The sequence below is a fragment of the Arachis ipaensis genome, chromosome B01, assembly GCF_000816755.2.
Source record: "Arachis ipaensis cultivar K30076 chromosome B01, Araip1.1, whole genome shotgun sequence".
Classification (NCBI taxonomy): domain Eukaryota; kingdom Viridiplantae; phylum Streptophyta; class Magnoliopsida; order Fabales; family Fabaceae; genus Arachis; species Arachis ipaensis.
In genome coordinates this window covers 31,081,475-31,132,881 of record NC_029785.2, presented here as the reverse complement: position 1 = coordinate 31,132,881, position 51,407 = coordinate 31,081,475, and the positions used below count along the sequence as shown (strand labels likewise).

Here is a 51,407-nt window from a genome sequence, read left to right as displayed (position 1 = left end):
ATGAATAAAATTTTATATTCTAAAAATAATTTTTACAATATTATATTTAAATTTTAATTTGTTATTCTATCTCAAATATTTTATAAAATTATTATATTACTTGTATATATTTTATTCTAACTCTAAATTCTCAAATAAAACCCAAATTTAACAATCCCTAATCCTAACATAATGTATACAATTAAACATGCACAATCACATACAGAAGGGGAATACAAGAGAAGGGGAAAACGAGAGAAGAATGAGAGCTCAAAAGAGGGGGGATCAGAGAACGGGAAGGAGAGGGGAAGGGAGAGGCGCTGCTGGTGGTGACCACAGCCACCGTTGCCACTGACCTTTATGGGAAAATGAGAGTGAGAGAGAGGCACGCACAGAATGCGCGACACGAGGAAGCGAAGGAGCTCATCTTTGTTCCTGCCGTCGCCGCACCATGCCACCGCTACCGTGCCTTGCCGCTGCTGCCGGTGGAAGAAACCAAAAAAGGATAGGAGGCCGCTGTTGATGCTACCGCAGAGAGGAAGGAAGGGACGCGTGTGAGAAAGTGACGCAACATAGGAGGAGCCGTTCTTCTGCCGCCGCCGGAATTCCTGGTCGCCGCCATCGTTCATGGTGAGTTGGTTGTGTCCTAGCTACCAGAACCACCATTTCTAAACTCTTATTGCTCTGTAACTATCCTATAGCTCAGGTAAGTCAATTTTTCGTTGTGAATCCTTTTTTCAAATTGTGTTCTGTGTAGCTTGTAGACTAGTTATAGTTATTGCTATTTTCAATGTGAATTTAAGATGATTCATTGTTATCCTTTCATTGTGAATTTAAGATGATTCATTGTTATCTGTATGAATTTAACATGATTCATATATATATTCTTGTATTGATTACTATACTTAATCCGAAAGGATAATTTAGACTAGCTTTGAGTGATAGGCAAGTGTCAAAAAGGAATTTTAAGGCATAACCAAAGGGAGATCAATTGATCAAATTAAAGCATACAAAAGTATATAGTACTAATCAGTAATCATTGGCACTATAATCCCCTGTAGTTTAGGATCAAACCAAACTTATCTTAGGTACAAAAGTCATTTATGTTTGATAAGAAAGTTATGCATTTACAAGAAAAGATTACCAGCCTCATCCCTATCAGCTAAGGAAAGGAAGATTATGTTATACATATACTGTATATCGCACTAATATATTTGGAGATTCATGTAAAAGAAAATAAGGATAATGAAAATGTAAGAACAGTAGTGGCATATAACAGAGTTCAAGAGGAAGAAAGAAATTGGCTTTGTAGCACAGAGAAAAATGTTACATAAAAGGACTTTTTATATTATTAGGGGGTCATTTAGTTTTATTTTATATATAGTAATGGTAGTTCTTAAAGTTATATATAGAAGTGAATTATGGATATATTTCATCGAAGATAAAAGGTTAAAAAGGAAAAAATAAGAGGTTGTAGTTGAAGCTAGCATTCAGTTATTATTTTCATGTGGTAATTAATAGTTTGAATAAAAAGATAACCTTAATAACTTTTTTAGTCATCAAGTCACTTAATTAGGGAAAATAAATTTAAGACAAGTTGAATATATATATTCTCTTCTTAAGCAAAAAAAAAAAAGTAAAATCATACAAAAATGTCCCTGTTGCCTTTCACTTGTTTCATTTAAATCAGATATTTGAATTTAAAGTTTTACTCTCTCTTTCCATACAAAAATTTATGCTATTTGTTTCCTTATTTCAAAAACTTCACGTGTGTCAATAATTGACAATAAATATCATGCTAACCAAAATCAGTTGTGGTCCAGTGTTATTTATAATGGATTGTATTTGGATGCCAACCCTTAAGGATTTTCTGAGTTGAAATTTTAATTAGGACTTCAGGCAAGCATGTTCAATGATGCAACAAGTGAGTTTGATGTTCTAGTGGCCAGTGATGCCATCGGAATGGGTCTTAATTTAAATATATCTAGGATCATATTTTCAACGTTGAAGAAGTTTGATGGTTTTGAATTTTGGGACTTGACTGTACCTGAAATAAAACATATTGCAGGTAACACAAGATTCAACTAAGTAGATAGACACCTTTTTGAAAAAAAGAAAAAAAAATAATGCCAAGAATTGTATTTTATGTTATGTTATTAGAAATTAATCAAATTATATTTTTATATTCTATTCGAATTTGGAGACTTGGATATTTGAATCTTATTTTATTCTAGGGTTTTTGCATGCATATTATTGTAGGGAGAGCTGGTAGATATGGGTCAAATTTTCCTGTTGGAGAAGTAACATGCATAGATGCAGAGGATCTACCCTTGCTTCATTCTTCTTTAAACTCCCCATCACCCACTTTAAAGGTAACTTGACTTTGATCACCCTATATGTATGTGTTCTTAGACAAAAAAGTTGATGAAGAAGAAAAAATGAACAAGAAGGCTCACTTTAAGTATGAATCACTTTATGTCAAGCCTTTTGTTGATAACTTGATATGAATAAATTTCTTTATTTCAAGACTTCTATTTTGATGATTTATGTTTAACGCTTAATCTGATGTAGTGTGCTGGATTACTTCCTACTTCACACTTTTGCTATTTTTTGTTTTATTTACAGGAAAATCATGTTGAAGGGGAAAACAAACTTAATTAAGGTCACAAATTTTGAAGAGCAAATTTAGCGAGTAAAAGTCATGAACTTGTAGACATGATGACGATAAACCTACTTGCTACTTAGCTATTTCAACTCTCTTTTGTTATTATATTTTTTGCAAAATTAGATGATATAGTTCGAGGTTGTTATGACTTAGGCTAGTACTATGATATTTTTAAAAATGATGATGATAATTAGTAGTTACGACTTAGACTAGTATTATGGTATCTTACAATGATGATATAATATGATTGTGGATCTTATGTAATACTTTATAAATCAAATTTGATAGTAAATGTTCAATTAGTTTTCTTTAGTAATTTGATTCAAATAGTTAAGGTTATTTATTGATATTAAATTAAAAAAAAAAGTTGGAACTAATTTCATTCATGAGAAAACTATTGTAAATAAAAAATTATATATTACAAAAAACTGTTGTCAAAAGTCACAAAAGGTAATGGTGTTAAAACAATTGTCAAAAATAACTACAAAATTGCAATGGTATTAAAACCGTTGCCAAAAAACGACACCGACGGTAATGCTTTAAGATTATTGGCTTTGTGAATAATAAAACGACAACAGTTTAAAGCCGTTACCTAATTAGTTATGGTTTTAAAACGTTACATCATGAACGAGAACAGTTCTAAACCGTTGCCTATTCAGTAACAGTTTTAAACCGTTCTTTAAAAATTTCTTTCAAAACTGTTGTCTATGCCAATAACTATGGCAACAGTTTTTTTGTTACCGTTGCCTTAGGTAAAAAACCGTTGCCTATGAGCATTGGCAACGGCCGCATATACCACAGGTCAAAAACCATTGCCAAAGCATTGCCTAAGCTTTTAGGAACGGTTTTTCGATCTATAGCAACGATTTTTGACCGTTGCGAAAACCCTTATTTGTTGTAGTGTTAAAAGAATGAAAGAGAATGCCGGTAGCGTTAATTAATGAACCAAGGAATCAAAGAATGCATGCATGTGGCATTAGTATATAAAGCAATATAATGAAGCAAATAATGAAAGAAGCAATGCATGCATGCGTTAATGTGAAGCAAAGCATGCATGAGGCATTGTTATTATATATGAAGCATTGAAGAATGAATGAAGTTTGCGCCAAATCAATGAAGCCAATAATATAAAGGAAGCATGCATGGAAGTAATTAGACAAGGCATTAGTAACGCCAAGCATCCAAAGCTCCCATTTCACACTAACGCCAACGCACATGAAAAAAAAATAAATGAAGCATTTTGGCGTGAATCAAAAGGAGCGTGCATTGGGTGTTGTTAATAGAAGCGCCCTTCAAAGGTAACACCTTCGACACGCTCTGGACCCTGGAGCATGTTAATTTGGGCATTGATAACGCCCAAAACAAGGGGCGCTCCTCTCAAATAACGCCTTCCACTTATTTGCAAAATGTTTGGTTGAACTCTTCATTTTTAAAGGAGTATAACTTGTGCAACAGAATATGTGCTTTCAACGACGTTGAAAAGCCGACATTTAGAACTTTCCAACGATATATAATAGTCTATAATAAGTATGTAATTGGGAGACCAACAACGGGCATCTTTAATCCCGAAAAACATTAAAGCGTTAATAACACCTAAATTGTAAAGCGTTAGTGTTAGAAACGCCAAGTCACCCCTGGAAGCAATAAAATGTGGGCATTACTAACACCCAATTCAAGAAGCGTTACTTTCAACTAACGCCCAACTTCAGAGTTAATCTTGGAGCTTCATTTTAGTTCAATTAAATTCACCCAAAGTCCACTATAATTTCATGCAAGCAAGCCCACAATCAACAACTAATCAAGTCCACAAGAATCATGTAAAAGTAGTTAGGAACTTTTGCATTTAGCTGTAATTTAAATTTCATTTGAATTTATAATTTAGGTAGCTTATAAATAGGCCTTAGTTTCATCATTTAGATGCACCATTCTGGGGGGAGTCTTCAGGCTCTCTCTTCACACACACATCATCCTGGAGGGGAGTCTTCGGACTCTCTCCTCACTCCCATTCTCTTTCTCTCTTCCATTTTCTTTCACACTCACTTTTGTAAATATTTTGTTATGTGTCTCTAATTTTCATCATTGGGAAACAGAGTTCTATTGTAATTTATTGGATTAATTTGTTTTTCTTCTTCATCTTCAATTCTTCTTTTATTGTTTCTTTAGAAAGATCTTCAATCTTCATTTTAATGATTCAAATTCTACTGGAAGAGGAATTGAATTTATTTGAATTCTATATGAGCCTTGTAAAAGGGATCATAGGATTATGCTTGAAGTTCTTTCTCACAGTGGTTATGAAATTGGGTTTGGGATTGATACGTGACATATAATCATCCCAAAACTTGATTCATGAAATTGTGTGGCTCTAAATCAGAGACCTGATACCTGAGCATCTTCTAACCCTTTTTTAACTGATTTTCTAGTTGCTTTCAGTTAGAATTTATTAAGTTTTATGTTATTTTAGTGGAAAAATCCTCTTTGGATGCTACTTTGAGTTGTTTTAGTGTTTCTATGATTTTAGGTAAAATTCGGAGCAATTTGGCAGAGTTTTGAGCAAAAAGGAGAAGATTTAGAGTTACCCCTTTAGGCGTTAAACGCCAAGCTGGCATTTAGTGTCAGCAAGCCTTACAACACAGCAACGCTTCTGTCCTCTTTGGGCGCTAAACGCCCAACTAGCGTTTAGTGCCATGCAGTCCGAAGTGAAGCCCATCAAGGAAGCATCTGCAAGTGGATTTAGCCTTTATTTGTTATCCTATCTTTTATTTTTATAATTTTTATTTACAAACAATATTTTTTAGTTTTAGGATTTATTATTTTATTTTATTTTCAAATCAAATTAGGTTAGATGTAAAAGGGAAAAGATTCACCCTTTGGGGGATCTTCTCACTTTCGCACTTTCACACTTTTTCAAAATCCTTGTTTTCTCTGTACGTCATGAGCCATTAAACCTCCTTGGTTAAGGTTAGGAGCTCTATTTATTCCTATAAATTAAGATTATTGCTTTTCTGTTTTAATTAATATATTGATTCAGGTTCAATGATTACTTTCATTCTTCATTTTATGAATATGGATGGAATGGGAGTATGACCCTTATTCTACATGCGTTCATGTGATCCTCGGGAGAGGTGATGAGCAGATATTTTATACGCTTGTTGGCATCATTTTCATATCATTTTAGTTATGTTTTGCTTAAGTTTTATTATGTTTTCATAGGTTTTAGTGCAAAATTCACATTTTTGGATTCTACTTTGAGTTGTTATTTTATGATGATTTCAGGTAAATTCTGACTGAAATTGAGGAGTCTTGGAAAAGTCTGATTCAGAGACAGAGAAAGGATTGCAGATGCTGTCAGATTCTGACCTCCATGCACTCGAAGGAGCATTTCTGGAGCTACAGAAGTCCAAATGGCGCGCTCGCAATGGCATTGGAATGCTAACATCCAGGCTTTCCAGCAATATATAATAGTCTATACTTATCTCTGGAATTGAAGGTCCAACTCCCAAATGGGAAGCAAAGTGGGTGTCCAACACCCAAAAGGGAGTACCAACTCGTGGAGTCACCCCAAGCTCAGCCCAAACACTTACCAAGTGGGCCCAGGAAGTGGATTTTCGCACTATCAACCTAGTCTATCTTATTTCTGTAATCCTTAGTCATTAGATTAGTATTTAAGGAGAAGATCACCCATGTTTATGAGGGTCCTTCCTCCCTCTTTCGAACATTACACTATTTTCTGTAAAAGCATGAGCAACTAAACCTCCTAAGTTAGGGTTAGGAGCTCTGTTGATTCTCATGGATTATTAATATTACTGTTCTATTTCAATATGCGTGTGATTCCATTCTCTTGTGCATTTTCGTTCTTCATCTCATGAATTGAGGATGACTCGTGACAATCATCCTTATTCTACATGGGTTCCGTGTGAGTCAACCACAAGCTAGAGAATGCACTACGGATTCCAAGAGCGTGCCTGGGCGACTTTGGATATATGACATATAATCCCGTTCACTGTGGGTTTTCTGTGGCGTCAAGGCTAGAGTATGAGAAGCATCATTCCCTGATCCGAAAGATCCAACCTTGTCTGTGGCATTTTGAGTAGGATCACGAAGGGGAGTGGATTGCTTAGGTCTTCACCTTCGACTCTAGTAGGAAGCCATGAGTTAACTTGATGAGGATGCTACATGAGTAGCTTGGATATGGTGGACTGTTATGGTTTAGAAGAGACTAACTTGATGAGGATGCTACATGAGTTAGTCAATTACGGCAGCCATTGAATGAATCATTCGTTGTTGAAGTAGACAGTAAGAAAAGTTAATCCGGAAAAAATACGCATCTCTGAAGCCTTAACTAATTATCCATCATTGCTTTTACACTAATCTAGTATTTTGTTTTTTATTATTTCGTTTATGCTTCTTAACAAACAATCATCTTTTCTAATCGCCTGACTAAGATTTACAAGATAGCCATTGCTTGCTCAATCCGACAATCTCCGTGGGATCGACCCTCACTCACCTGAGGTATTACTTGGATCACCCGGTGCACTTGCCAGTTAAGTTGTGCGGAGTTCAATTCCACACACTAAGAGGTCTCTCACATGAACAACATCTTGAAAGTAAATTTTTCCTAAATTGCTAATTACTTGAACTAATCTGGATACGTGATATATAATCTATTTAGCTTTGGGTAATTAGGATTTTTGTGGCCATAAACTAGATTTGAACTTAGTCCTCTAATCGGAATTAAGTGACCAAGGGATTGGGGGTTAATGAAGGTTAGAGGAGACTAAATCACTAAGGGATTAGGGTTTAATTAATTACAGTTTGCCATGAAATGAATCTTGCATAATTAGAATAGTTGGTAGGAAACCTTAATCCGGAAAAGTAAACATCTCCGATACCTTAACTGTTTCTCTCATTAATTTCTACATCAAAGGCATTGTTTGCTTTCTTTACTCTTGATTTATTGTTTAATGCTTTTGAAAACCTCAAAACCAACTTTTTTGTTACCTAATTGAACCAATCATTCGACTATTGTTGCTCAATCCATCAGTCCTCATGGGATCGACCCTCACTTGCCTGAGGTATTACTTGAACGAACACTTGATGATAGAACTTTTGCGTGGTCTAGAAATTCGGAATAAATCCTCGTTGCACGTATAGCTTCTAAACCAACAAAATTCCTTTCTTAAATATGTTTTGGTTGTCACAAGTAACAAACCCCTTTAAAATTGATAACCGAGTATTTAAACCTCGGGTCATCTTATCAAGGAATTGCAGGGACGTATGTTCTTATTATTGGTTATGAAGATTGTAAATTGGGGTTTTGAAGGTAGGGAGCAAGTAATTTAAATTGCAATTAAAATAAGTAAAAGACTGTAAAATAAATAAATGATTGTAAAACACACTTTTGGCAAGGTATGAGAAATTAGAAGTCCTATCCTAGTTATCCTTATCAATGATGATGAAAATTGAATCTTAATTCCACTTAGTTAACCTTTGCTAGAGCAAGGGAAGGTCAAGTGACTAATTAGTTAGATCCTCAAATCCTAGTTAATAAAAAAGATAACGATTATCAATCATGTTGAGTTTGATAACTCCTGAGTTACTGATTTCTTAACCAAGACCAAAAGAGAAAAATAAATCTACTGGAATAAAAATGTCTTCAGATTGGGAATAACAATAACATAAATAAAAGAGAGCAATAATATACTGAAATACCTCAAATAACATTAATTCAAAAGAGTAATCTGTAACATAGAAGAATTCATAAATAAAATTGAGAAAATAATAAAAAGGAATATTGAACCTGGTAAAAAGAGATAATCCTGAAAATGAATAAAATCCTAATCTAAATCCTAAGAGAGAGGAGAGAACCCCTCTCTCTAAAAACTACATCTAAAACTAAAAATTGTGAATATGAAAGCTTGATTATGAATGGATGCATTTTCCCACTTTATAGCCTCTAATCTGTGTGTTCTGGGCTAAAAACTGAGTCAAAAATAGCCCGGAAATTGCCCCCTGCGATTTCTGTTATGTTCAGGTCGCAGGAAAGTGACGCGGAGGCGTCGTCCACGCGTTCGCGCGGATTGAAGTTCGCAGATGCGACGCGGGCGCGTCATTCACGCGTTCGCGTCACCTAACTTCGGGGCAGTTATAGCAAATTATATATCAAATCGAAGCCCCAGACGTTAGCTTTCCAACGCAACTGAAACCGCATCATTTGGACCTCTGTAGCTCACGTTATGATCGTTTGAGTGTAGAGAGGTCAGGCTGGACAACTTAACAACTTCTTCAACTTCTTGTATTTCTTCCACTTTTGCATGCTTCCTTTCCATCCTCGAAGCCATTCCTGCCCTATAATCTCTGAAAACACTTAACACACATATCAAGGCATCTAATGGTAATAAGAGAGGATTTAAACATAGGGAACTTAAGGCCAAAGAAGCATGTTTTCAATCAAAGCACATAATTAGGAAGGCAAATGTAAAACCATGCAAATAGTATGAATAAGTGGGTAAAGAGTTGATAAAAACCACTCAATTAAGCACAAGATAAACCGTAAAATAGTAGTTTATCAACCTCCCCACACTTAAACACTAGCATGTCCTCATGCTAAGTTCAAGAGAAGCTATAAAGATGAAGAAGAATGATAAAATATATGAAATGCAACCTATCTATATGAATGCAACTACATGCAAAATGTTTTTATCTACTTGGTTTAAAAATAAATAAGTTCTCCAAGACAAACATAAATCAGATTTCACTAATTCAAATTATACAATAAAAGACAAGTAAACTTGTAAGAAGATAGCTCATGAAAGCAGGAAACATAGAATTGAGCACTGAACCCTTACTGGTAGTGTATATCACTCGAACTCTCAAGTGTCTAGGGTCAATCACTCTACTCTTCTCTAGTCATGCTTTCTAAAATTTGTCCTTCACCTAACCAATCAACAATATTATATACCAATGCAAACATCATGAGGTCTTTTTTCAAGGTTGTAATGGGGCTAAGGTAAGGGTAAGGGTATATGTATATGGCTGAGTGAGCTTTATAAATTGAATCTTTAATCCACAGTTTCCCCACACTTAATTGTTGCACAATTCCTATCTTAAGTTAACCAAAGATTCAATTGGGATATTTAATTGTTTTTCTGCTTAAGGCTAGTGATGTGGTAAAATACAGAACAAATGTGGATTAAAAGGCTCAAAGTGGCTGACAAGGGTGATTTAAAGGGTAGGCTTATTTGGGATAAGTGAGCTAAAATCAAACAATGGCCTCAATCATATGCAAGTATGCAAGCATCTAAATACACTAAATAATGGACATATAGATTGGAACAAAATATAGATTACAATCATAGAGAAGGAAACACACAGGAATAAAATACTTATGGTTAAATAATGTAACCATATAAATAAGCTCAAATCTCACAGGTTGTGTGTTCTTTAGCTCAAAAATCATGTTCCAAATATAACTTCAAACAAATTTAACACAAAGATTTTGATTTAAATTAGTGAAATACTATAAAATTTCTTGAAAAAGAAAATATTACTTCAACTAAGTAGTAACTAAATGCATAAAATCAAACAAATATGCAATCAAATATGCAGATGCAACAATAAATAAATAAAGAAAATAAGAGTATTGGTGTTGAAAAGAAGGTAACTAACCCCTGGAAGTCGGTATCGACCTCCCCACACTTAAAGATTTTGCCATCCTCGGTGCATGCTAAGATGTACAGGTGGATGGGGGTTGTGGTTCCTCAGCTGGGGCTCTTTTTGTTCCTTTCCATGCCGGTGGTTTGGGAGTAGCTTTCTCTTTACCCTTCTTGGTGGCCATCCTGAAAAGGGAAAAAGAAAGAAACTTTTAAAGCTAAGGGTTAGAGCAAGGAAGAGAGCAGAAAAGGTGGTAATCAATGCACAATAAAAGATGAATGATGTCAACACATGGTCATGACTACATGTGAAAAATCATCAATGGAAATATAGCAAGTGCATGTAATGACAATTGAATGCAAGATGTTTATTGGCATGCTGGCAAAGGCATAAGTAGCATAGATCAAGCATTCAATGTCCAAGTTAGATTACCAAGTCTTTCAAACTAACAACATATTTGTAATAACAATTATATTTAAGTAATAAAATATAAAAAGGGTTTTGTGAAAAGAAAGCATTTAGAGTAGTAGATAGAAAGAAATCGAAAAAAATAGTGCACAATGCCATACGGGCTTTTTCACAAACACATAGCAAGCATGGTAAATAAGCTATTGAAAGTATTAAATTGAACATGCAAGCAACCTTTTAAAAAGTAATATATAATTGTCAAACAATTTCATAATAACTCACAAGAAAATAATTAACCAATTAAATTTTTTGAACACCAATATAAAAATAACAAATTTAGAAAAGAAAAAAAATATGCACAAAATGAAAAAAAATACAATGAATGAAAATATGCAAATAAATTAAATAAAATAGAATGTAAGTGAAAAAGGATGAAAAGTTAAAAAGATGAAGTAAAAAGAAAGTAAGAAAGGAGAGAGAAAGAAGAGAAGATAGAAGAAATTAGGAGTAGAGAAGAAAAGATAAGATAGTTGGCACTAATCTAGATAAGTTGTGGGACGCAGGCGACGCGGTCGCGTGGGTGATGCGGTCGCATGGTGCGGGATAAGGTTGGGTGACGCGGACGCGTGGGCCATACGATCGCGTGACTCGGTTTGTGCTAGTGACGCGAGTGCAGCCTCGCGGTCGCACAACTCTCTGTTCAAAACTTAGTATTGCCAAAATCCAGGGTGACGCGGTCGCGTGGTCGACGCGGTCGCGTGGTCGACGCGATCGCGTGAGTGGCCATCATGGGAATATGACGCGGACGCGTGAGCCATGCGACCGCGTGGTAAGGCGTGTGCGATCAGCACCAGTCCAGCACCACTCTCGCACAACTTTCAGTCGTGCACCCTTTCTTACGTCGATTTCCAGGTCACGGGATCCCAAACTAGGCGCAGAAAGCTTTCAAGTAAGTTAAAGCAAGTGACAAGGCCCCAAGAGTGTTGATTTCTAGACTGAATTCCGGGGTCCCAAATCTTGCTTTTGCACCCGTCTTCTTGTTGAGCAATATTGTTTCATCCGGGTGGTTCAGCTTTAGAATTCTCATTGAAGCATCCATACAGCTTCCTAGACCCATTCAATTGAGCTCTGCACCAACCTTTGCGTTTAAACTTAAAGCTTCCAACCATAATGAACCTTGCATGACAATTCTTACCACTGACCATCTTTCTCTTACTCTTAATGTCACAAAGAGCTCTAAGTTGACCATCCGTCTCCAGTAGCCCATATTCAAGTGGAATTAGAAAGCTAAGGGATATGAATTTTACCCACTTGAATGTTGTGAAGGATGATGGCAACTTAGGGGGAGGGGTCTCCAATAACTTTGACAAGGTGATTCCAAGCTCCACTCCCTTGTGCTCATTGACAACTTCCACCTCTTTGCAAGCTTCTTCAATTTCAACCTCTTCATCTTGGTAGCTTTCTTCCAATTCAATCTCTTCTTCATTGCTTACCGAGGACATGGGAGGCTGTGCTTCTTCTTCTTTAATCTCCATTGCTTGATCGACCTCTTCCAAGTCCTTAATCATGATATGCCTTGGAGGTTGTACACCCTTCTCAGCATCAATTTCAATCGCCTTGGAAGGAGGTTCTATAACCTGACTTTCCCATGGAGGTTCAGCATCTCCTAAGTCTGCAACCACTTCTTTCTTTTCAATAATTACAGCTTCCTCCACTTGTTCCAGTACAAAGTCATGCTCCGTATTGTCCACTGGAGTTTCTAATGTCTCCTTCATGCTACGTTCTTCATTAGATTGTACATATGAAGCCATGGGGGTTCCTTGAGTGTCCGAACGTCGAGAAGCTAATTGATTTATTGCTTGATTCAATTGGTGAAGGGTTGCAAGAAATTGATCCACTGTTTCCTTGTGATGATCCGTTGATTCTTGTTCCGCTTGGGTATCATAAGTACAACCATAAGGCTCTTGGATTGATGGATATGGATCTGGTGCATATGGAGGTGGTGATTCTTGGGAGTAATTGGGTTGGAATTGGGGTGGTTCTATGTATGGTTCATATGGCTCATAAGGTGGTTGGTATGGTGGATAAGGGTTAGGGTCATATGGTGGTATTTAGTTGTAGGGGGCTTGTGAGTATGGTGGTTCAAAGTTGTGTTGAGGAGGTTCATAGGCATATGATGGGGGTCCATCATATCTATCATCTTGGTATGCCCCCTGGAATGGCTCTTGACTATAGTAATTTGGTGGATGTTGGTTGTCACGGAAGGGTCCACCATAACTATTGTCTTGGTATGCATCGGGGAATGGTCTTTGTCTGTGGTACTGTGGAAGGTGTTGTTGCCGAAAGGGTTGATCAGATCCTCGTGGCTCCTTCCATCTCTGATTGTTTTGACCTTGATGCATGTTCCTGTCATAATTTCCATTCCTTGCAACAACATTGGAACCAAACTCAAAGCGAGAGGGGTGAGAACTCATAGTTAGTTAATAAAAATTTAAAAACGAAAATAAAACAATTTAAATTAAAAGGTTATTGAAATTTAAATTTTGAATTTGAAAATTAAATTTTGAATTTTGAAATTTGAAATTTGAATTTTGAATTTTGAAATTTGAAATTTGAAAATTTTTTAGATTTGAATTTTTAAATTTTGAAATTTGAATTTTGAAAAAGTCAACAATATAAGATAAAAATTTGAAAAATATTTAAATTTTGAAAAGGTTTTATTTTTAAAATTTTAAATTTGGATTTTTGAATTTTGGAATTCAAATATTGAAATTTGAAATTTGATTTTGAAATAAGATAAGATAAGATTTTGAAAAAGATATGATTTTTGAACAAGATTTGAATTTTGAAATTTAAAACTAAGATAAGATAAGATAAAAATTTTAAAATCAAAATCTGAATTTTTTTTTATGGAAATTTCGAAAATTCAATAAAATAAAGAGAAAAGATATTTTTTTTGAATTAAATGAGGAAAGAGAAAAACAACAAAATGATACCAAACTTATAATTTTTAGATCAAAACGAAGAAAACAACTAAGAACAACTTGAAGGTCAAGATGAACACGAAGAACAAATAACCTCTTAATTTATGAAAAAGCAAAAAATAAAAACAAATAACAAGCAAAAAGCAAATATTTACAATAACCAATAATAAGGCACACGTTTGCAATTCCCCGGCAACGGTGCCATTTTGAAAGAACTTGTAAATTGATGGTTTAGAGGTTATAGTAAACTCTCGTTGCAAGTATAGTTAATAAACCAAGCAATCAACCTTTCTTACAAACGTTTTGGTTGTCACAAGTAACAAACCCCTTTAAAATTGATAATCGAGTATTTAAACCTCGGGTCGTCTTCTCAAGGAATTGCAGGGAGGTATGTTCTTATTATTAGTTATGAAGATTGTAAATTGGTGTTTTGAAGGTAGGGAGCAAGTAATTTAAATTGCAATTAAAATAAATAAAAGACTGTAAAATAAATAAATGACTGTAAAACACACTTTTGGCAAGGTATGAGAAATTAGAAGTCCTATCTTAGTTATCCTTATCAATGATGATAAAAATTGAATCTTAATTCCACTTAGTTAACCTTTGCTAGAGCAAGGGAAGGTCAAGTGACTAATTAATTAGATCCTCAAATCCTAGTTAATCCCTAAGGAAAGATTGGGATTATTGAAGTTCAATTCAATTAGCAAAGATAACGATTATCAATCATGTTGAGTTTGATAATTCCTGAGTTACTGATTTCTTAACCAAGACCAAAAGAGAAAAATAAATCTACTGGAATAAAAATGTCTTCAGATTGAGAATAACAATAACATAAATAAAAGAGAGCAATAATATACTGAAATACCTCAAATAACATTAATTCAAAAGAGTAATCTGTAACATAGAAGAATTCATAAATAAAATTGACAAAATAATAAAAAAGAATATTGAACCTGGTAAAAAGAGATAATCCTGAAAACGTATAAAATCCTAATCTAAATCCTTAGAGAGAAGAGAGAACCTCTCTCTCTAAAAATTACATCTAAAACTAAAAAATGTGAATATGAAAGCTTGATTATGAATGGATGCATTCCCCCACTTTATAGCCTCTAATATGTGTTCTGGGCTAAAAACTGAGTCAAAAACAGCCCAGAAATCACCCCCTGCAATTTTTGTTATGTTCAGATCGCGGGAAAGTGACGCGGAGGCGTCGTCCACGGGTCCGCGCGGATTGAAGTTCGCAGATGCGACGCGGGCGCGTCATTCACGCGTTCTCGTCGCCTAACTTCGGGGCAGCTATAGCAAATTATATATCAAATCGAAACCCCGGACGTTAGCTTTCCAACGCAACTGTAGCTCAAGTTATGATCGTTTGAGTGCAGAGAGGTCAGGCTGGACAGTTTAACAACTTCTTCAACTTCTTGTATTCCTTCCACTTTTGCATGCTTCCTTTCCATCCTCCAAGCCATTCCTGCCCTATAATCTCTGAAAACACTTAACACACATATCAAGGCATCTAATGGTAATAAGAGAGGATTTAAACATAGGGAACTTAAGGCCAAAGAAGCATATTTTCAATCAAAGCACATAATTAGGAAGGCAAATGTAAAACCATGCAAATAGTATGAATAAGTGGGTAAAGAGTTGATAAAAACCACTCAATTAAGCATAAGATAAACCCTAAAATAGTAGTTTATCAACACTATAACAATTTTGATCTATGGCAACATATATTCTAAACAATACCTAAAAAGTGTTGTCTAAAATAATAAAAAGCAACTCTTAATATTTGTTGCAAAAAAAATAAGACTATTGCAACTCTTTTAAATCAACATGTTATAAATGTTCTTTTTTAGTTAATTAAAAATCATAACAAAAATGTTGCTTTAATAAATTAAATAGACAGCATTTATTGTATTCATATATTACATTTTATAAGTGCTTGTTGTTGTTGTTTAACGTCTTTTGATTCAAAAGCAATCCTGCCAGCTAGTGTACCTCCTGACTGTCCGCTGCATTCGAATTGAAAAAGAATAGCAGTTCCTCGTCCCCCGAAATTGGATAGGGGATTGGCCTTTCCTTATTACTTATTATAAAGTAGTTAGGAGGCCAAGTACGGCGAGGATACAACTGGTTCAACTACAAAACAAAAGAAGCCCTTTCCTTTAGAATTTTTGGACATTATCTCACTGTTAGCAAATGGAAAGCAGAGTTTAGACCATCCACCTAGGTCTTTCGTCATAAAAAGGGGGGATGGAGCCCTCTGACCCGCTCTCCTCCTCCACTTAATGATATTCACCCAAAGCCTGTAAACTTTTCACCTTTCACCCGTGAGCTTAACGATCTAGGGCATTCTTAATTTAATAAAATCACTCTTTTTTTTAGTTCTATTTATATTATTCTATATACCCTTATATCTTAATATATATATTATTTCCATATATTATTTAATATTTAGTTTAGAATATTTAATGCATATTTCATTTAAATGTATATTTAATGTAATTAAATGTTTGTTGTCTACATCAGTCCATCCAATAAAACTTAAAATAATAAAAGTTGCTTTAAAATTTTTAATAAACATCAACTTATAAATGTTGTCTAAAATAAATTAATATCTTTTCTTAAAATTATAATCTTCTCTCTAAATATTTTAACAAAATTTTTTTCCCACTTTAACTAAAAAAAAAAAGAAAAACAAAACCCTTTACTTCCATGGGCCTTCAATTCATCATCTTCTCCTTTTACTGATAGAAAGTCTAAAACAAAAACCCAACCCTAATTTTTTAAATTACAAGCACAAAATCATCTTTATCTTCCTCTCTTTGATGATGACAATAGAGGAGACATTGACGTGTGTTCTTCTTTGCTAATTCATCCTCATCTTTATCTTCCTCAGACATTGACTTGCTGCTAAATCATCTTCATCTTCGTCTTCTTCTCTTCGAGGATGGCAATGGAAGTCTTGATACGCGTTTGAGCTTTGATACTCTCTGCTTGCAGTTCAAGATTCAATCTTCTCTGCTCGCATTCGAGATTCAATCCACTTTGTTCGTGTTTGACCTTCGATCGTCTTCGGTAGCAGTTCGAGCTTCCATCATTTCTGCTCGCTTGTTCATCACCGGGTACCTATGATTCTGCCTATTCCTTTTTCTTTTTCATTTTGAATCCTAATTTTAATAACGTTGACGTTGCTATTATAGGGTTTTTGGTAATAATGTTGCTGTTTCGAGCTTGCCGTTCATATTTGTGTATATTTGTGCATTTTGTAACCAGATCTATAAAGTCTTTAGGTTTTGCTTGCCGTTCATCTATGATCTCTTCTAATTTGCCAGCGCTCTTCTGCTAGGGTTCATCAACGCTGATCATTGTTCTGCAGGTACTCATGATTTTACCTCTATTTTTCTTTTTTCTTTTTGTGTTTTGAATCCTAATTTTTGGTTATATGAAACTTGTTGCTGTGTGCATTAGTGTTGAGGCAACTCTACTGTTACTGTGTGCATTTAATGGAACTGCATGTGTATTTTAAATCTTCTAGTTAAACTTAAACTTGTTTTTACATACATAGCTTTGTGCAGTACCATTTTATTTTGGTTCTTTTATTATGATTTTGAATTTTAGCTTATTTTCATTCTATGTACTCTGTAGAAATTGGGAAACAGGGGAAGTAGTGCTGATATTTTGAGATTAGCAATTGGGAAACAGGGGAAGTATTGTATGCGAAACTAATATATAGCTGGTTGTTATAAGTTTCAGCTTTTATCAGATCGTCTCATTTCTACTTTTACTCTGCATTCATTCCTCAGTCCACTGCAAAAAACAAGGTTCTATTATAACTAACAGAAAATAAAATGAGAAGATTGTATCTTTATTTCTTGGTTTATATTATTATTATTATTATTAGGGTAAAGTATATTTTTTGTCCCTGAAGTTTGACAAAAGTTTCAAAAATACCCCTAAGTTTTATTTTGTTTCAATTTTGTCCTAAAAGTTTTCGATTTGCATCAAATATACCCCAAACGACTAATTTTTTAAAAAATTTAAGACCAATTCAACAACAATTTCATAAAAACAACCCTCAATACAAGCAAATCAAGCATAGTTTTTATGCATTATTGTTAGATTGGTCTTAATTTTTTTGAAAATTTAGCCGTTAAGGGTATATTTGATGCAAATCGAAAACTTTTAGGACAAAATTGAAACAAAATAAAACTTAAGGGTATTTTTGAAATTTTTGCTAAACTTCAGGGACAAAAAATATACTTTACCCTTATTATTATTATTATTCTCTTGAGCGTTCCAGGTTTGTCGCTGTTAAGTAGAAATAGGCCAATAGAGTAAACAAATAATAAGTAATTAATTAAAATTACCAAAAGAGAAGTTCCTTTCTTAATTCTCGTTCAGTTCATCGTGGGGTTGTAAAGTGTGCTAAAGTTTCGTGTATCATTAGTAACACGGTTACTTTTATTTTCTTTTTCCTTCTTCCTCTTCTTCTACATATCTAAACATATATAAGGAAAGTTTTCAATACTTGGCATCCTATTTTAACTTCTTATTATTAAACAGTTAATTTTTTCTTGTATTTACAAAATACCTGTTGTTTTATTATTATAATGGGGAGGAAATGGTTTGAGAGATGGGTAATGGTAGAAGCAGCTGTTGAAGTGATTAGTATAATTATTATGATGAGTTGGTGTATGGAAGGGGTTGGAGCGAATTGGGGAACATAAGCTACACATGGTTTTTACACTTTGATGATTATCGATTCCCCCTTTGAGCATGGGAATCAGGAAGTGGAACCCCCAAACCAGTAACGGTGTAAGTCTATTTTGGGCAGTGTCTGTTACTGCATTTGCTACTTTGCTTTTTTCTTGTTTTTCTTTTTTCCTATACTGTATTGTGTCCTGTTGTTGGTTTTTTGGTCATACATGAAATTAACTTGTTAAATTATCGAAATAGACTAAGAAAATTAAATTTTGGAGCACAAATCCATTAGAGCAAGAAAGCTACTATATAATATATTGTAATAGTTTAATAGACAGATGTAAATTTCAAGAAAATGTATAGAAAATTAATTTCTAATTAGTTAATATCACTTAATTGTTTTATTATTAAAATTATTTTTTAACCATCATTTTTAAAAATTTCAAGATTTAGAATTTAGAATTTATTTTTAAGATTTAGAATAACTGGCAGCAATATATCAAAAGATGGACAGCTACAAAGAATAAAATGGCAGTAGTATTAATAGTGCTTTTGTTTATATAAAACCTGCACCCTCTTGTGTATATAAAAGCTGCACTAATTGCAGAATCAGATTGATTCCATGCAAGTCACAATTCATTTTCACTCATACTCTTTCTCATCTCCTCTGGCCTCTCCTTCATAATGCTCTCTAGAGAGAGAGGTTTGCATTAAAACTCAACGCTGTGCTTTTCTTTCTTTCTTCATTGCTTCTCTTTCTTTCTTTCTTTTTAATCCTTTTATTTTTTTTAAGTATGTTATACAAAGTGTTTTCTATAAATATGCGTAGGCTTTAATAATAAACATTATAGTTCCTATGTGTAGTCTTTAGACATGTTTTGTCATTTCATCTTATTTTTTATTTGATCTCCTTAATGCATCTAGATGTTAGTACTGGTCATACTTGGAGACAATTTTCATTAAGTAATACTGCACTTAAAATAGACATCCATTAATCCTGACTTGAGTTATAGTTTTAATTCCAACTTGATAATTCACTATGTGGTCTACAGATACTTAATAAGAAGTGAATCTGTTCTTTTTTAAATTTTCTAAATTGAATCCTATGTGAATGAAAACACCTCATTTATGCTGATCCTGTTTTAAATGTTGGAAGACATAAAGTTTTTAGTCTTATTCTATTTCAGGTTCTTTTGTCAATTTGCTCATTTTTGACCGATCGCAACCCTGATGATCCTCTTGTCCCTGAAATTGCGCACATGTACAAGACTGACAGGGCTAAGTATGAAGCTACTGCATCCAGCTAAACACTAAGTGCAAATTGTTGCGGCATGACCTCGTAAGATATTTCTATCTTATACTTATTTGCTTTTATATGTTTATGTTATTCTTTTGCACTTTTTTATGTAACAAAATACTGATTGTTTAATTAAAAAATTATTTATATTTTAATAAGAATGAAGAGACCCCATTTTAAAATTATTACGGTTCAATGTGGATTATAAATTATATTCAAACTAAGGAGAATTCTATATGTATTCGAATTCCTCAAATTTAACTTTCAAATATTATAAATAAAGAGCTTAATCGACACTTAAAGTATGTTGTATATTTTTACTCTTTATTATACTAATTGATATATGTTTATGTTATTCTTTTGCACTTTTTTATATATTTTATATTAAGTAATTGTGCATATATAGCAAGTTTCAGATTCCATTTTGATAAATGAAAATCATTTTTATCTGATGTTTAAGACGATAATCGTTTTTAGTTTAATAGTAATATCATTATGAACAATTAGGTTTTTCCAGGACTCATCCAAGAACTGGATGAGTTTACCAAGACAGCCAAGAGTTTAGAGACGGTGTCAATAGATTCTTGGACTATGCTTACTCCGTTGGAAATCCTCAAGGAGAGGAAATTCTATGTCCTTGTGAAAAATGTTGCAACTTCTTTTGGGCTCAAAGAGAGTCTATTTATAGCGATTTAATATGCTTTGGATTTGTCAAGGGCTATACACGATGGGTTAATCATGGGAAAAGTGTAATTGGTATGGATGTCGATACTGGTGATACCGATGAGATTTATTCATGCAATGACATTGAAGGCTTGCTAGACGAAAGGTTTAGGAATGTGGCAGATGTTGAGGGAGAAAAAGAAGGTATGAACGAAGATGCAAAGAAGGTCTATAATTTGGTTGACGAGGCTAGCAAGGAACTATATCCTGGTTGCAAAGGATTTTCTACGTTATCTTTCACCATCCGACTATACTTGTTAAAGTGTCTACATGGATGGAACAATGCCTCGTTCACTTCCTTCCTGGAGTTGTTGAAAGAGGCTATTCCTAACTTGAATCTCCCTTCTTCTTTTAACAAAGCCAAGGCTATGGTGAGGGATTTAGGTCTTGATTATAAAAAGATCGATGCATGCCCAAATGACTACATGCTATATTGGAAAGAGCTCGAGAATGAAACATGTTGCCATGAATGTGGAACTTCTCGTTGGATTGAGCTTGTGGTAGTTGAAGGTGACATATCTTCAAAGAAAGCTCACAACATTCCTATTAAGACATTACGGCACTTTCCCTTAATTCCCAGGCTTCAAAGGCTATTCATGTGCTCAAAGACCGCTAAGAATATGAGTTGGCATCAGGAAGTTGTAACTTGAGACTTGGTTTGGCGAGCGATGGATTCAATCCGTTTCGAACCATGAGTATATCTCATAGCACATGGCCGATTATTTTAATGACTTATAACTTGCCACCATGGATGTGTATGAAACAAGAATACTTTATGATATTGACGTGTACCTGCAACCATTGATTGAGGAATTGAAGGAGTTATGGAAACTTGGGGTAGAAACATATGATGCTGCAAGAAATAAAACTTTTCAAATGCGTGCAGCTTTCTTATGGACAATTAGTGATTTCCCTGCATATGCAATGTTATCCAGGTAGAGTACAAAGGGGAAACTAGCTTGGCCTTCTTGTAACTATGGGACTTGTTCTAGTTATCTTACACATAGTCGGAAGATGTGTTATATGGGTTATCGTGTTTTTTTGCCCGAGGAACATCCATGGAGAACTAATAAGAGGTCATTTAATGGAAAACAAGAACATCGGAAAGCTCCACCGTTGCTAGATGGCATGGAAGTTTTAAGTCACTTAGATTCTATGGAGAATTCCTTTGGGAAGACAAAAAAAAGGTGATTGAAGGCCCGTGGAGGAAAAGGTCAATCTTTTTTTATTTACCTTACTGGAAGTATAACACATCAAGACACAATCTTGATGTAATGCATATAGAAAAAAATATAGTTGACAGTATTCTTGGAACTCTCTTGGATATATCTGGCAAGACAAAAGACCACCTAAATGCTCGATATGACTTGCAAGAAATAGGAATTCGTAAGAATCTTCATCCAAAAGAAATAAGAGGTCATAGAAAAGTGAAGTTTGCAAAAGCATGTTTCTCCATGGCTAAAGCTGAGAAATCAATCTTTTGTGATGTCTTGAAGAAAGAAAAGCTACCCGATGGTGCTACCTCAAATATTTCTCGATGCGTGAACCTTTCAAAAAGAAAAGTATCTGGTTACAAGACTCATGATGCCCATTTTATGCTGCGTTATTTACTGCAAATTCCCATTAAAAGTATATTTCCAGATTCGGTTGCAATCCCTTTAATTTGGCTTGGCTCTTTTTTTCGTCAGTTATGTCAAAAGGTTATCACATTAGAAGAGATAAATCAATTAGAAGCAGAGTTTGTGATAATACTATGCCAACTGGAGAGGATTTTTCCTCCTTTATTTTTTGACATAATGATGCATTTGCCTATTCATTTGGCTAATGAAGTGAGACTAGGTGGCCCAGTTCAATTTCGGTGGATGTATCCTTCCGAAAGATACTTGTGTACTTTGAAGTCATATGTTCGAAATAGAAGTCATCCTGAAGGATCTATTGCGGAGGCCTACTTGGTTGATGAGTGTTTGACTTTTTACTCACGTTATTTACATGATGGTGTTCAAACAAAATTGAATAGAATACCTTGGAATAATGATGCTAATGACTTTGAAGCAGAAATTCCACATTCATTTCCAATTTTGTTTCCTAAGAAAGGCTGTCCATTGGGAGTAAAGAAGGGTGAGCTTTTTTCTCTTGACGACGAGTCTCGAAACCAAGCCCATAGCTATATATTATTGAACTATGGAAAAATTGAACACTACGTTAGGTAACTGTCCATTTATTGAACTATCCATTTCTTTTAATTTTTTTAGTTATGAATCATGGTATTATCTCTAGGTTTTACTTACGAAAATCCTAATTTTGGATTTACAGAGCATGAGGCTGATCAACAAGGAACAAGTTGGGTGAAAGCTAAGAACCATAGTATGACCTTTTCCTCATGGTTTAAAGCACATGCCATGCGTCAGAATGTTCCAGATTGGATTAAGGAGCTTTCTAGAGGGCCCAACAAGATTGCAAAAAGATATTCGGGGTATTTTATCAATGGATATAGATTTCTTACTAGGCAACGTGAGGCAAGACGCAAGACGCAAAATAGTGGTGTAACTTTAGTTGCGTTGACTACGAGCTTTGCAAGTGCAAAGGATCTAAATCCAATTCGTGCAAAAGTTTCCTACTATGGAAGAATAAATAATATAATTGAATTAGACTACTTTGGCAATTTTAAGGTTGTATTGTTTAGATGTGACTGGTATGAGACTCAAGAGGATGGCTATGGCTCTTCATATGTTCAATTCAACAGAAAATGCTATCAAGAAGAGCCTTTTGTGTTGGCATGTCAAGTACACCAATGCTTCTATGTGCAAGATCCATTTGATCAAAATAAACATTATGTTATGAAGTCAATTCCGAGGGATTTATTTAACATATGTGACAAAGCTGATGTTGATCCCCAAGCTATTTATGAAAAAGAGCCATCTGACCAGTCAATGGGTCCTTCTATACCCAATGATAATGGTGAAATTGATTTGATTAGGGGTGACTTGCACGAATTTGTTATAGATACTTCAAAAGGAGTTCTTCTTTCACAAGAATATAACACAGAATCAGAAGATAATTCCGAAGACGACATTGAATGATTTATACTTTTTTCCTTCATTACACTAAATAGTAGGGAAGTGGAATGAAAGATGTATATACTTTAACTTTTTAATTGCATTAAACAGTAGGGAAGTGGAATGAAAGATGTATCACTTTTTTATATATGTGTCTTATGGCATGCCTTCTTGTTTATTTCTATTAAATAGTAGTCTTCTTTTTTTATTGACATACAACAGCTATAGCATAACTGATTAATTTTATTTCCTTTTTATTTTTAATGTTCTAATAGAATAGGTTTATTTTGTTTTATTTCAGAAATACAATGGAAATAAGAACTACTCCAAAGCGGAGAAGACTAGTAAAATAGTATCAAAGCAACAAACAATTCATGCAGAAAAATACAGCAGAAATTCATAAGAAGCAGCATTTTATCTCTCCCATGATGGCTGTAAGGCCCACATCGGTTGGAGAGGGGAACGAAGCATGCCTTATAAGGGTGTGGATACCTCTCCCACATCGGTTGGAGAGGGGAATGAAGCATGCCTTATAAGGGTGTGGATACCTCTCGCTAGCATGACGCGTTTTGACGAGTGAGTGTGGGGAGCTTCGGCTAGCATTCCTATCGTCAAAGACAAAACCGTGAGGCCTTGTGTGCCAAAGCGGACAATATCGTGCTAGCGGGTGGTCTGGACTGTTACAGATGGTATCAGAGCCAGAACCCAGATCGATGTGTCAGCGAGGGCGCTGGGCTCCCTTAGGGGGTGGATTGTAAGGCCCACATCGGTTGGAGAGGGGAACGAAGCATGCCTTATAAGGGTGTGGATACCTCTCCCACATCGGTTGGAGATGGGAACGAAGCATGCCTTATAAGGGTGTGGATACCTCTCCCTAGCATGACGCGTTTTGACGAGTGAGTGTGGGGAGCTTCGGCTAGTATCCCTATCGTCAAAGACAAAACCGTGAGGCCTTGTGTGCCAAAGCGGACAATATCGTGCTAGCGGGTAGTCTGGACTGTTACAATGGCTGGTGGTCATCGACAAAAGAGAGTGACTCCTATGCCTTCTAAGCAAAGCACTCAAAAAGAAGTCCCAATTTCCAAAAGAATGAAAAGTACGCCGAACCAGAAAATTGGAGCTAGTGAAGAAGAACCAGAAAATCTTAAAAAGCGTCCAACCATGGGTATGGATAAATTTTTGGAGACACATGGGATTCATTTGGAAAGAGAAGATGACGATTTTGAACCAAGTGCTGAAAAAAAAAGATCTATTTAAGAAAAGCAACAAAATCTTAGGAAGATAAATACAAAATCAAGTTGTCAAGCCATGACACTTGATACATTTTTGGAGACAAATGGGATTCATGTGGAAGGAGAGGAGGAACATAATGGAGCAAATGCTAATGAAGTTGGAGATGATGTTGATGATGATTTCTCGGATGATGAGGACTATGTTGGTGAATATGAAGATGCAGTTCTTCTTGGTGATGACAATCACCTTATGGAAACTAACAATGTTAAAGGTGCTGTACTTTATACATAATTATCATTTTACTTTTTCATTAGCATGTATAGCTATATAATTCATTTAAATGGTTAAATTGCACATATTTATAGATACTCCAAAGACTAGAAGGACACGAAGGAAAACAAGGTGTGCTAAAATCCATGCAAGAAGTTAGGAAGAAAGAGAAGAGGTGACTTTTTATAAAGGACAAGCAGTGAGACCAACTCCAAGAAGAGTGAAGGATTTAACTTACTTTATTGGAACAATGAGAAGGAATAGTTATTTCATAATATTGATGTACACTAGTTGGAAAGCTGTGCCTCTCAAAGTCAAAAAGCGCGTATGAAAATATATTAACGTAAGTGTTTTATTTCTCATCTATTTTTTATGATCTAAAAATTTTCAATTTCGTATGGCTTAGCTGTAGTTTTGTGAAAATATATAGCTACTGTTTTATGCTGCAGTTGTCTTTGTTTTTAGTGTTCTTGAATTGTCATTTACAATTTTTGTTTTGTACTTTTTCGTAGTCAAAGTTCATTCTTCCAAAAGAGGGGAAATAGTGGGTGATGACTGGTGTTCGAGAAGTTTGGAAAGGTTACAAAACAAGAATCAAGGGAAAGCATTTTAAGATATATAACAACATTGAAGATGTGCTGAAAAATCGCCCTTTGGATATTCCAGAAGTTCAATTTCGAAAGTTAATTGCATATTGGAGTATTCCTTCTGTTAAGGTGAGTTGTAGAATAAATAATTTTGTTTCTTTGTATTTTTTATGCTTTTGGTTTATTACATATAACTCCCTTTAATTTTTTTGTGTATAGGCTCTATCTCGTTTAAATTCTGAAAATCGTAAAAAGCAACAACATCAACATCGAATGGGACCTATAAGTTTTGCAAGAGTGCATAATGAAATGGTAATAATTTTGATTTTTTATAAGTTTTTTCTTGTTGTATAATGACCATCTTAAAACTAGATAAATATTATTTTTGGCCATTTTTAATACTCTTTTCCCTTACTTGTAGCGTGAAATGAATGAAAACAAAGAAGACCCATCACAGGTTGATGTGTTTGTTGCAACTCGAACTGGACAAAAAGGAAAAGAAATTGATTCAGGAACACAAGCTGTTATTATAAGTCATAATAAGTTAAAGTAGAACTACCTTAATTTACAAATTGATCTGAAGTAGAACTGCCTTAATTTACAGTATCATTTTAAGTCAGATTGTCCTGTATAAAACTTAAGATCATATCCTTAACATAAAATCCTGGATTCACCATGATCTTAACCCTATTTGGATCCTGTGATCTCTGCCTATCATTAACCATATCTTCCATGTATTGAGGATCAAAGCTCCTATTCTCTTCTACCCTTAAGATTCCCAATGGAGGGTTGAAAGAAAATGCCAACAAATGCAGCAACCATATGCATTTTGCTGCCACAAAGAAAGCTTGAAGAATAATGCTACATTCCTACTAGTCGACAAGAAAAGTTCCCCCAATGAAGTTCTCATCTCAGAAACTTCCATTAATGCTGCATCCCTACTCTCATTTGCTTCCATTAACTCCCTCTTGAGTGTCTCAATTGAAACTATTCACATGTTCTTAAGAACTTGAAAAACTTCCTCAGATTCAGTTTTATTTGGGGAACTCATCATCATATTCTTGCTATGCTTCTTCTTGAACCGAGGAAATAGCTATGATATAACACCTTTACTTTTAGGCTGTGTTTGGAAAGAAGCATGAGAATCAGTGAGTGGAACAAGCTAAAATCGTTATGTTTTCTTTTAATAGGATAAACTTAAGAGCCACCAAGAAGTTGGAGATACTCCCGAGAAAGCATCTCCTGCAGTATTTGGCAAAGAACAACCAGGAAGAGTTCGATGTTATGGGAGGACAATCACAAAAACATCTCTGTAGAAAGAACGGGAAATTGCTAAAAGTAAGCAACAACATGCAGATACTATAAGTTCAATGAAAACTGAACTTCATGAGACAAAAGACAGAGTCCAAAGATTGGAAGATCTTGTGAAGCTTCTCTTGCAACAGAGTTCTCTTGGTACAAAGATTGATGAAGCACTGTCTTTATTACGAGCCAAGGAATCAACACATGATATAAATAATAAGCAATGTCCAAATGGCAACGATCGTCCTTCCTCATCAACTCGTGATCCAAAATGATGACCAGGTATAACCAAAAAATTTGCAGTAATTTTTCTGATTTATCATTTATTGGGAATGGACTATCAACATTTTTGGCCTTTGCTTTCTCTGTCTTCTACCATCTTACTTCATGGTGGCTTCTGCAATACATTCTTGCTATTTTTAATGAATCATATTTTTTCTTTTTCCTTTTTAATTACTTATTTTTGTAGCGTTGTGCTACTGTAAGGAAGAAAATTTTTTCCTCATTGCTGAAATAATGTGGATATGTTGGGGAGTGATGCATGTTGTCACTGCAACAGACTCTAGTAACTGCTATTTCATTCGCAGGAATGGCAGAAATTGTCAAGGGAGTTGTTTCATATCTTTATCTTTTTATTTTTTTCCCTTCAAATTTATATTTCAGTCATTTATTTCTCTGTTGCTTTCTCTCAAACATAAATTAATTAATTTTATATGATAGTGATAATAAAAGAATAATCATTAAAAAAAGAGAAAAATCTAATATAGTAGCAACGTTATTTCCTTCCACACCAACAGTTATGTGAGTGAAGTCTCTTCCTGTGAGCTTGTTCCTTCTAATTCTATGATTCTAAATAAGAACTACTAAGCTAATACCTTTTTGGAGCAATCATCATTCTCTGAATTGCATTTCTCTTTCTCAATTTACTCAGGTACTTCATCAAACACATACCATGCATCATTTTCTGTTATTGCACCTTTTATGTTTCAATTTTTTTTTAAATGCAACTTTAACTAAACCCCAATTCATTTATGTGTTTGTTTTTCATTTGGGAACTTCCGCTTTTATATGCTGTAACTTTATAAGTTATTTCAATGGATTCTACACTAAAAAATTAAAGTATATGGATCCTAAATTATTTTGTTCCTTTGATTTTATTCTATTAGTGTTGTTTTGCTATTTTATGGATAATGGTTAGAACTTAGAACAATTTTTGAGTTTTCTGACACCTGTATTTTCAGCTGACACAGGTTAAGAATTGTTGACTTAATTTGGAAGTTTGATGTTACTCGCACATAGTTATTAGGGGAGTATAACAATAGCTACTACAGCAGTTATTGGACTTAGTGGAGGCAAGAGGATTTTGAGTTCATCATACCATTACTCTGATGTTACCGAAAAGCTTTCATTTGGCACTGATTTTGAATCCACACACTATCAGATTATTCCAACAAAGTAAAGCATGGATATGAAATATGCAAGTAGATTGACATCTTTTTTATAAATATTAATTACTATTTTGTTATGACAATTATTGTTAGACAAGAATTTTATTATTTTGTTGAGAATTATTGATGAACATATATTTGAAATACTAATTGAACTTTTTAATATCTATTTTAATTATAATTTTATTATTTGTTATTTTGTATCTAGGTTGCATATCCAAAAGAAAAGGAAATACTTTAAAGGGTTGCATATTCAAAACTAATAGGCAACACTTCAAAGGATTGCAAATTCCAACTTATAAGCAACACGTAAAAGAGTTGCATTTTATTGCAAATAGGCAACACTTTTTAGTAGTGATCAAAATACGAGAGAAAAGACAACACTGCAAAAGTGTTGTCTCAAACACACCTTTAAAGTGTTGTTGTTTTTCAACCAAAGGCAACACTTACCAAGTGTTGTTCTCAAAAGCGTTGCTTTTGAAACAAAAAAGTGATGCCTTGATCTAAGGCAACGGCTGCTTATGCAACGCCACCAAAAAACGTTGCCTTAGGTCTAAAAGTGTTGCCATAGATCAAAAGCAACCTTTTGTCAGCCTTTAAGCAACACTTTTTAAATGTTGCCTCAACCTAAAAATGTTGTAGTGGAACCGGTGCATTGCCGGTTAGTTTGTGGGTATTTAAAATCCGGCACCAAGACCACTCTTCATCTCTTCTCATGAACAATTAGATCAAAGAATTAGCAATTGCTCAAGTTAAGAGAGATTGAATTTTCAAGGGATTGGAATTCAATCACTTATAATTTTCCTAGAGATCAATGATTGTATGATTGAAGTGGAGATGAGAATTGTTGATTCTGAGAATGTAACCTCTCTTGATCCGAATGTTTATTTTATTCTTAGTTCTTGTTGTTTACTTTATGGTCATTTACATTTCTGCACTTTATTTCCTAGTACTTTACATTTCCAGTCATTTACTTTGTTGCACTTTACTTTCCAGCACTTTATATTTATGTCATTTACTTTCTTGTTCTTCATTGCTTTTATTTAATTTCCCATCATTTAAATTTATTACTGTTTGATCATCACCCAATTATGACCGTCTAACTAGAGTAATCAATTAACTATTGCTTGCTTAATCCGTTAATCCTCGTGGGATCGACACCCACTCACTATGAGTTTATTACTTGATACGATCTGGTGCACTTGCCGATAGTTCTAGAGAATATTGAATTGTAAATGTCTGTATTAGTTATTATTCTCACGAGGATTAATAGATCAAGGAACTTTAATCCATTGGCTATTCTAGTTAAACAAATCAATTTAAATGAGATTTAATCAAAACAATAACATATAACAAAATAACTTGGCTATGAAGTAAATGACTGAAATTAAAGAGTAAGAAAATAAACAAACGGGAATTAAGGAGCGAAAAAGTAAATGACTGAATTATAATTAAATAATAGTAATAATTGAACTAAGAACATAAGCAAGAATTAGATCTATGTAGTAGAATTGAAATTCAGTGTAAATTGGCAACAAAATTGGAAATTAAGAAGATTATATGATGGAAAACATTGAGGATTAGAGATGTTAACTCCTCTGGAATGTTAGATCTCAACTCTATCTCAATCATGCAATTATTATTCTTTGGCAAATCTTAAGTGAGTGAATTCCAATGTCTTGGTAATTCAATCTCCCTTAACTTGATCAATTGCCAATGTCTTGATCTAATTGCTCATGAGAAGAGATGAAGATTTGTCTCTGATTTTGAGCCACACAACTCTTAAGATATGAATTTAGTTGATTAAATGTCACATATCAAATCTAAATTGAGAATCAAAAGAATTGAGAGAGAGGATTTTCAGGCTTAGTCTCATGAATCAACCTTTCAGTGAGTCATGAAACCCAACAGTGGGCGCTTGAGGTGCCACATTGGTACCCAAGATTGATGCCTCTGGAGTGTAATATGCATGGGCACTTGAGGCATGAAATTGGGTGCTTGAAGTGCCAAGTTGGTGTCTAAGTTTGATGCCTCTTGAGTGTGATATGCATGGGCGCTTGAGGCACCAATGATGGGTTACAATTGTTGCGCCTAGAGGGTGTCATGAAGGTGGGTGTTGGAGGCGTGAAATTGGGCGCTTGAGGCACTGCTTTGTTCCAAAGTTGTTGCATGCTTCCTTGCACATCGAAGGCGCCCTCAAATGTAGGCGCTTCACTAAAATTGGCGCTTGAGGTGCTTGATAGAGGATAAATATCGGTCTAAAATTTCTCAATAGAATTTCGTTGCAAGCATAGTCCAAAGAAACAATTAATCCTCAATCAAAGTTTAAAAGGTTGTCACAATACAAATTAATAACCGGGAGTATTAATCCCGAGTCGTTTTCCCTAGGAATTGCAATCAAGTGCTCAATTATTGGCTATGAAGAGGTGTTTTTGGAATTTTGAATAATAGACAAGAAATGTAAATAACAAGAAATTAAATGGCAATTAACTAACAAAGGAAAGGGAAACTCAAATGGTAGAAAGGTCTTGGCAAGGGTTGATGGTTAAGGTTCACCATCCTTCTTACTGATGCGTGAGCATCTTTCCTATCTTTTCCTAGGAAATTTGCATTTAAATTGTTGAGTTTAATCAAGAATTAATGATTTTCTATCCACTATGAATGCTACTTTGAGTTGTATGCAATTCTGTGTATTTCAGGTAGCATTCAGATAGATTTGATGGAGTTTCTGTAGAAAAAGAGAAGAAAGTGAATGATGTTGTTAATTCTGACCTTCCTGCACTCCAACAAGAATAACTTAAGCCAGAGAGGTCCAATTGACGTGATTTTAGTGGCATTAGAAAGCTAACATCTAGAACTTTCCAATGATATATAATAGTTCACACTTCTTCTCCAGTACACTCGGCCTCAACGATGCCAAACTTCAGATTCTCCATGTTTGGCACCAGGAAGTGCTACAACTCCTATTGCTTTCGGCCTCAGTGAAGCCAAACTTGAGATACCTCAAGTTTGGAATCACATTCAAGACTCCAAGGAATACATACGGGATTGATAGATGAAGCCAAACTTGAGAAATCTCAAGTTTGACGCCAGCTAAGAAGAATTGGAGAACGCATACTGACTTGCTGAGGCCAAACATGATATTACTCAAGTTTGGCGCCAACAAAGAAACCTCCAAGGATTGCATGCGGTTTAGCTAAATCCAAACTTGAGGTCACTCAAGTTTGGTGTCAGCAAGGATATTTTGAAGGATTGCTTTCGGTTTGTTTGAAGCCAAACTTGAGGTTACTCAAGTTTGGCGCCACCCTTAAAGAATCCAATGGTCCCCACTCGTCCCACGATGCACAGCACGTGAAGGCTTTATAAATTTGTAATTAAACTTTATTTTATTTAAAATTAGGAAAAGATATTATTTAGTTTTAGGAGATATATTTTGACATTAATTAGGATTAGATATAAAAGGGAAAAGAATCAGCCCTTCGGGCTCTTCTCTTCTCTTACCTCATTCTGTAATTTACAGTTTTTTTCGGAATCCTAGTTTTCTCTCTGAACCATGAGCAACTAAACCTCCATTGTTAAGGTTATGAGCTCTTTCTATTGTATGGATTGATACTATTATTTTTCTATTTTAATTCATGTATTGATTTCTATTTCAAGAATTGTTTTTGTTCTTTATCTTATGAATTTGGGCGGAACGGAAGTATGACCCTTGTTCTAATTGAGTTCTTGTATAACATGGAAAAGCTCTTTACTTGAACAACAGCTTGAAAATAATTTCTCCTAAATTTCTAATTATCTAGACTTAACGTGATTCGTGACATATAATCCTCTTATATTTGACTAATTAGGGTTTTCGTGGCATATAACTAGAATTGAACTTCACCCTCTAATTGGAATTAAGTGACCAAGGAATTAGCGGTTGATGAAGGTTAGAGGAGACTAAAAAGGTCTAAAGAATTAGGGTTTAGTCACATATAGTTTGCCATGAATTGAATCTTGCATGATTAAAATAGTTAATAAGAAAAGTCAATTCGGAAGATAGATATCTCTGAAAGCTTAACTATTTTCTCATATATTCTTTACACTAATTTACTGTTGCTTTCTAATTCTCTGAATTTACCGTTTAATGTTATTGAGCTCCCAAACACCATTTTCTGTTTGTCTGACTAAGTAAATCACTCAACCATCGTTGCTTAATCCATCAATCCTCGTTTGATCGAGCCTCACTCACCTGAGGTATTACTTGGTACAACCCGGTGTACTTACCGGTTAGTTTGTGGGTTATAAATTCTGCATCAAGTTTTTGGCATTGTTGCCGAGGATTGACTATGATTGACAAATATTAGTTGTTTGATTGCTTAGATTAGGCATTTTAGTTTAATTCTATTTAATTCTTGCTTACAAATCTAAATACAAATGAGCAACCTAGAAGAGTGCTTGGCTCATACACTGCTCCTAATGCAGATCTTTATGGAAAAAGTATTGTGGTGCCTCCCATAACTGCAAACAATTTTAAACTGAAGCCACAGCTGGTCACTCTTGTGTAACAAAATTGCCAGTATCATGGACTTCTGCATGAAGACCCAAATCAGTTTATTTCTAATTTCCTACAAATTTGTGATACTGTGAAGACTAACGAAGTGAATCCTGAGGTATACAAACTCATGCTCTTCTCATTTGCTGTGAGGGATAGAACAAAGCTGTGGTTAGATTCTCAACCCAAGAAGAGTCTAGATACTTGGGATAAGGTGGTCATCTAAGGGTGGAGGTCCAGACATTCAGATAGAAAGATGGTGAGACCCTTTTATGAAGCCTAGGAGAGATACAAGCTACTAACCAGGCAATGCCCTCCGGACATGTTTTATGAATGGACTCAACTGGATATCTTTTACGAGGGCTTATGTGAAATGTCCAAAATGTGTTTAGATAATTCTGTAGGTAGTTCATTGCACATGAAGAAGTCACCAGAGGAGGCTACTAAGCTTATTGAGTTGGTTGCTAACAACCAATATCTCTACTCATCTAACAAGAACCCTGTGAACTCTGGAATCCTCAGAAGAAAGGCGTTTTAGAAGTAGAGGCTTTGGATGCTCTTCTTGCTCAGAACAAAATTTTATCTCAGCAGATGAATTTAATTACTCAACAATTGAGCGGGATGCAAGTTTTAGCTATTAATACTCAGACTGCCCTTCAAAAGGCTCCTTATGACATGACCGGTAGCTTCATTCAAGGTGAGATTTATGATTATGCTCAATTTCCTTCTGAACAGGTCAACTATATAGGGAATGCTCCTGGAAACCCCAATAATGATCCATATGCCAAGACCTATAATCATGGGTTGAAAAATCACCCAAATTTAGGGTGGAGAGAGCAACCTCAGAGGATACAGAATTTTAATAATAATTCTCAGGACAGTTTCTATCAGAATAATTTCAATAACCGCTAGTTTCAGTCTCATCAACAACAACCACCTCAGCACAAATTCTTAACCCCAGAAGAATAATGATTTGGAAGCATTACTGAATAGTTTTATGCAGAAAACTAGAGCTTCCATTAGAAACTTGGAGGTGCAAGTAGGCCAGTTGAGCAAGCAAATACCTGAGAGGCTTCCAAGTACATTTCCTGGTGATACAGTAGTGAATCTAAGAGAGGAATGCAAGGCTATCACCTTGATAAGTGGACAAGTGGCAAGTACAAAAGCACAAGTTACTGAGGAGCCAGTTGAAAAAGAAGCTCCAGAGCAGACTGAAGACACAGTAGTACACGCCCCTCCTAGGCGTGTAGATAACCCCTTCCCAGTCTCTCTTGACACTCATCCTACATTGCCTAAAGCTCCTGAGTACAAGCCCAAGATGCCATATCCTCAGAGATTTTAAAAGGAGGCCAAGGACAAGCAGTTTTCAAAGATCTTGGAAGTTTTTAGAAAGTTACAAATCAATATTCCTTTTGCTGAGGTTTTGGAGCAAATGCCTCTATATGTTAAATTCATGAAGGAATTATTGTCAAAGAATCCGTTAAAGGAAGATGAGAAGTGGTCCTTACTAAGGAATGTAGTACCATCATTCAGAATTACTTGCCAAGGAAGATGCCAGATCCAGGGAGCTTTCAAATTCTATGTACCATTGGGAACACAACCTTTGAGAAAGTGTCATGTGATCTGGGTGCAAGCATCAATTTAATGCCCTTGTCTACGATGAAAAAGTTGCAAATCGAAGAGGCACAACCCACAAGGATAGCATTACAGATGGCAGACAAATCTATAAAGCCTGCATATGGATTAGTGGAGAATATCTTGGTCAAAGTGGGTAAGTTCTTCCTCCCAGCAGATTTTGTGATTCTTGACACAGGGGTGGATGAGAATACCTCTATAATTCTAGGAAGACCATTCCTAGCCATTGGAAGAGCTCTAATTGATGTGGAAGAAGGTAAATTAGTGCTTAGAGGGCAACATGAGCAACTGGTCTTTCATGTCTTCAAAGATATACATTTAGTAGGTAAAGAAGAGAGGTGCGTGCAGACTGAGCTTACTAATCCAAACCTTCAAGAACCCCCTGATGATGCACAATAGAATCTACAGCTCAAACCTCCTTTGGTGACAATCAATAAAATTCCTCCTGACATCAAACCTAAGTTTGGTGTCGGGAATGCATCATCCACCAAGGAGGAGGTTACCAAAAAGAAGAAAATACCAAGGGATGGAGAAACAAAAAGATTCCCACTGAAGACTTCTTCCCAAAGAATGAAGGTGGTATTCATTGCATGTCCAATCCTGCCTCATACAGTGAACAAGATCCTGTCTCTTGAGCATATAGAGTTGATCAATAGGAGCACAGGGAAGAAGTTCACAGTGAGGAATGAAGAACTGAGCCCCTATGATAGTATCTTGTAATTTCAAGCTCAGTTTATTAATTTTTTATATTATTTTATTTACTTATATTTTTCTCTTATTGATAATTTTATAGTTTTCCTTTGTTTCACATGTATTTTGGTCATGCAGAGTGATTAGAATAGGAACAGGAGCAATTAAAAGGAATTTTTGACACCCTGGAGTTTTTCTTTGCTTGGGGACAAGCAAACTTTTAAGTTTGGTGTTGTAGAGTGTGCTCTCTGTTTAGCTTATCATCAGTGGCACTATGGGGAGATGAATGTTCTTCATGGAGGAGCACAGACGGAGGAATGAGACAGCCACCAGCATAACTGAGGTGGTTGAGTTCCTTTCATTCTATTTCCCCTTTTGTTCTTATTTTGTTGTCTTCTGTTTTCTATTGCTTTGATTGCCTACATGATCTTTAGTACTTTCAGTTCTTAGATTTAGTTTCATTCTGTTATTTGCTTTTAGTTCAAAAAAAATTGTCTCATGTACCACTCACTGAGCTTGAATCTAAAAAGAAAATAAAAGAAGTGATGTATTGCATGAGAAATTGAGTTTATATTTAAGAGTAGTCCTATTTACTTAAATGTGGTGGTATTATTTGTGATTCTGAATGCATGACATGAACCGTGCATATTTGAATTTGAATCAAGGGATGTTGATGTATAAGGAATAGGAATCTAGAAAACTATTATGAATTCTATGAAGTTAGTGAAAGCTTAATCCTTGAAGCAAAAGAAACAGCAAAAGAAAAATAAAAAAGCAAGGTCCAAAGCTCTGAGTATCAATGACTAGGGAGGTAAGACATGATTAAAATCTCAAAGAGTTGTTTCCCTATTCATATGCTTGTGGTGTTTTGTGTCAAGTAATCCTTGAGACAGAACACTAAGAGTCGAGATCAAGTGCATTTAGTAGAGTATGCCTAAGGCTTTGAGCACCACTGCCTGGGAGTAACTGAAAGAAAAATCAGAACTTTAAGAGAGTCTCCTAATTAAGTGCTTGTGGTGTTTTTGTGTTAAGTGAATCTTGAGACAAAATATTTAAAGTCACAACTGGGCTCAAGGTGCAAACCACCAAAGAAAAGAGAATTAAAGGAAATTTGTTGTATTCAAGGATTACACTGAAGTATAAAGGATTAGAGAATTCATAATATTATCCGGATTCTAACTCTGAATGACGATGACATTCCTCTGATTCAAAAAAGAGTGAGATGCCAAAACTATTCAGTGTTGCAATAGTGATGAGCGGATATTTTATACGCTTTTTGGCATCACTTTCATATAGTTTTTAGTGTGTTTTATTTAGTATTTATTGAGTTTTTATAGCTTTTAGTGTTAAAATGAGATTTTTGGATTCTACTATGAGTTTTTGTGTTTTTGGACAATTTTAGGTATTTTTTGGCTGAAATTGAGGAGCTGGAGTAGAAGTCTGATTCAGAGACAGAGAAAGCACTACAGATGCTGTACAAATCTGACCTACCTGCATTCAGAAGATCTTTTCTGGAGCTACAGAAGTTCAAATGGAGCGCTCTTAACGGCTATTGAAAGCTGATTTCTAGATCATTCCAGCAATATATAATAGTCTATACCTTTTTTCGGATTAGAAGTTCCAAAACTGGCGTTCAATGCCAGCTTCCTGCCCCCTTCCAGGCGTCCAGCGCCCAAAGAGTAGAGACCAATGTACAAACGCCAAATGAGGACCCCCTAGCTAGCGTTCCACGCCCAAGAGACCTCATAACATGTGGATCTCATCAAAGCTCAGTCCAAACACTCACCAAGTGGACCCCAGAAGTAGATTTTAGCACTAGATAGACTGTTTTACCCTTACTAGTCATCTGTTTAGTATTTAATGTGTATTTTACATAATCATTGAGGGAGGATACCACCATTCAGCATTATTCACGTTATCCGTTGTATTTTCTTAATAGTATGAGTTTCTAAACCTCCTAGGTTGAGGGGAGGAGCCCTGTTGAGTCCTATGAATTAATAAAAGTATTACTGTTTCTCTTCGATCCGTGTTTGATTAATTCAAAGATATATATTCGATCTTCATCGTGGTGAATAGGATGATCTGACAAATTAGCTCTGTTCATCACATTAAGATGAACATGCTTGACAAATAGCCACGTCTACTTGGGTTCAGAATGCGTCTTTCACCTGACAAGGACGAACCAACAGCAATGTTTATACATCTCTTAGACGGCTAATCCACGACTTCATTGGGGACTTCTCGAGACATCAGTTTAGCCAATTTTCACAGAGATTAGGGTCTCTGTGGTAGAGGCTAGAACCCAAGGTGCAGCATTCTCTGATCAGAAAGATCTGACCTTGTTTGTGGCGTTCTGAGTAGGATCATTAAGGAGAATGAACTGTACGAGCTTCACCCTCAATCAGAATGGATCCGCACTAAACCTGGGTTCAGATCTGGAGGAGTACTAGCAGCTGCTCAAACCAGTGTCAATCACATACAGCCTGCCATTGAAGAAATCACTCACAAGCAAAGAGAGAAGTAATACCAGAGTTAATTTAGAAAGATAAAGCAACTCTAATCCTTAACTCTATTCCTATCATAGATTCCATTTTAGTATTCTTTCCACACATTACTCTTACAACTCCATATATGACATAAAATCAACAACCTTCTGATCTGCCTGACTAAGACCTGCAAGATAACCATAGCTTGCTTCAAACTATAATCCTGGTCGGATCGATCCTGACTCACTCAGGTATTATTTGGACGACCCAGTACACTTGCTAGTACTGCTGTACGAGAGTGTGGGGATTCGTACACACCAAATAGATAAACCCCATTTCAAGAAGAGACATTAGCCTAATTGAACTCTCAGTCCTCATTCAAATTCACATCTTAATCATGTATTAGTTTTGGTTGCTTGAGGACAAGCAATAATTCAAGTTTGGTGATGTGAAGCGTAAGCATCTTTTCTATCTTTTCCTAGTGAATTTGCAATCAAATTGTTGAGTTTAATCAAGAATTAAACATCTTCTAGCCACTATGAATGCTACTTCGAGTTGTGTGCAATTCTGTTATTTCAAGTAGCATTCAGATAGATTTGATGGAGTTTCTGTAGAAAAAGAGAAGAAAGTGAATGATGCTGTCAACTCTGACCTCCCTGCACTCCAACAAGAATAACTTGAGCTACAAAGGTCCAATTGATGTGATTTTAGTGGCATTAGAAAGCTAACATTCAGATCTTTCCAACTATGTGTAATAGTGCACACTTCTTCTCTAGCACACTCGGCCTCAACGGCGTCAAACATGGGATTCTCCAAGTTTGGCGCCAGGAAGTGCTACAACTCCCATTGCTTTCGGCCTCAGTGAAGCCAAACTTGAGATACCTCAAGTTTGGTGCCATATTCAAGACTCTAAGTAATGCATACGGTCTTGATGAAGCCAAACTTGCATTCTCCAAGTTTGGCTTGAGATGAGCGGATAATTTATACCCTTTTTGGCATTGTTTTTACATAGTTTTTAGCATGTTTTAATTACTTTTTATTATATTTTTATTAGTTTTTATTCAAAAATCATATTTCTAGACTTTACTATGAGTTTGTGTATTTTTCTATGATTTTAGGTATTTTTAGGCTGAAATTGAGTGACCTGAGCAAAAATCTTATTTAGAGGCTGAAAAAGGACTGCAGATACTGTTGGATTCTGACCTCCCTGCACTCGCAGTGGATTTTCTGAAGCTACAGAAGCCCAATTGGCGCACTCTCAATTGCGTTGGAAATTAGACATCCTGGGCTTTCCTGCAATATATAATAGTCCATACTTTGTCCGAGATTTGATGGCCTAAACTGACGTTCAAAGACAGCCTAAAACATCTTGGCGTAAAACGCCCAAACTGGCACCAGAATTGGAGTTAAACGCCCAAACTGGAACCAAAGCTGGCCTCATGGCCATGCTTAGACCTTTTTTACTTATGTATTTTCTACGGTGGAGTTTCTACACCCCATAGATTAAGGTGTGGAGCTCTGCTGTTATTCATGAATTAATACAAGTACTATTGTTTTTCTATTCAATTCACGCCTACTTCTTCTCTAAGATATTCACTTGCACTTCAACCTGATGAATGTGATGACCCGTGACACTCATCATCATTCTCACTTATGAACGCGTGCCTGACAACCACTTCCGTTCTATCTGCAATAGCTTGAGTGTATATCTCTTGGCCTCCTAGTTCACGACGCATGGTGGCCTCTCCTAACAATAGAGCATTCTATTCCGTGAGATCAGAGTCTTCGTGGTATAGGCTAAAACCATTGGCAGCATTCCTGAGATCCGGAAAGTCTGAACCTTGCCTGTGGTATTCCGAGTAGGATCTGGAAAGGGATGGCTGTGACGAGCTTCAAACCTGCCAATGTGGGGCACAAGTGACAGTGTGCAAAAGGACAATGGTCCTATTCCGACGCTTGCGGGAACCGACAGATGATTAGCCGTGCGGTGACAGCGCATATGGATTTGTTTTCATCCGAGAGGATCATACAGCTTGCCATGGAAGGAGGTAACGCATGGTTGGAAGAAGACAATAGGAAAGCAGAGGTTCAGAAGCAACAAAGCTTCTCCAGATGCTTATCTGAAATTCCTACCAATGAATTACATAAGTAACTTTATCTTATTTTATTTTTTATTTATATTTTAATTTTCAAAACCTCATAACCATTTGAATATGCCTGACTGAGATTTACAAGGATGACCATAGCTTGCTTCAAGCCGACAATCTCCGTGAGATCGACCCTTACTCACGTAAGGTTTATTACTTGGACGACCCAGTGCACTTGCTGGTTAGTTGTGCGGAGTTGTGAAAAAGAGTTGAGATTAAGATTGTGCGTACCAAGTTTTTGGCGCCATTGTTAGAGATCACAATTTTGTGCACCAAGTTTTTGGCGCCGTTACCGGGGATTGTTCGAGTTTGGACAACTGACGGTTCATCTTGTTGCTCAGATTAGGTAACTTTATTTTAATTTTAAGCTTTTTATTTTCGAAAAAAAATTCAAAAAAAAGTAATATATAATTTATATTTGTTCTTCAGAATTTTTAAGAACGAATTCTAGAGTTTCAGATGATATGTGAAGCCTGGCTAGCTGTCAAGCCATGTCTAAATTCTTTTGGACCGAGGTTTTCACTTATCATTGCAGGAGCTTTTTGATTTCTATCAATTTGGCCGTTGTATGTAATGCTCTGCTGAAGCTTGGCTGGCCATTGGCCATGTCTAATCTTTTGGACCGAAGCTTTCACAAAAAGCTTGGCTGGCTATTAAGTCATGTCTAAAATTTTGGACCGAAGCTTTAGACTAACATTGCATGATTCCTAGAATTCATATTAAGAATTTTGAAATTTTTATTTTCTTTTTCCAAAATAATTTTTGAAAATTTCAAAAAAAATTAATAAAATCATAAAAACCAAAAATTTTGTGTTTCTTGTTTGAGTCTTGTGTCAAATTTTAAGTTTGCTGTCAATTGCATCTTTTTAATCTTTCTTCAAAAGTTTTCGAAAATCCATGCATTGAGTTTTGTTCTTTATTGATCTTCAAGTTGTTCTTGATGATTTTTCTTATTTGATCTTTAAATTTTTCTTGTTTGTATCTTTTCTTTTTTTTTATATTCATTCTTGAATTATTAGTGTCTATAGAATAAAAATTTTTAAGTTTGGTGTCTTGCATATTTTTCTTTTCTTAAAAAATTTTTCAAAAATAAGTTCTTGATGTTCATCTTGATCTTCAAAGTGTTTTTGGTGTTCATGTTGACATTCAAAGTGTTCTTGCATACATTTTTGTTTTGATCTTGAATTTTTATGTTTTGCATCATTTAGTTGTTTTTCTCTTTCCTCATTAATTTCTAAAATCAAAAAAATATCCTTCCCTTTATTTTGCTCATAAATTTTGAAATTTTGAATTGATTTAGTCAAAAATTTTTAAAATTTAGTTGTTTCTTGTTAGTCAAGTCAAAATTTCAAATTAAAAATTCTATCTTTTTCAAATCCTTTTCAAAAATCAAATCTTTTTTATTTTTTTTTATTATTTTCGAAAATTCTCAAATTCAATTTTCAAAATTTTTTTATTAATTTTGTTTCATATTTTCAAAATTAATACTAACATTTAATGTTTAGATTCAAAAATTTTCAAGTTGTTACTTGCCTATTCAGAAAGGATCAATCTTTAAATTCTAAAATCATATCTTTCAGTTTCTTATTAGTCAAGTAACCAACTTTAATTTTCAAAAATCAAATCTTTTTAATTTCCTTTTCAAATCTTTTTCAAAATAAAATTTCAATCATATATTTTTCAAAATCAATTTCAAAATCTTTTCTAACTTCTTATCTTTTCAAAATTGATTTTCAAATCTTTTTCAATTAACCACTTAACTTTTTGTTTGATTTTAAAAGTTTACTATTTTAATCATATCTTTTTCAAAACCACCTAACTACTTTTCTCTCTCCAATTATCGAAAATCACTAACCACTTTTTCAAAAATCGTTTTGATTAATTAATTTATTTAGTTTTCAAATTTTATTTTATTTCTTCCCTTAATTTTTGAATACTAACCAATAATTAAAATAAAAACAAAAATATTTTCCTTTTATTTTAATTTAAATTTCAAATTCTCTCTCTCTCATCTCTTTCTATTTATTTATTTATTTACTAACACTTCTCTTCTTCTTATATTTCGAACCCTCCCTCCCTCTCTGTGTTCGAATTCTTCATCTTCTCTCTTCTTCATTCTACTCTTCTATTCTCCCACTCACATAAAGGAATCTCTATACTGTGACATAGAGGATTCCTATTCTTTCCTCTTCTCTTCTTTTTCATATGAGCAGGAGCAAGGATAAAAATATTCTTGTTGAAGCTGATCCAGAACCTGAAAGGACTCTAAAGAGGAAGCTAAGAGAGGCTAAAGCACAACACTCTGGAGAGGACCTGATAGAATTTTTCGAAAAAGAAGAAGAGATGGCCAAACCCAACAACAATGGTGGAGATGCAAGGAAGATGCTTGGTGACTTTATTGCACCCTCTTCTGACTTCTGTGGAAGGAGCATCTCAATTCCTGCAATTGGAGCAAACAACTTTGAGCTTAAGCCTCAATTAGTTTCTCTGATGCAGCAGAATTGCAAGTTTCATGGACTTCCATTGGAAGATCCTCATCAATTTTTAGCTGAATTCTTGCAAATCTGTAACACTGTTAAGACCAATGGGGTTAATCCTGAGGTCTACAGACTTATGCTTTTTTCCTTTGCTGTAAGAGACAGAGCTAGGACATGGTTGGACTCACAACCTAAAGATAGCCTGGACTCTTGGGGAAAGTTGGTCAATGCTTTCTTGGCCAAATTTTTTCCACCTCAAAAATTGAGTAAGCTTAGAGTGGAAGTCTAAACCTTCAGACAAAAGGAAGGTGAATCCCTCTATGAAGCTTGGGAAAGACACAAGCAATTGATCAGAAGGTGTCCTTCTGACATGTTTTCTGAATGGAGCATCATATGTATATTCTATGATGGTCTGTCTGAATTGTCCAAGATGTCATTGGACCACTCTGCTGGAGGATCTCTTCATCTGAAGAAGATGCCTGCAGAAGCCCAGGAACTCATTGAAATAGTTGCAAATAACCAGTTCATGTACACTTCTGAAAGGAATCCTGTAAATAATGGGACAATTCAGAAGAAAGGAGTTCTTGAGATTGATACTCTGAATGCCATATTGGCTAAGAACAAAATATTGACTCAGCAAGTCAATATGATTAAAAACTTTTTCAAAATTATTAAAAGCTTTTTCAAAATTATTTTTCTTTTCTTTGTTTGATCTTTGATTTTATTTGAATCTTTCAGTTTTTGTTTTCTTCTTCCTGAACCTTTTTCAAGAAATATTTGTCTTTTCTCTGTTTGAGTCTTTGTTTGTGTTCTTGGTTTGAGTCTTGAGTCTTATTTTAATTTTTAGTTTCTTCTTCAAATTTTTGAAAAAATCAAAAACCTTTTTCAAAAATATTTTTATTTTCCCTCTTTAATCTTTGTTTTTAGTTTGAGTCTTTTGTGTTTGTTCTTGTTGAGTGATGAGCGGATATTTTATACACTTTCCGACATGGTTTTCATATACTTTTTAGTAGTTTTTATTTAGTTTTTATTAAGTTTTTCTAGGTTTTAGTGTTAAAATCACATTTTTAGATTCTACTATGAGTTTTGTGTTTTTGGGCAATTTTATATATTTTCTGGCTAAAATAGAGGAGCTGAAGCAGAAGTCTGAGTCAGAGATAGAGAAATCACTGCAGATGCTGTCTAGATCTAACCTGCTTGCATTCGGAAGATTTTTTCTTGAACTACAGAAGTCGAAATGGAGCTCTCTCAATGGCTATGGAAAGCTGACTTCCAGAGTTTTCCAGCAATATATAATAGTCCCTACCTTACTTCAGATTAGAAAGCCCAAAATTAGTGTCCAACGCCAGCTTCCTGCCCCCTTCCAGGAGTCCAGCGCCCAAATAGCAGAGCCCAACGTCCAAAGGCCCAGAGAGGACCCCCTAGCTGGTGTTCCACGCCCAAGGAGCCTCATAGCACGTGGATCCCATCAAAGCTCAGCCCAAACACTCACCAAGTGGGCCCCAGAAGTGGATTTTAGCACTAAAAAGACTGTTTTACCCTTAGTAGTCATTTGTTTAGTATTTAAGGGACTAGATTCATGTTATTTGTACACTTTGACCACCATTCTGCCATATTTTCGTTTTTCCATTGTTTTTACTTTCAGTATGAGTTTCTAAACCTCCTAGCTTGAGGGGAGGAGCCCTGCTGAGTCGTATGAATTAATAAAAGTATTACTATTTCTTCTTCGATCCGTGTTTGCTCTATCTCAAAGATGTATATTCCTTCTTCATCAATATGAATGCGTTGAACAGGCATAAGGTTATCACATACTACATGGGTTTAGAGTGCGTCTTTCATCGGACAACGATGAACCACTAGCTTGAATATACGTCTCTCAGACGGCAAATCGACGACTTCGTTGGGGACTTCTTGAGACATCAGTTCAGCCGATTTCCAGGGAAATTATGGTCTCTGTGGTAGAGGCTAGAACCCAAAGATGAAGCATTATCTGATCCGGAAGATCCAACCTTGTCTATGGCATTTTGAGTAGGATCATTAAGGAAAATGGCCTGCAGGAACTTCACCCTCAAGTAGAGATGGATCCACACTGAACCTGGGGTTCAGATCTGGAGGAGTATTTGCAGCTGCTCAAACCAGTGTCAATCACATACAGCCTGACATTGAAGAAGAGCATTCACAAGCAAAGAAGACAGTAGTACCAGAGTTACTTCAGAAAGACAAAGCAACTCCGACTCTCAACTCTAATCATATCACTTATTCCTTTCACACTTTCATGATACTTCATCCAACTCCATATACTTAATTCAACAACCTTCTGATCTACCTGACTAAGACCTGCAAGATTACCATAGCTTGCTTCAAACCACAATCCTCATGGGATCGACCCTGACTCGCTTAGGTATTACTTGGACAACCCAATGCACTTGCTGGTACAGCTGTACGAAAGTGTGGGGATTCGTGCACCAAATTTTTGACGCCGTTGCCGGAGATTGTTGAGTTTAGACAAACTGTTGGATTTTCTTGCTCCCTAGATCAAGTAAATTATTTTATTTTTATTGAGTCTTTTATTTTTGTTTTCTTCTTCTTCAATTTTCGAAAAATTCTAAAAAACTTTTTCAAAAATATTTTTCTTTTCTTTGTTTAATTTTTGTGTTCTTGGTTTGAGTCTTTGAGTCTTTAATTTTTATTTTTATTTTTATTTTCTTCATCTCTATTTTTTTCGAAAATCCTAAAAAGTTTTCAAAGGTTTTAAATTTCTTGCTCAATTGGTTGTGGCATTGGCTTATGTTCTTGATAACTGTTGTTCCCCCAAAATTTTCGAAAAACAAGGGTGCTAGATCTAAAAATTTTAAATCTTGTGTCTTTTTTGTGTTTTTGTCTTTCATCATAAAATTTAAAAAATAAAAAATATCTTTTTCAACTAATTTCTAACCAATATTTTCGAATATTAACTTAAAAATTCTGATTTCAATTTTAAAATTTTATCTTATCATATCTTAGTTGTCAAGTTTTCAAAAAATAATTCTTTTCAAAAATAAAAATCATATCTTTTTCAAAATTCAAAAATCTTATCTTTTCTTTTTCAAATTTCAATTTACAAAATCATATCTTTTTCAAAATCAAATTTTAAAATCTTATCTTTTTAGTTTCTTATCTTATCTTTTCTAACTTCCAATTTTAAAATTCAATCTTTTTCAAAATATTTTAAATTTCTATCTTATCTTTTTCTAATTTCAAATTTTAATTTCAAATCTTTTCTTATCTTCCCTTTTATTTTTATTTTAATTAAAAATATTTTCTTAATTAATATCTTATCTCCTTTCTCTTATTTTTCAAAACCTCGTAACTAACTCATCTCTTCCTTAATTTTCGAAAAAATATCGCTTTCTTCTCTCTCTTCTTTTCTCAAAACCACCTAACTAACTCTCCTCTACCTTAATTTTTGAAAATACTTCTTCTTCTTCTCTCTCTTCTTTTTCAAAATCACCTAACTAACTCCCTTCTCTCTCAATTTTTTAAAATTAATTCTCCCTCTCTCAATTCTATTTTCGAAAATTTAACATTTAAATTTTAAATCATTTTTAAATTAATTGACTTATTTTAAAAAATTAATTAGATAAATAAATAAAAATAAAAATATTTTAATTCTTATTTACTTTTTCTATTTAAACTTTTTTACTCCTATCCCCTATTGTCACAGTATTCTTGTTCTCTTTCATCCTCCATTTTCACTTCTATAATCTTCTTCTTTCTTCACATCTCACAGGGAGTCCTCTATTCTTTGACATAGAGCTCCCAATTTTCTTCTCTCTTGTTTTCTTTTTCCTGTTTATGTATGCAGGAACGCTGAAGTCACTATAAATCCAAAAGGGAATATTCAAATTAGGAGACCTCAAAGTTTGTATTTATTTAATATTCCTATTGACCCAGATGACTTTAAGGTCAACATAGACCAGATCATGCTATTATGGCAAAAGTGCCAGTTTTATGGACACCCACAGGAAGACCCCAGTAAGTTCATCTCTGACTTTCTGCAATTTTGTGACACTGTAGAGGTTAATGCAGTGAACTCTAAAGCCCCCAAACTAAAACTCTTCCCATTTCCTCTGAATGTTCATGCAAATGAATGGTGGCATATGGAACACAGAGGAAATGTGAACACTTGGGATGAGGTTGTTAACAATTTCATGAACAAGTTCTCTCCCTCACAGAAACTAGCAAAGCTAGTGACAGATGTCCAGACCTTCAGACAGAAGGAGAGCGAGTCTCTTCGTGATGCTTGGGAGAGGTACAAGCTAATGTTCAGAAATTGCCCCCCCATATGTTGTCTGGATGGGGCAAGACGATCATCTTCTATGAAGCTATCTTTGAGATGGCTAGAGAAATAATAGATCACTTTGCAGGTGATTCTCTAGACCTTATAGAGACACATGGAGACGTAGATGAGCTCACTGAGATAGCTGCCAACAACCAGCACTTATACTCTTGTGAGGAGACCCCAGCTAGGATAGAAGTTCTAGACATGGAGACCTTAAAAGAAGGTGGGACAGTAGTATTCACCAAGGAGGCCAAACCTCAAGAGCATACTACTGAGGGACTTAAGGCAATCAAGGATCCTAAGACTGCCATTGAGCACGCCCTTGCAGAGGTGAGAGATCCTCAAGAGCTACCTTTCCTTGGCGTGCAGAAAGAACTGGAAGATGAGCAGTTGGCTCATTCCCCAGCAGCCCTAAAGGAACTGTAAGTCAATATCTCTTTTACAGAGGTATTTGAAAAGAAGAACCTAAGGAGAGATGGAATAAAGATACTTACTAAGAAGTACAGTATCCTAATTCAGCATGAGCTGCCAAGGAAGATGCCAAATCCAAGGAGCTTTTAGATCCTATAGACTACTGGAAAGATCATTTTTGACAAAGCCCTATATGATCTTGGCTTAAGTTTAAAACTGATACCTTCCACTGAGGTAGAGGCCGAGTCTAGAGAGACTGGGAAGGTATTGAACACCAGTGGTGCGCAGAAATCGTGACGGTTCCATTCCTTGGTAACGGTGCTGAAAACTTTATACGCACGTTCATAATCTTAATTCTTTGTCACAACTTCGCACAACTGACCAGCAAGTGCACTGGGTCGTCCAAGTAATAAACCTTACGTGAGTAAGGGTCGATCCCACGGAGATTGTCTGCTTGAAGCAAGCTATGGTCACCTTGTAAATCTCAGTCAGGCAGATTCAAATGGATATAGAGTTTTAATAATTAAAAGATAAATAAAACATAACTAGGATAGAGATACTTATGTAATTCATTAGTGAGAATTTCAGATAAGCGTATAGAGATGCTTTCGTTCCTCTAAACCTCTGCTTTCCTGCTGTCTTCATCCAACCATTCCTACCCCTTTCCATGGCAAGCTTTATGTAGGGCATCACCATTGTCAATGGCTACATCCCATCCTCTCTGTGAAAATGGTCCAATGCGTTGTCACTGCATGGCTAATCATCTGTCGGTTCTCGATCATACTGGAATAGGATTTACTATCCTTTTGTGTCTGTCACTACGCCCAGCACTCGCGAGTTTGAAGCTCGTCACAGCCATCCCTTCCCAGATCCTACTCGAAATACCACAGACAAGGTTTAGACTTTCCGGATCTCAGGAATGGCCATCCATGGGTTCTAACTTATACCATGAAGATTCTAATATCTCGAACTCGGTCCCCTGTATTAGATATCTAAGAGATACTCATTATAGCTTGTTTACATGTAGAACGAAAGTGTTTGTCAGGCACGCGTTCATAAGTGAGAATGATGATGAGCGTCACATAATCATCACATTCATCATGTTCTTGGGTGCGAGTGGATATCTTAGAGAAGGAATAAGCTTGAATTGAATAGAAAAACAGTAGTACTTTGTATTAATTCATGAGGAACAGCAGAGCTCCACACCTTAATCTATGGTGTGTAGAAACTCTACCGTTGAAAATATATAAGTGATGGAGGTCCAGGCAAGGCTGAATGCCAGCCCCCATAAAGGTCTAAGATAGCATAAAACTGATCAAAGATGATCCGAAGATAGTAAAAAGTCCTATTTATACTAAACTAGTTACTAGGGTTTACAGAAATGAGTAAATGATGCAGTAATCCACCTCTGGGGCCCACTTGGTGTGTGCTTGGGCTGAGTATTGAGCTTTACACGTGTAGAGGCTTCTCTTGGAGTTGAACGCTAGTTTGTAACCTGTTTCTGGTGTTTAACTCCACTTTGCAACCTGTTTCTGGCGTTTAACTCTAGAATGCAGCATGGAACTGGCGTTGAACGCCAGTTTGCATCGTCTAAACTCGAGCAAAGTATGGACTATTATATATTGCTTGAAAGCCCTGGATGTCTACTTTCCAACGCAGTTGAGAGTGCACCATTTGGAGTTTTGTAGATCTAGAAAATCCTCTTTGAGTGCAGGGAGGTCAGAATCCAGCAGCATCTGCAGTCCTTCTTCAACCTCTGAATCTGATTTTTGCTCAAGTCCCTCAATTTCAGCCAGAAAATACCTGAAATCATAGAAAAACACACAAACTCATAGTAAAGTCCAGAAATGTCAATTTTAATTAAAAACTAATAAAAATATTCTAAAAACTAACTAAATCATACTAAAAACTATATAAAAACAATGCCAAAAAGCGTATAAATTATCCGCTCATCACAACACCAAACTTAAATTGTTGCTTATCCCCAAGAAATTGAAAATCAAATAGGATAAAAAGAAGAGAATATACTATAGATTCCAAAATATCAATGAAACTTAGCTCCAATCAGATGAGTGGGACTTGTAGCTTTTTGCCTCTTGAATAGTTTTGGCATCTCGCTTTATCCATTGAAGTTCAGAATGATTGGCATCTATAGGAACTCAAAGTTCAGATAGTGTTATTGATTCTCCTAGTTCAGTATGTTGATTCTTGAACACAGCTACTTTATGAGTCTTGGCCGTGGCCCTAAGCACTCTGTTTTCCAGTATTACCACCGGATACATAAATGCCACAGACACATAACTGGATGAACCTTTTTAGATTGTGACTCACCTTTGCTAAAGTCCCCAATTAGAGGTGTCCAGGGTTCTTAAGCACACTCTTTTTTTGCTTTGGACCTTGACTTTAACCGCTCAGTCTCAAGTTTTCACTTGACACCTTCACGCCACAAGCACATGGTTAGGGACAGCTTGGTTTAGCCGCTTAGGCCAGGATTTTATTCCATTAGGCCCTCCTATCCACTGATGCTCAAAGCCTTGCATCCTTTTTATTTACCCTTGCCTTTTGGTTTTAAGGGCTATTGGCTTTTTGCTCTTGCCTTTTGGTTTAAAGAGCTTTTGGCTTTTTTCTGCTTGCTTTTTCTTTTTCTTTCTCTTTTTTTTTCGCTATTTTTATTTTTTTATTTTTTTCTGCAAGCTTTTGTATTCACTGCTTTTTCTTGCTTCAACAATCATTTTTATGATTTTTCAGATTATCAAATAACAATTCTCCTTGTCATCATTCTTTCAAGAGCCAACATATTTAACATTCATAAACAACAACTTCGAAAGACATATGCACTGTTCAAGCATACATTCAGAAAACAAAAAGCATTGCCACCACATCAAAATAATTAAACTAGTTTCAAGGATGAATTCGAAACCATGTACTTCTTGTTCTTTTGTTTTTAGAACAGTTTTCATTTAAGAGAGGTAATGGATTCATATTCATAACTTTAAGGCATAGACACTTAGACACTAATGATCATATAGTAAAGACATAAACATAATTAAACATGAAGCATGGAAACCGAAAACAGAAAATAAATAGACAAGGAGATTAAGGAATGAGTCCACCTTAGTGACGGTGGCGTCTTCCTCTTCTTGAAGAACCAATGGTGCTCTTGAGCTCCTCTATGTCTATTCCTTGTCTTTGATGCTCCTCCCTCATAGCTCTTTGATCTTCTCTAATTTCATGGAGGATGATGGAATGCTCTTGGTGCTCCACCCTTAGTTGTCCCATATTGGAACTTAATTCTCCTAGGGAGGTGTTGATTTGCTCCCAATAGTTTTGTGGAGGAAAGTTGATGAGCGGATATTTTATACGCTTTTTGGGGATAATTTCATATAGTTTAGAGTATGTTTTAGTTAGTTTTTAGTCTATTTCTAGTAGTTTTTAGGAAAAATTCATATTTCTGGGGTTTAGAGTCTTTTATTATTTATCCCTTGTTAAAATACTTTTAACTTATAGCTCAGTTATTTAGAACGTGGTGTTTATGTTCATGATAATTGGCTATCATATTTTTTAAAAAACCTTTTTCAAAAATAATTTTTCTATTAAATCCTGTGCCAAACTTTAAGTTTGGTGTTTTCAAAAATAATCTTTCTTAAAATTTCATCCTAAGGTCCCATAACTCATTTGGCTAGAGCGTTAATCTGTGTTCTTGGTAATTGGGTTAGAATCTTTTATACTCTTTTCAAAACCTTCTTTTTCAAAAATATTTTTTCTATTAAATCTTGTGCCAAACTTTAAGTTTGGTGTTTTCTTGTTGCTTTCCCTTTGATTTTCGAAAATTTTGGTTTGGTTTTCAAAAAATTTTAAGTTTGGTGTTCTTCCTTCATGTTCTTGTGTTCTTGTGAGTCTTCAAAGTGTTCTTGAGTTTTCTTGTATCTTGATCTTAAAATTTTTAAGTTTGGTGTTCCTTGGTGTTTTCCCTCCAAAATTTTCAAAAACAAGGAGCATTAGATCTAAAAATTTTTAAATCTTGTACTATCTTATTGTTTTTCTCTCTCCTCACTAGATTCAAAAATATCTTCTCATCTTATCTTTTTCAATATATCTTTTCTAACTTCCTAACTTCTTATCTTTTCAAAATTTGTTTCAACTAACTAACCAACTTTTTGTTTGTTTCTTAACAAACCACCCAAAATCCACTTGAGGACAGTAAGAGCTCAGGGAAAAATAATTCTGGCACTAAAACGCCAGAAAATGGGTGGAAGGCTGGCGCTGAACGCCCAGACCATGCCCAAAACTGGCGTTCAGCGCCAGAAACAAGGCAGGATTGGCGTTCAGCGCCAGAAACAAGGCAGGATTGGCGTTCAACGCCAGAAATGGGCAAGAATCTGGCGTTGAACGCCCAAATG

At 35.2% G+C, this 51,407-nt stretch overlaps 3 protein-coding genes across 4 annotated transcripts; all 3 read left to right on the top strand.

Annotated features, from left to right (window-relative positions):
* Positions 203 to 2,749, top strand: LOC107617539 (DExH-box ATP-dependent RNA helicase DExH16, mitochondrial-like). 2 transcript variants are annotated; one of them, XR_002359973.1, is made up of 3 exons: positions 203 to 685; positions 2,239 to 2,351; positions 2,605 to 2,749. XR_002359973.1 is itself a non-coding variant. In XM_021119891.1 (3 exons), exons 1-3 carry the CDS (start codon positions 1,885 to 1,887, stop codon positions 2,638 to 2,640), a joined length of 312 nt encoding a protein of 103 aa, XP_020975550.1. In that variant the 5' UTR covers positions 1,651 to 1,884; the 3' UTR covers positions 2,641 to 2,749. The 2 variants fall into 2 exon arrangements, 1 of the variants encoding a protein (XP_020975550.1); XM_021119891.1 differs by lacking the exon at positions 203 to 685 and adding an exon at positions 1,651 to 2,047.
* Positions 21,158 to 23,490, top strand: LOC110265673. The gene is made up of 3 exons (XM_021108813.1): positions 21,158 to 21,345; positions 21,714 to 22,528; positions 22,688 to 23,490. Exons 1-3 carry the CDS (start codon positions 21,158 to 21,160, stop codon positions 23,488 to 23,490), a joined length of 1,806 nt encoding a protein of 601 aa, XP_020964472.1.
* LOC110265670 lies at positions 25,506 to 27,133 on the top strand. The gene is made up of 5 exons (XM_021108803.1): positions 25,506 to 25,685; positions 25,776 to 25,868; positions 25,978 to 26,079; positions 26,747 to 26,837; positions 26,913 to 27,133. Exons 1-5 carry the CDS (start codon positions 25,521 to 25,523, stop codon positions 27,131 to 27,133), a joined length of 672 nt encoding a protein of 223 aa, XP_020964462.1. The 5' UTR covers positions 25,506 to 25,520.

Bases quoted from the DNA above. Each gene is read 5' to 3' on its own strand.
- LOC107617539 (XM_021119891.1), top strand. From the start codon at position 1,885: ATGTTCAATGATGCAACAAGTGAGTTTGATGTTCTAGTGGCCAGTGAT. The intron at 2,048-2,238 runs GTAACACAAGAT...ATATTATTGTAG, and splicing joins TGAAATAAAACATATTGCAG to GGAGAGCTGGTAGATATGGG. The intron at 2,352-2,604 runs GTAACTTGACTT...TTTTATTTACAG, and splicing joins CCCCATCACCCACTTTAAAG to GAAAATCATGTTGAAGGGGA.
- LOC110265673 (XM_021108813.1), top strand. From the start codon at position 21,158: ATGGATGTGTATGAAACAAGAATACTTTATGATATTGACGTGTACCTG. The intron at 21,346-21,713 runs GTAGAGTACAAA...TATAGTTGACAG, and splicing joins GCATATGCAATGTTATCCAG to TATTCTTGGAACTCTCTTGG. The intron at 22,529-22,687 runs GTGAGCTTTTTT...TATTATCTCTAG, and splicing joins TCCATTGGGAGTAAAGAAGG to GTTTTACTTACGAAAATCCT.
- LOC110265670 (XM_021108803.1), top strand. From the start codon at position 25,521: ATGACTGGTGTTCGAGAAGTTTGGAAAGGTTACAAAACAAGAATCAAG. The intron at 25,869-25,977 runs GTAATAATTTTG...CCTTACTTGTAG, and splicing joins CAAGAGTGCATAATGAAATG to CGTGAAATGAATGAAAACAA. The intron at 26,838-26,912 runs GTTATGGGAGGA...AACAACATGCAG, and splicing joins ACAACCAGGAAGAGTTCGAT to ATACTATAAGTTCAATGAAA.